The sequence below is a fragment of the Solanum lycopersicum genome, chromosome 6 (genome assembly GCF_036512215.1).
Source record: "Solanum lycopersicum chromosome 6, SLM_r2.1".
In the NCBI taxonomy this organism is placed as follows: Eukaryota; Viridiplantae; Streptophyta; class Magnoliopsida; order Solanales; family Solanaceae; genus Solanum; species Solanum lycopersicum.
The window spans coordinates 32,988,724-33,060,812 of record NC_090805.1 but is presented as its reverse complement, the minus strand read 5'-3'; the positions used below and the strand labels follow the sequence as shown (position 1 = coordinate 33,060,812).

General features: G+C 36.2%; 1 protein-coding gene and 1 non-coding gene across 7 annotated transcripts; both read right to left on the bottom strand.

Moving 5' to 3' along the window:
- Nucleotides 1-32,633: 32,633 nt before the first annotated feature.
- Nucleotides 32,634-69,837, bottom strand: LOC101259445 (uncharacterized). 6 transcript variants are annotated; one of them, XM_069299153.1, is made up of 19 exons: nucleotides 69,269-69,746; nucleotides 68,048-68,127; nucleotides 64,957-65,007; nucleotides 55,577-55,744; nucleotides 52,608-53,126; nucleotides 52,267-52,524; nucleotides 51,806-51,871; nucleotides 50,390-50,569; nucleotides 49,661-49,712; nucleotides 49,299-49,583; nucleotides 44,101-44,211; nucleotides 42,679-42,870; nucleotides 38,832-39,107; nucleotides 36,217-36,840; nucleotides 35,107-35,600; nucleotides 34,955-35,015; nucleotides 34,803-34,871; nucleotides 33,321-33,868; nucleotides 32,634-33,090 (listed from the first exon to the last, which is right to left on the bottom strand). In XM_069299153.1, exons 4-18 carry the CDS (start codon nucleotides 55,591-55,593, stop codon nucleotides 33,797-33,799), a joined length of 3,276 nt encoding a protein of 1,091 aa, XP_069155254.1. In that variant the 5' UTR covers nucleotides 55,594-55,744; nucleotides 64,957-65,007; nucleotides 68,048-68,127; nucleotides 69,269-69,746; the 3' UTR covers nucleotides 32,634-33,090; nucleotides 33,321-33,796. The 6 variants fall into 6 exon arrangements, with proteins under 6 accessions (XP_069155254.1, XP_010322074.1, XP_010322073.1 ...); XM_010323772.4 differs by lacking the exon at nucleotides 55,577-55,744 and having other exon boundaries at nucleotides 32,634-33,093; nucleotides 69,269-69,837; XM_010323771.4 differs by lacking the exon at nucleotides 55,577-55,744 and having other exon boundaries at nucleotides 69,269-69,837.
- Nucleotides 54,766-54,900, bottom strand: LOC112941735 (small nucleolar RNA snoR77). The gene has a single exon (XR_003247308.1). It is a non-coding gene; the product is annotated as a small nucleolar RNA snoR77 (small nucleolar RNA).
- Nucleotides 69,838-72,089: the final 2,252 nt, after the last annotated feature.

Sequence of the window (72,089 nt, the reverse complement as noted above, 5' to 3'; positions counted from 1 at the left end):
CGATGAGAATGTTCATGTTATGTCGGGATGAAACTCCGCCTGAAGAATAATTCTTGGAAACAGAAGCATGGACACATACACTCATATTTTTTGTTAAATATTATATTCTAGTATCCTGCATGATGATTCGTACAATGTGTACGGTAATGTCAAAACCTCAGAGGAACTCTGGGATGCTTTAGAAGAGAAGTACAAAACATATTATGTCGGAATAAAGAAGTTCATAGTGGCAAAGTTTCTAGAATAAAACATGATAGATGATAAAACCGTTGTCACCCAAGCTTAAGGTTTGCAGGTCATAATCCATGATCTCCTTGTTGAAGGTATATATTTATTTTAATTTCTCTGTTGAAAATATTAATTTTATTCTTAATACTCAAATAATCTTTAATGTAAGATTGATTGTGAATGATGTTTTTTAAGTGGCTTCCATAATTAAGAAGTTACCTCTATTGTGAGAGGACTTCAAAAACTAATTGAAACATAAAAGCAAGGAGATGTATGTTAAAGATCTTATAGTAAGGATAAGAATCGAAGAGGATCACAAGGCTGTAGAGAAGAGGTCACGTGGTAATTCAATAATATCTGGAGTAGATATTGTTGAAGAACATCCCACAAAATTAAAGAAAAGAAGAACTTGCTCCAAAAAGCAATCCTCCTTAGAATAAATAAGGAAGAAGACGTAGACCTCAAGATTTTTATCCAATTTTCATGGATTCTTCGTCTATAAGGTATGGGTTTTTCACTCTTGGGATTCCTTTCCCAAAGATGTCCTTTCAAAGATAAGTTTTCAAGAACTTCAAACACTAGGGGTTTTACTCTACAAAATGAATTTTCTTCCTAACCCTAGATTTATAATTTTCAATGAAAACTAAGTGTTTTCCATGGTCTATTTCACATGAATTGATGAGCATGTTTTTATTATATTTGAATTTTGTGTGGAATATGTTCTTATCTATACGATGGTCTCGTATGATTGTCTCTACTACTTGATAATATGAAAACGTAGGGATTGAAACTAAGACTAGAATGAACTCCTAAATGACCCTTATCCTTTACCCTACATTATGCATTGATCTTGTACAAGATTTGAAGAGTTGTTCTTGATTATGATATTAAGTATATCACTATGTTATGGTTATGAATGTTGTAAGTTGAACGTAAGTTCTTGAATAAAGTCCTTGGAAGCAAGAGGTAAGTCTTCTATAGTTGTGATTACTCTACCATATTTATGTTAGCCTATAAATCATGATGATATGTTGTGCACGTATATATGATGTTGCTATGTGGATATGCTGGGGTATGAACATGTTATTTTTGAGATCATGAAAAGAACACGATAAATGCAAGTTACGATATTCTCTTGTATGATTTACACAAGACGACTATGTTATATTAATCTCACATACAAAGGGTTATGATGAAAGAAAATTCTTATCTAATCATAAAGAGCTGATAATCATGTTTATACAAGGAGTTAATATCATATGACCTATGATAAGTTTATGATAAAATATAACTTAAAGGTTATTCAAGAGACGGACTTAAGCTAAGCACCAATAAACTACATATGAGAGGTGCTTGTTCCCTAGTTGGAAGGTACGTTCCCATGAGATTGAGTCTTCCATACAATTTGGAACTATGGGTCTCTAATACATCTCCTAGTTCTTGAACTATGTTACCACCATAGGATACTAGCTAGTGGATCCACCTAGAAAGCTATGTCATGTTTGGTTCTACTTTGGCCGGTAGACCACCTTTTTCCAATGTGGGGTTTTATGACACATGATTCCATGTTTATCTCACATGGTCTATGACATATAAGGCCTATGTTCCCTCATATAAAATGAAAGACAAGTAAATATATGTTGACTAGGGTGACTTGAGGAGTCTACTTAGTAGAGGTAGGGGTACGGACTCTACCTTGACATTGCACAAGTTTACTCTAATGGAAGTCCTAGGAGATTATTCTTATGTAATATGATAACATTAAAGGTATATGTTTATTATACATGTTGTTACACTTATATGATATTGGTCATTATGATGAATATATTATTGGGTTATATTGCTATATGAAGTGATGAATAATTATGTTACAAGTTATATGAAGCAAAACTTTACCTATGGTCTCCTATATTATCTACTTGGTTGTGTGGGTTTATGGGACTTCACATGACCATTGCACTTGGAGGTTGGGGATGGGATCATTGGTAGTGTTTTGTATAATATTTTATATGATCTATTGAATATGAAAAGTTAACAAGACTATTATAATATGTCTTTAATTATGATCATGCTTTATGTTGATGGAATCCTTGACTTGTATATAGTATATGGTATGTGCATTAAAGACGTTCACATTACTTAGTACATTTTCTAAAGATATGATAAATGATATTTTTTCGTGCATGTCCTTATATCTTATATGCATATACCCATACTTAGTACATGTGGCGTACTAATCCCATTACTTTATATTACTACAACTGTAGGTTTTGACCATTGAAATTTGAGGAGGTCGATTTGAAGAAGCTTGAAACTCGTACTCCAAGTCTTGGTAGGTCCTCATGTTCAGGACACTATCAATTATATTTCAGATTATGAAGACTTTAGTAGATATTAGGAATATCTTATTTCCATCATGTTTCTTTGGATTTTTTTGTATTAAGGCCTATATGGCATATTGACTATATATTGGCTATGTCCAGATATGAACTCTTAGATGGTTTTATATATGTGAGACAATTTCTTAGTTTATTGTATGGTATATGAATTATAAGTATGGAGTCTAAGTATACTTAAAGTAGAATGTAAAAGTTTTAATTTTCCACAATTTTTACTGATCATATGGTATGACGAATGCTAAGGGATTGTCTATGTCCTCTGAGAGGATGAAGACGCCGGTCTTATCTGGGCTATGCGCTCACGGTGTGACAACCTAAACCAACCCTAACATATTGATTTACATGCTTGTAACCTTAGCAACACAACCTGTATCATAACTAGAGTAGAAACTAGGCATAAGCTTCACATAGTGTGATCATCATAACCACACACTCATATAACATCAAGTTGCCTTCAAAGACATAATAAAAACATATGTAGATTTACAAGAAGTAAACACATCCACCATAAGTGGACCATACCACACAATGCCATAAAAGGACAACTTAACTAGCAATTGCATAGAAAGTAGAGAAACTAAGCAATCTTACCAATTGATCAACCTTTAATCACCATTAATCATTACTTATATTTCATCAACAATTAAAATACAACAAAGTAGCTAAAGTTATCATAGCATAGACAAAATCCTGCATCACTTACTATAGGACTCAAGCACACGTTATGTACATTACATTATAATTCTATTGAAGATACAGGAACATGGGTCAATCTTACCAAGTCTCCCTTGCTTTGAACATCAATGATCAATACTCATAAGTCATTAATAATTCATGTATATGGCATTAATTACAAACATACTAATGTCATCAAAATTCACACATCAATTATCATATGATCAAGATCACATTATATACACTACATCACCAATCAATAGTGAGTTGAGAAACATAGATCCCTTACCAATATCCCTTTGTTTGATCCTCAATTATAAATATACACAATTCATCAATAATATCAATATAAATCAGTATCTAAAGAGATCATAACCTAACAAAATCTTACTTCAATTTGCCATAGAATCGAGATCACATTGAAACTACATTAGCAATCTATAGAAGAAAGGAGAATTCTAGGCTAATCTTGTTCAAACCTTCAAACCATGATCCACATGGATCAATCATCAATAATTCACCATCAATATACCTAATAGGCAGTATATAAAAGCAATTCAACATGCTAGAATCATTATTCAATTAATGTAGAATCAAGATCATAATGTCTACAGTTGGATAAATCGATATTTTAGATGGAACATGGGTTCATCATGCAATTGGATTAAAATTCACTTTACAATCAGAACATATCATCAATTCATCATGATAATGCTTTTAAAAACATTTTGAGAAATGACCCATGGCTACATTGGAAGATAGGAAGAAGGATCAAGAATTCTCTTTGAAAACTTTGAAAGGAACTCTCTAGATGAAAGGTTATCTAGAGATGAAGGATCATCATACAACATTTTAGAAGAAAACCATGAAAACTTTCTGAAGAAATCATCACCATCCAATCTACAAGTTGTTCTTGAGCTCCATCTCCAATGGAGGTTTCTAGAGAGAGTTTGGTTTGTGAGGAAAGTCTAATTTTTGAAGAGTGAATTGGGAATGGGGTTTTGATGTCATAAACTAATTTAATATACCCAAAAATAACCAAATAAACCGCTTAGATTCAGGTTAGGACGTGGGGTGGATTTCCCATTCACCCCTTAATGAAACCATCCGTCTTACAGTGAATTGCAGTATGCATCGACGGCCCCATCGACGCCCCTTAGTCCCAACAACGGTCCGTAGGTGGCCACCATTGTTTGGGTATGAGTCTGGTATTTGGATGATCCTTCTCCAGGAAAAGTGTGGGACGACGCCCACCCATCACGGGGCGTCGCCATAGCTACTAGCCGTCGATTGAGGGTCGTAGGTAGACACTGCCAAGGCAGTGTCTAGGATGACTTTGGGTCCTCCTTTAGGGCCTTTTGTGGGGCCCTTGGGAAGTCGTACCCATACATTTAAAGTGTAAATACATTCATTAACGTTTTAGGGGACTTTAACATAAGTTTTAAAAAAATGAACACGTAAAATATGTCAAGACACACATGCACATCTCAAGGCTAACTTTCAAACGTCATCGGACGTTCTTGGATGTTTGACCTCCAAATGACTTCAAATAAATCGAACGTGCTTTGAAACACTTCATTAAAATGTTAACAAGCTTATTATTCACAACTGAGACTCTATACACCTTAATTTATTTTGGGGGGTCTTACAATATCCCCCACTTGGGAACATTCTTCCTCGAATTACACTTGGGACATTTTAAAAATATTAAGGGATTCAATGACTTATAGAGAAGCTCACAATTATTCATAACATCATCACAAATAATTTAATACACCATATTACAAGGAACACCAACCTCCAAGCCACTTAGCACTTAATGCAACAAAAGCAAGCACAAACTTTAATTCACTCACTTTCAAAATGCATCAAACACAAGGCATCACCCATGTTCGTAGAAGAACATCCTTATCCTAATCATAGCTGAATTTAATTAAGAGCTTATTATGTATGATCACACATAGGCAGATTCCACATTACTAAAGAAGCAATTAGGCACTCATACTTCAATGCATTTAGAATTGAGTCTAGTAGACCACCAACGGATTCTTATTAGTTAATCCTAATGCCATGAGGGGCATTCTCAACCATACCATGCTTAGTTATGGTTAGTGAGGAATGTTCTTCTCCTTAACACACATACAGTTCTCATGGGTTCACACCCAAGAAAAGAACAAAGGTCAATTCATTTTAAATGAGAAATTTTCAGCTTTTAACCATAGAATGCTCAAACATTCTTCCTAGTGCAGTCAAAATTGTAATTCACACCATACACCTTACAACAATAGGAACTCATTTCACATAGATTTCAATTTCTAGCATAACACTAGCCTGCATAAGCAAGCATCAATTTGGGAAAATCTCACCATTTATATGAACACACAAGGACTAGCTAGACATGCCTTCACTTTGCAGTAGTGCACCTACAATCATGTTTTTCAAACCATAAATGTCACATAATTTTCAAGATACTCATCATTTTCATTTCAAGGAGACTCAAATTTTTTATTATGAGTCTAAATACTACACATCAATAGTGACTTCAAACATGTTTCTTACCTTATCTCATGAATTTAAATGCCCAACTAACATAGCAAGATGCACAATCAACATGAGAAATCACGAATTTGATCAAAAATCAACTTTCACGCAATTTAAAATCTTAAAACATGCTTCACATAATGTCAATTTAGACATACAAAAGATATGGAGAACATGCAACTCATACTTTTATGCAAGACTCCTATCATGAACAAGTTTCTAGGAAGTCTTTAGTTTCAAGATCAAGTAAGAGGAGATGAACAAGATAGAAGTATCTACAACCTTACTACTCACATAACCATACCCCACTCCTAAGCCCATTTAAGAGGAAGTTGAACCAACCTCAAGACTGAAATGAAACTCATGACTGTTGTCCTAGGATAATGAGGACTCACCACTGAATCTGCTGAACTAGAGATCGAGAAATTGATCTATGCGTTATCTGAATGTTGAGAACCTGAACCTACATCACGAGAAGATGTAGTGCACGTATGCGTCAGTACTTGAAAGGTACTGAGAATGTAGGATAGAGTAAAGCTGAAATAAAACATAATTGAACGAGCACAAAAACAAGTATAATAATATGAACGTGATGTGTTAATTTCTGAGCTAACTGGATGCAATGAACAATTTATAACATGCCGAAACTGAATACTGAATATACTGATAAATGGTCAATGTAGAGAGTTTGTCTGAACTGTGGGAGCTACTAATAACTAATAATAAAATCACATGAGCTAAATGTGGAGTCTGATGTATACGCCCCATCGAGAGGACCCGATATACCCTGCCAAAGGTATAAAGGCATGTTGGCGTGATCACTAAACTGATTGCCCACAGAGGGGACTTACAACCTACATGGCTAGTAGTTCTAGGACTATTGGGTACGCTAAACCCTAGTCCAACTAGGTAATATGCTACTCCCCATAAATTCTACAAATTAACTAATTATATCTGAATTTTTGTAAATACTGGATAACTCAAAACTGAACATGCAAACAGAGAATGAAATCATTAATATGGTAATTATGCATTTATAACTGAGGTATGTATATCCGAAGTGTCTGAAATATATGACCTAGCATGTGTAGTTCAAGAACTAAAGAAATACAAAGCTAGGGTTCTAAAATTCATGTGATAATCTGAGTAATAACATGATAATCTGATTTGGAACATATATTTGATAAATTCATGAAGTTATATTTAAGTTCTAGAAACCCTAGGTTTAATCATGATAATAGAATCAAGAACTGACTGAAACTAAGGACCTAATGGGTAAAAGGAACCCACTACTGAAATCCCACATACCTGGTGATGAAATCCACGGAAAAATACTTAAGTTTTGGGGCTAAAACTGCTTGAGCTTGTGGCGTTCTTGAACTAGGGTTCTTGAGCTTTTTTTTCTCCTCTGTTGCTTCTAATTTTCTATGTTTTGATTTAATGATTTGACTTGGATATGTTTTAATTATGTTTCTAGTCTTAAACAGACTAAAATCTGATGATTTAGGGCCAAAACGATGTAACTTAGGGTTTAAATGGAGTGGAAAAGGTAAAAAACACTCCTGGGAAGGTTGCTGTCGGGCCTCACGATGGCCAGGACTGACGATTCGTCGTGCTCCCGATGCCACGTCGTTGGGTCCGTCGTAAGGGCCTGTTCGACAGGCCTTTATTAAAATGGGCATAACTTTTTACTCAGAGTTCTGATTTTAGCAAGGTCGGTGGCTATGGAAATATAATTCAATTATCTATCTGTGGTTAGGTCATGGGAGACCTAATTAATTTTAATCCAAGATTTTTGATCATTTTAAGTTGACCCAACTGCACTTCCCCTTAACTGGCTGCAAATTTTCCACCTACAGACCGTAGGTCCACCTTCGAACCATGCTGGTCATCCATAGCTGTTGTCAAAGAGTAGTTGAAGGAAGTCTTGATCGACGGTCACGAACTATGGACCGTTGTTTGACCTACGGACCGTAAATCCGTCCGTCATCCAAGACTTGACCAATTTTTCTAGGCTGAAATTTTTGGGAGTTTCTGATCCCATCGACGGTTGTGTGGGAAGGACCGTGGTTCAGGCTACAATCCGTCGGTGCCATCGTTGGTAGCACCTGCAGATTTTTCTGAAAAACTAATTTTTGGTCTGTTTTGGCTACGGGGTGTTACAGAAACAATAGAGGACACTTAGCCATAAGGCCTCCTTCTTTTCTTTCAATACCAAGGTAAGGTAACTTCTAGGTCATTACAACCCACATAATAACCCTACCAAGATAATAATACTATCTTCATAATAATTCACTTCATACATCAACAAGGAAACATAGACATCTTCATACTTGCCAAGCATTACCTTCATCATATAGTCATTAATACAAACATTATGCATATAGAATAAGACCACTTCATATACACTCATACCATGCATTCCATCACAATAAGTACTAAATACTACTATGTCATGCATAAGAAACATAAACTTAGTCATAATATTAGAACACCTTCCTAGAACTCCCTTCAAGAGACACTTGTATAATTCATAGTCAAAGTCACATATCCTCAGTAGACTAAGTACCTTCTCTTGGGTTATCCTATTTAGGGTCCTAGCTTTACTTCCATTGTCCAGTTTACTTAAGGAAAACTATAGACTTAACCAACACTAAGACCATAAGTGTAACATGGAATTTGGTGTTGTAGAGCCTTACACAAAGGGAAGGTTCTCTACTTAGCGAAAGTAGAACATTATAAACACATGTTAGCATACTAAGTGATATCTGTTGCTAGATCCTATTGGGAAAGCATAGTTTATGAAACATGGAGGTATATATTTAAACCTTATTTATGCCAATTGAGGCATTGTAGTTATCCACCTCATGAGAATTATGGTGAACTTACAATCCCACATTGGGAAGGGACACCCCTAAAATTCAAATTCACTCGGTGATAAGCTAAGTTCCCTTTATTAAAAAGTCATTATTATCTTTAACTTTATAAAATGTAGGCTTAGGAGAGTTAAATTCTCATATGCTTAGCTCATAGGTCATAGATGAGTGTTCATAAACATACACCATGTGAGAAGTCCTTTCACATGGACATAACATATGTAAAACACCATCTAGTTTAGGGTACACTTAAGAACACCTTTCAGGCCTCTCTATTGACTAGATCATCATATGTTTGTGTATATGTACATACATGTGAGCAAACTATTCATATAACACCTTTAGACCACACATATTCATACTTCACTTTATTCATTTATATGGTTATATGTGTAACTACATGAGCAATCCATTCATATAAACACATTTAAACACTATGCACATTCATAAAATATTCATGCATTCATATTCATGTACATAGAAAGTCAAACCTAGGAACTATCCCATCAAGGCACACATGTGCAATTCATAGACGAGGTCCCAGACCCTTGCCCATACTAGTACACCTATCAAGTCATCCTAGTTAAGGGAATACATAACATGATTCATAGACATATACCTTATATACATAGTAGTAGACACAAGTGCATATGAGAATACCCTTTCATTAGACACCATGAACCTATACTACTCATAAGCATGCATGAAGTGTGAGTGAGTGTATATTGGTCAACATGATCACCTAATGTATATCAAAAACTCCTTGACGCAGCCACCCTCTTAGTACCACAATGCACAACCAAGCATAGAACATACAACATATACTAGCATAGGAGAATAGGTAAATACAACAGTTGCATTCAAGACTACTAACATTAACTAATGACACATTCATACAGGGGTACATAGGTAAGGGATCATTAACCATTATGAATTATCCATGTAAGCACCTAAACCAACCCTAACATAGTCATTCACATACTTGTACCCTTAGCAACACAACCTACATCATAACTAGATAAGAAACTAGGCATAAGCTTTACATAGTGTGATCATCATAACCACACACTCGTATACCATAAAGTTTCCTTCAAGGACATAATTAAAAAAATATAGATTTACAATAAGTAAACACCGCCACCATAAGTGGAACATACCACACAATGCCATACAAGGCCAACTCAACTAGCAATTGCATAGAAAGTAGAGAAAGTAGGCAATGTAACCAATTCATCAACCTTTGATCACCATTGATCAATACTTATCTTTCATCAACAATTCAATTTTAAGGCAGTATATAAAGTTTTCATAGAATAGACGAAATCAGGCTTCACTTAATATAGCATTCAAGCTCACGTTATGTACATTACAATATAATTCTATTGAAGATAGAGGAACATGGGTCAATCTTACCAAATCTCCCTTGATGTAATCATCAATAATCAATACTCATAATTCATCAATAATTCATGTATATGGTAGTAACTATGACCATACTAACTTCATCGAAATCCACAGTTCAATTATCATATGATAAAGATCATACTATATACACTACATAACCAATCAATAGAGAGTAACATAGATGATCCTCTATGATCAATACACAAAATTCATCAACAATATCAATATAATGATGTACATAAAGAGATCAGAACCTAACGAAATCCTACTTCAATTTGCCATAGAATCGAGATCACATTGAAACTATATAGTAGTAATCTATAGAAGATAGGATAATTCTAGGATAATGTTATTCAAACCTTCAAAACATGATCAACATGGATCACTCATCAAAAATTCACCATCAATATACATAATAGGCAGTAGATATAAGCAATTCAACATGCTAGAATCATAATTCACTTAACATAAAAATCAAGATCATAATGCCCACAAATAGGCTAAATCGAGATTTTAGATGGAACATGGATTCATCATGAAATTGGATTGAAAATTAACTTTAAAGTCAGTAAATTATCATCAATTCATCATGAGAAAGCATTTAAAAATGTTTTGAGAAAGAATACATGGCTAGATTGGAAGATACGAAGAATGATCATGAATTCTCTTTGAAATATTTGAAAGGAACTCTCTAGATGAAAGGTTATATAAATATTAAGGATAACCATCACTCACTGTAGAATAAAACCATGAAATCTGTATGAATAAATCATCACCATCCAATCTACAAGATGTTCTTGAGCTATATCTCCAATGGAGGTTTCTAGAGAGAGTTTGGTTTGAGAGGGAAGTCTCATTTTTGAAGAGTTAACTGGGATGGGTTTTTGATGTTATAAAATAACTTAATATACCCAAAAAATAACCAAATAAACCTCCTAGTATCAGGTTAGGACGTGGGGTGAATTTCCATTCACCCCTTAATGAAATAGTCTACCTTGCAGTGAATTGCAGCCCGCATCGACGTTTTTATCGACGCCCCTTAGTCCCAAAGACGGTCCGTAGGTGGACACCGTGGTTTGGGTCTGAGGCTGGTATTTGGATGATCCTTCACAAAGATAAGTTTGAAACGATTCCTACCCATCGACCGGGCGTCACCACACCTATAGTCGTTGATTGAGGGCGTAAGTGGACACTGCCAAGGTAATGTCTAAGGTCCTCCTTGAGGGCCTTTTGTGGGGCCCTTGGGGAGTCCTACCTTGATGTTTCTAACGTAAATGAATTATTTAACATGTTATGGACCTTCCACATAAGTTTTAACCAATAAAACACGTTCATGTCAAGACACACATGCACGTCTCAAGGCTAACTTTCAAATGTCATCGGACGTTCTTGGACGTTTGACCTCCAAATGACTTCAAATCAATCATACATGATTTAAAACACTTAATAAACATGTTAATATTATTAGGCACAAGTGAGGCTCTAGACGCCTTAATTCTTTTTGGTGGGGTCTTACAATATGTGCGATACATCTTCTTGTGATGTATGTTCAGGTTCTCAGCATCCAGATCACGCTTAGATCGAATCCCTATCTCCAGTTCAGCAGAATCAATGGTGGACCCTCATTCCCCAAGAAATTAGTTATGAGTTTGTTTGTAATATTTTTAGTCCTTTAGTTTCAGTTTTTCCTAGACTTAGTTGGGGTCTGTCCTAGCATTTCTAGTCCATTAGAGGCTATTTTTAGACATAGTTTGTTTAAACTTAGTATTGAGTTAATAATTTCTTTAAATAAACTCATCAGTTTTCATATATCTTAGTAATAGCATATGGGTATTCCCCATCTTTCATTTTAATTAAGATTTAGCTTCCGCATAAGTTTATTATCTTTAGTATGCATATGATCATGTTGATACGCTCAAACTTACTTCTCAAATAAGAAGTAAAGCGGTCGTGTCAAGTAAATAACCCAACTACTGAAGTTGGGATCGTTCCCACGAGGAAAATAGTCTAGACTTAACTTCAACCTGTTATTACTATTGTTTGGTCAATGACTTCCTTGGAAAGTAAAAACAATAAAGGGGGTTTCTATTTCTAAATGAGTGAAAATAAATAACGAACTTGACAGAGACACTTAACAGCTTTTGAATGTTGGGTTTTAATCAATTAATCAAATTAACTAGGGTTTACGTGTTCCCCACAGGTTCATAACTTGATAATTCTAACTATAACAATTCTTTCCTAGTATCTTGCATGCAAAGTGATAAGTTATGTATTTCTAAATCCTTTGTCCGGCATCTAGAAAATCTCACTCCGAACGTTGATCCGGCTACGTGTGTTGCTATCCTAACCCTTATCCTTACCTCATATTAAGCATCGTATTCGATATTTGACTAAGTTATTACCTCGTACCAATCAATACTAGCCTATTAGATAGTATACACTAAATCTATGTTAATAATTCTTTTCATATTATCTACCTCCTTGGTCCGGCAAGTAGCATTAAGGCGAGTTCTAATGTTGGCCTTCCGTTAAAAAGACTTTTGAGCGAAAGAATTATTAATACATGCAAGACACTAATCTAGAATTGTTATTTTAGTTAGGGTTTATCTCATTATTTGCCTATGGTTCCCACAACCCTAGTTATGGAGTTTAGTTACTCATATCCATAAACACAATATTCAAATATATTAAATACGAATTCATGTACTTACTTCAATGAGAAAGAATAAAATCCAAAGTTTGCTTGATTAATATCCAAAAATCACTTGCAAGAATCTCAAAATCCAACACTAATACACAAAGTCTAAAAATCTGATGTCTAATCTCATAGAGTCTAACCTCAAAAACGAGATTTTTTGAACTATTTATAAAAAAAAACAAAAACCTAATTAAACAAGGATTCTAATTGCTGGAAATCTGCCAAAACGCGGCTGGGTCGACGGACCACGCGACGGACCATCGTGGTCACGACGGACCGTCATGGACTCCGTTGTCCCATACTTGTGCAATTTCTTCTTCTGCTATCTGCATTCCCCTCGACGTCAAGTATGACGGACCGTCATAGGCACAACGGTCCACCGAGGGTCTCGTTCCAAAACACTTCAACTCTTGGAATCTGGGTACTAGGATCACTTCTCTGATCTTCACGACGAACCTGCAGGACGGACCGTCAGAGCCGCGACGGACCGTCACAAGCTTCGTAATCCCACACTTGGTTAGACTTCCCCATCTTCCTTCAGCAGTTGCACTATGCTGCCACCTACGGACCGTCATAAGCTCCGTAGGTGGTCTCTTCTGCAATTCTTCGCTCAAAATCTCCGCATTTAGCTTTGGACAGATTTCCTGCAAAACAAAGAAAAACTTCTATAAAAATTAGCACAAAAAGGGTTTTGGACACATTAAACGTAAGGAAAAAGTATTAATAATACCGTGAAACCATGGTATATCACATGCCAGCATGGTTAGCTTGGGATCACTTTTGGTCCTAGGTCCCGTGTTTGCGTCTTCGGGGCAGCTCGAAGCGTGACAAATATAGAGAGATTAAAGAGGAAAAAATTATTCGAGTGTTGAGATCTACGAAAAAACTAATAGCATTGCAGCAAGTTATCAATAAAGCTATGACGAGCAACATCAAAATAGTTGCGGTAGAAAACACTAGAAAAGTCAAAGACAATGATTAGATCGGGACGAATCTGAAGAAATACATATATCTGTATAAACTCTAAATGTATATAATAATTTATATATTTATTATTTATTATTTATACAGATACGAAAATTGCGATTTTATATATATATATATATATATATATATATATATATATATATATATATATATATATATATAATGACCTGCTAGGTCATTTTGAGAACTAAGACTATTTTAACACTATTCATAAATTTTTGAGTGAAACTATTAAACTATTAATAACTAAGATTATTTAGTTAACAAAGATTTATTAAATAATTAGTATAGTTAATATTTAGTTGATCAACTCCATAATTCATTTAAGAGAAACTATCAAAATGAGAAACTATCACATATAGGAAACACAAAATTCATATTTGTATGTTATAGCAAAGTTTGCATAATTGCGCTTCATAACAAATATAAATATTGAAAATTTGCTATACATATACAAAGAACCCAATTATATAATTCACTTTACATATATAAAAGAAAGCAGTTCTATACAATTCAATTGTATAATTTGTGTATCTATAAAATCAGAAAGAGAGAAAGACGAGAAAATTGGGAAGGAGAATATTTGTATTGTATAATTATAAGCATATAGGACAACGATATATGTATTTGCAAGTGTATATACAATATTTTCTCACATTATACAAACATAAATGCAATTTATAAATTTCGTTTATGTTTATATAAACTATAGAGGCGAGGGTGGCAAGCGAGTTATGGGAGAGGGGAGAGAGGGGAACGAAAAGATCTGTATATATACAATTTTTTCTCGCTTTATATAAACAGAAGCGCATTTTATACACTTGTGTTTGTATAAAAGTGAGAGGGGGTGAGCGTTACATTGAGCGAGAGAGGGAGAGTGACGAGCGAGAGTTTGAGGGAGAGATGTGACTGGCAAACTGCTTGCTACAGGTCACAATTAAATCAAAGTATGGTTATAGCATTTAATTTGATTTATTAGTTTTCCATCATATATAATTTTCCCTTCATTTAATACCCATTTTCACTTGGCCCATATATTGAATTGAAATTAGGGATGGGGTTAATATTATTAGTAGTAGTCGTACGAAGAACCGAAACCTACCGCATATAGTCACTCAAAAGAAAGAAAATTGCAGTTCATCAGGTAAGGTTTTCTTCATTTGTATAAGAAATTTAGGTTGTGCTTTTGATGTACTATGATTCTTATTCAAAGTTGTAATCATTATGTTCCTAACACTTAGGAGTGATTTGATTTGTTAGTAGATTTGGTTTAGCAGCAAGTATATAGGTGTATTTACTACTATTAGAGTTCTTCAGAATTTCAAGAGATAAAATAAATAATTTGATGGAGATGGTAATAGTACTATTAAAGCATGAGGTAATGATTTCTGTAGGTGAAAATATTTAGATATTAGAAAGTATATGATGGGATATCGGGCACATAGGTATTTTGACGTTCTGAAAGTTTGGTTTCTCGTTATTGGTTTAAAGTTGGCTTCTTTTTTTATATTCTTATCATATTATAAATCTATTTTTTGATGTATTGAGTTAGGTAGTTAATTATTCAATGTATATTATATGATTAACTTTGAATTTAAGATATTTAGAGAAATATATTCAGAACACTTATCTTAGGCTCTAAATGACACTTATGTTAGGCTCTAGAACACGTCTTGAATTTTTGAAGTGTTACACACATGTTCATAAATTCAATAATTTTTTGAACAAAAGGACACCCTTGTATCCGATACATATACAATTCAAATATGTATATGTAACATATACATTTGATCATATATCCATTGGCGCCTATCTATCCATTTTCTTTTTAAAAAAATATGTATAAATTCAAAAGAAGAACCCAAGATATACAATTACTTATTTTAGATTTACTCTTTAATTATTATAATTTATTGCAATATAAAATAATATTATATATTTTCCTATTAGATTTTTCTCTCTCTCTCTCGCCTCTTTCTCTTTTTTCTCTCCTAGCTTTTTAATTTTTCTCTCTTTCTCGCTCTTTTCTTTTTGTTGCTCTTTTCTATTGCTTTTTTTGTTGTTTTTTTCTATTTTGATCTCTTTTTAATGCGCACTCTCTCTCTTTCTGTTACTTTTTCTTCCCTTTTGTTTCTCTTTTTACTTTCTTTCATAGAGTAGCCAATGATTCGTAGAGTGAATAAAGATTATATCAATAATTAATTAATTAATTAAATAATTTAACAATGACAAATGAAGAGACATAATAAATTGCAAAATGAATTAAACTTGAATTAAAAATGTATTGCGCACATATTAAAGTTGAATTAAAAATGTATACACACAGTGGTCTATAGAGTAAATTAAACTTATAATAATAATGATTTTAAACAAGTAAACTGATACGCTCAAATTTACTTCTAAAAAAGAAGTATAAGCGGTCATATCAAGTAAAGAACTCAATTTTGAGGTTGGGGTTGATCCCACGAGGAAAATGATTTAGACTTAACTTTAACAAATTATTACTTCTATTTAGTCAAGTCCTTTCTTAAAACAAGTAACAAACAGGGAAATTTTAAGCAATAAATATAATTAGCTATTTCTAAATAAACAAGTGACAGATTTAAAGATTTGATTTTTATCAAGTAATGAGTGTAACTATGGCTTAAGTGTTCCCCACAGGTTCATAACGCGATAATTCTAGCTACAACAATCTCTTCCTAGTCTCCTGCATGCAAAGTGGTAAGTTATGTATCCCTAATTCCTTGGTCCAGCAACTAGCAAATTTCTTTCCGCACCTTGGTCCGGCTACGAGTGTATGTTTTACTAAACCTTACCTTCACTTCATATTAAGCATCATAATCGATGATTGTCTTAGTTGTTACTTTGCAGCAATCGATACTAGCCTATTAGATAGTGTATACTAAATCTACGTTGATAATTATTTTCTTATTATCTACCTCTTTGGTCCAGCAAGTAGCAACAAGGCATGTTCTAACGCGTGCACTCATTAAAAAGACTTCTAAACGAAAGGATTATCAATACATGCAAGATACTATTCTAGGATTGTTATTTTAGCTAGTTTTTACCTTGTTAATACCCATGGTTCCCACAACCCTAGCTATGGATTTAGTTACCCATGTGAATAATCACACAATTCATATTAGATTGATAAGAATTCATGTACTTACTTTGATGAGAATGAAGAAAATCCAGAAAATTACTTGAATTAATCAATAAGCTTGCAATAAACAATTTCCGAGAAATAGAATAACTTCCCAAATCACAAGTTCACAACTAGAACAATAAAATCTTAAAAATACCCAAGAGTCTAACCCCAAAAATGAGGTTTTATAAGTATTTATAATAGACAACTCCTAACATAAAAGGGAAATCTAATTAAAGAAAATCTTCCCAACAACGCGTCTCAGTCAACGACTAGAGCAACAGATTGTCGAGGTCACGACGGACCATCAAGGCCCTCCGTCGTTCCATACGTAACTTCTTTTTCTGATGCTTTCGTCACTAATTTTCTGTCACCATCGACGGACATGGACGACGATATGTTGCATACGGGTCCGTCGATGGCTTCCGTTCCTCCACACTTTGAATCTTTTGAAGATGGGTACTGGGGATACTTTCTGTTAACATTGACGGATGTGCATGACCGTCTATCCTGGCTATGACGGTCAGTTGAGAGCCTCTGTAGCTCCAAACTTGGTCAAAATTCTCCAACTTCCTTTAGTATCCTCTTTCTTCGTACGACGGTGGCCACCTACAGACCGTCGATGGCTTCGTAGGTTGTCACTTCTACAATTTTCAGCATAATTCTCCCACATTCTCCTTCTGGACAGTTTCCTACAAACAAAGAGAAAACTATATTAAAACCAATACAAAAAGGCCTTAGACACACACTAAACTTAAGGGAAAAGCATTGAAAGTACCATGATACCACGATACATCAACACCCTCAACCTATATTCCTTGTTTGTCCTCAAGCGACGAACTATGACTTACCACAAAATCTTTGTACAAAAGTATCCTTATTTTAGCATTTTGCAATCATCTGGCTATCAATCCAGATTATTTTCAAATTGATTTATGCATGCTATCACTATTGGGCTTGATTTTATGGATCAGACCATGACACAGACTCACGATACACCGACACCTACCTCTTTGATCTCTCACCAAGGTACCAATTTTCAGATATTACAACTAGTGTCCTCACTTTAAAACAAGATCCTCATTTTTCACACGGTGATTTCAGTTTGAGTATAAGGATTATTTTTCAACACTCACTCTAAGAAAAAATTCACACCTCATTTATACTTATTGCCATAGGCTTGCCCTTATTTTCACTACTTTAAGTTCACCATAATAGACTCTTAGAATCATGATAGGACTTTCTTAGGTTGTAACTTATGCTCAGGGTCAGGTAGGGTCCATTTGGATGTATTTGAGTAACTTATTTCCCTCCTTGACATAACGACTAAGCGTCCTACCTTTTCATTCTTTTATTCCGCCCTATTTCTTAATTTTCTTGTATTCTTTCACATTGATATTCTCCCTTCTTTCTTCTTTTGTGTAAGTGACTCTTTTCTTTTCTTGCTTGTATTTTCACATTTTCAAATATTTATTTTATTTTTTTCACTTTTCTTTCAAATTTTCTTGAGTCACTTTTCTTTTGCTCTTTCTGTCTCTTTGTTCTTTCAACCCCACTTTACGGAGCATTCCTCAAATAGCCACCCTCAACTTATGTTTTTGGCCTAAGCTGAGGTGCACATGTCAAAGGAGGGACCAGAGCCAACACATTGTTCCCAAAAAAATCAATTGGGTTGAAAAAGAAAGGTCTATTTAAAGCTCAAATCATTCAGATCAAGAAGGGTTTAATTTCATTCGGTTTTCTATAATTTAGGCAAAAGCTCGGCTACATTGAACAATGGCCTGTGATCCTCCTAATTGTCTATTACGACTTACTTTTAGTAGGACTTACTTTTAGCAGTTCTAACTCTGTACAAATGGTGGAATATTCAAATTTTCCTCACAGTCACTTGACATCTCATTACTCTACCAAATTATCATAAACCTAGTTCGAGTTTTAGAGTTAGGGTCATGCAGTGGTGTATCTCTATGACATGCTTAGAGCCACACATTTATCAGTTACTATGCCTAGCCATGCAGCATTTTCTTTAAATCAGGATATCATTTGTTTTTATCCATCATGCTTCAGAATCCATTTCTATACTATGTACAAAATATACCAATAGGTCGTTTCAACAATAAAAATAACCAGTCTGTTGGGGAAAAAGAACACCGGCAAGAAAACCCCAAGAGAGGATTGTGAGTTGGGCTACTCAGACTTCACCCTAGCACTCACTTTCCATTTACCCCACCCCTTACAAAAAGACATGCAATTGTCCCCAATGCATAAAAGTATATAAAATAGGGTGGTAGGTGAAGCAAACCTGAGGCGGAAAGAGTCGGTGATCAACAAGTTAGCAGGTGCGGTTTCTCAGGACCCGCTCCCTTTGAAGTAGGGACACCATCAGTAGTGTCCTCAACAATGACATCACCATCAGTAGTGCTCCTCACACCCTCTGCAACTCTGGAACTAGACGCCCCAGCATCAAACTCTATAGCCCTCAACTGGCGGGCCACCTCATCAATAAGCGAGGCTCTCCTCGCAGCCTCCAACTCATGGTGCTCCTTCTTCCAAGCCTGGGATTCATCCTCATCTCTAGTTCGGTGCCTCTTGGCACGCTCTCGTGGTGGAGGTGGTGGCACACCAATGGTGCAGAACAGGGCAACCAACAATGTTTCCTCAACGGGCTCTGTAGAAGAGGCCTAAGACTCCGGCACCCGAGCCTTTAGTATAGTGTCTAAGTCTGCTCTAAGACTCTCCACAGCATCCTGGAGAGCCATCACATCCACTGTAGGGCTGATCAATCAAGAACCCGCAAACTAAAAAATGTCCAAACACTGGTGGACCTCCATGACCTTTCACTTATTGTGCTGGGCCATTTTCCTCTCTAAGTGCTTATCTGCCTCAACAATAGACCTCTGCATCCAAGGCTGGATGTGGTGCAGAAGGTTGGCCATTTGGGTCTCAAGTTTCTGGTCTCTAGAAAGCGATACTGAAGTAGTGGATGGATTCAAGCAGGAGAAGCTCGGAGAGGTGCTACCACCCAGGATAAACTCAAACAGAGTGGTGTCGGTAGGCTCAAATGTAGTCGTTTAGCCTCTTGGTCTTGCTCTACCGTTGCCTCTAGGTTCGCACGGAGCCCTCTGTGGAGAGCCAACTCATTGGCCTTATCACGAATGAGGCCAATATCTATTGTGCCATGCGGAGTCTTGAGCACATTAATGTGCCACACGGGCACTCCTGCTAACATGCACGAAGCAAAAACCATGCACGGGAAGGGGTATGTAGTAGTGGCCTTGAAGGCCCTCTCGTGGATCACTGCCTGTAGTAGCCATGTGAAGTCCACCTCGAACCCTATAATTATTGCCGCCATCAGTACTGCATGATCCCAAGTGACAATGTTCTCAACTGTAGTGGGGGAAAGGCAGTGTCGGACTAGTAACCACAAAAACATGGTTGTGAAGGTGAGTTTAGACTTCTTGATACTTCCATTGGGCTCCAGTACCCAATCGGCAGACTCACCATCACCAGAAAGATATTGTGCAATTCACTGCTTGGTGGTCTCTCTCAACTCTGGCGCACACTGGAACCAGCCATCTTTAATCAACTTTCATCGATAGTTAAACTTGTCGATGAGAGGTGTCCGGGTGGCATCAACATCCGCGCCATAGAGATATTTGCGGATAGACGGCAAGGAAATGTCAACCCGCTTGCTGCGGACTTGGACGTAATCCAAAGGAGCATGTTTGGCGGGGGCTACCCTCCTGTCTAGTTGAGATCGGAGAGTCTCTACATATAAGGCATAGATCTCTCCGACCATCTCCTCACTATAGCGTCCTACATCCCGAGCCTTCCACTCCAGCCGATGCCTAGAGAATATTTCATGAATAGCCGGCATCGTGGGGGTACTCCTCGTAAGAACCTTCCGCTCTAGTGTCAGGGTCCGATTCATGACCCCATTGTCATTCTGTAGCTTGACATCGGTGTATACTTGATATTGCCCCTCAACACACCACCGGTTGGGATGATCAACAACCGGGGCGGGGACACCAGTTTGGGTGTTGGAGTAAAGTCAGCACTATTAGCCTCATCAGATAAGGCAGACTGGGATGCAGTGGCGGGAGTAGAGGCCTTCTGTCAACCGGACACTTCCTCAGAACCGGAAGCATCATCGGAGCCAGATGCTCCCTCAGACTGTGCAGCAGACCCAGAAGGAGTTTCGCTCAATATGCACTCTTCTGCAGACTGAGAGGCACTGACTGCACCGGGCACCACCTTCATGGGTGTGGATCTGGTGGTGTGTGAAGCACGGGTGGGAGTGAGAGTTCCTGGTGGCCCTTACTCCGGGTCACGCTAATCATCTGAGCCTATGACCATCCGGATGGACGGGGCCACGGACTTGGAACGTCCTCGTGAGTAGACGCGATCTTTTTTTGGTGCCATTAGCACCTACAAAGAAAAGCAATTAGCACCAGTACATGCAACAGAAGAAATCAACAAAGTAGAAACAGAAATAGAATGGCAGTGCAGCAGTTGCAGCAATACATGATGGACCCATAGACGGTCCGTCGGAGGCAGGATGGTCGGTCATGGGGGTCCGTCGAGGAATAATTAGTGAAATATTTGTATATCATCAGAAGCAAAGGTTCTGATAGTGGCAACAATTGTGCAGGACGGACGGTCAAAGGTACGATGGTATATCATAGGGGTCCATCGAGGGATACTTAGACTTATATTTGAAACATCAGAAACAAACGTTCTGACAGTGTTGACGATTGTGCAGGATAGACCGTTGAAGGCACGTCGGTCCATCACAGAGGTCCGTCGAGGGACACTTGGCATAAGAATGAGAAGTGAGGAGTGACGGACCCCCTCGACGGTCCATCGAGGGAATGATGGTCCGTCAATGAGGTCTCGCATTGTCCGTTAGGGATAGAATTTTTTTATTTTATTTTAGCCAAATTAGTTCCCCTAACTTACTAATACGGAGTATCCTTAACAACCAACGATTCCCAAGCAACGACCCAACACCCATCACACGTAGGGCAAGAATTTTTTTGGAGTTTTGGCATTCAATTTTCAACACCATATCAACCCTAGGTCAGAAACAAATTTAGGAAACACACCCAATTTTTTAACAAAACACCCCCATTCCTTTTCAATATAAGTGTTCTACGGGAACTTAGGACTACGGGGGTGAGCTATAGCATGTAATGAGGGTCCAAAATTGGAGACCCACACAGTAAGAGAACGAGTTTAATTAGAAAACAAAAAATTAACGATAGTTAATTCACATATCAGAAGAACATACTTGATAACTGGAGTACAGGAAGAAGAAGTAAGACACAGGTAGTTGAACAGCAGCAAAAATACCACGAACACCGACCGACAAGCGACTGAAGAAACTGGAAGAATTAGGAGAGAAAGGGACTGTGGGAATCTGGGGAAAATGTGGGAAATCATCATATATAGAGGGAATGGGAGTTAATGGTGATGAAGTGGGGACAAATGGAAGGAAATGAGGAGAGAAACAGTTATGAGGGGTTATGTGAAGAGGTAGGAACTTTAAATGTGTAAAACTTTTAATATTCCATCAGATGGGTTGAGTCGGGTCGGTGGGTAAAGACGCGGAATTCCCCATTGACGGTCCATAACAGGGTCAGCGGTCCGTCATTAGTGTCCGTCGCTGGTGCCCTAACTTGGAAAATTTTAAAGACATACCTGGGCATGACGGATCCCACCGACGGTCCGTCGATGGGTGCAGCAGACCAATTTTCTGCAGATTTCTTGTGATTTGATACCTGCACATTTAACACCCATTAAGCTAATCTTTTAGTATTTTCTGGAAACTTTTTTTTTTGACACGGACCCTAATCTATGCTTTATCCAACACTTCTAAAGAAAAATAAAGGAATATTCGAACATGACATAAGTAATAATAAAAGCAAAAATAATGCAATTAAGCATAGAAAATCATGAATAGACTATAGTTGGATAGAGGATACATATTGGGTTGCCTCCCAATCAGCACTTGATTTAACGTTGCGGCATGATAGAGGACTCTTGGTTAATAAGACTTCATCAAGATGGTATGCCTCGATCACTTCCTTCGACGTTTCAGCATGCCCTAGATAGATTTTGATTCGCTGGTCGTTCACCTTGAACCTCACACCCTCCTTGTTCTTTAACTCAAACGCACCATTAGGGAATATTTGGGTGATCAAATACGGACCAGTCCATTTGGACTTGAGTTTCCCGAAAACAAACGCAACCTAGAATTGAACAAAAGCACCAAATCACCAACCAAAAAATCGTGCTTCTCAATCTTTTGGTCATGGTACTTCTTCATCTTTTCTTTATAGAGGGCTAAACTTTCATATGCCTTAAAGCGAAATTCATCAAGCTCATTAAACCCATTTAACCTCTGTTCCCCATCCTCATTCCAATCCATTTTCAACTTCTTCATTGCCCACATGGTCTTATGCTCGAATTCAACATGTAAGTGACCAGCCTTGCCATATACAATTTGGAATAGGTACATACCTATGGGAGTCTTGTATGCTGTCCGATAAGCCCATAGAGCATCATCAAGCCTCCTTGACCAATCCGTTCTACTAGCATTCACTGTGTTTGCCTAAATCTGCTTAATATCCTTGTTTGACACCTCAACATGCCCACTAGTTTGAGGATGGTAAGGAGTGGCCACCATATGGCGAACCCCATATTTTTCCAATAATTCCTTAAACATCTTGTTGCAAAAGTGAGATCCCCTATCACTAATAATAGCCCTTGAGGTGCCAAATCTGGAAAATATGTTCTTTTTCAAGAACGCGGTGACACACTTTCCTTTATTATTCGCAAGTGCAATAGCTTCCACCCATTTAAACACATAATCGACTGCCACAAGAATGTAATTCATCCCATGAGAACTCAAAAAAAGGCCTATAAAGTAAATGCCCAACACATCAAATAACTCAATCACAAGAATGGGATTTAGAGGGAGCTCTTGCTTTCGCAAAATGCCACCATCTCTTTGGCATCTATCGCATGCCTTGGCGAACTCATGAGCATCTTGGTGGATAGTTGGCCAATAGTAGCCACATTGCAAGATCTTGTGAGCAATTTGAATGCCATTATGATGCCCACCTACAGGCGAAGAATGGCATGCCTCCAAAACACTCAAAATCTCAACTTCCGGCACACAACGCCGAATAAGACCATCAACACTAACTCCTATATAAGTATGGCTCATTCCAAAAGATTTTTACATCTTCATGAACTTTTTCCTTTGATGAAAGGACAAGTCCGGTGGGGCTATATCACTAGCCAGATAATTCTTGCAAAATCTGGGAACCATGGAATCAAGTCTTGGGAGGCAGCCAAGACATGCTCATTAGGGAAGGTATCATCAATCTCAGCCTTTTCACCCAACTCTCTCATTGATTTATCTTCTATTCGGGACAAGTGATCAACAACTTGATTTTCGGTCCCTTTTCTAGTTTTTACCTCAAAGTCAAATTATTGCAATAGTAATACCCAACGAATCAACCTCGGTTTCACATCCTTCTTTTCCATCAAATATCTCAAAGAAGAATGACCAGCATGCACTATAACCCACGTACCAAGCAAATAAGAGTGAAATTTATCAAAAGCAAAGACTACTGCAAGGAGCTTTTGTTCAGTCACGGTGTAATTCTTTTAGGCTTGATTAAGGGATTTACTAGGATAGTAAATGGGATGAAGGATTTTTCCCTTCTTTATCCCAGTACCACACCAAGAGCAACCTCACTTGCATCACGCATTACCTCAAAAGGCTTGTTCCAATCCGGAGAAATGATGGTAGGTGCAGACACCAACTTTTCCTTCAACTCACCAAATGTCTTAAGATAAGATTCATCAAAATGAAACTTACACTCTTTCTCAAGCAACTTGCACAAAGGATGTGCAATCTTTGAAAAATCATTGATGAACCTCCGGTAAAAGCCTGCATGCCCAAGAAAACTTCTCACACCTTTTACAGAGATAGGTGGAGGAAGTCGCTTTATCACCTCAACTTCAAATCGATCAACTTATATACCCTTATTTGAAATGCGATGACCCAATACAATACCTTCTTTCACCATAAAGTGACATTTTTCCTAATTTAGCACAAGGTGGCAATCTTCATACCTATTAAGAACCTCGGACAAATGACTCAAACACCGCTCAAAAGAGTCACCAACCACTGAAAAATTATCCATAAACACCTCAATAGTGTCCTCCACCATATCGGAGAATATTGGCATCATACATCTCTTAATGTGGCTGGTGCATTACATAACCCAAACAGCATTCTATTGAATGCGAACGTCCCATAAGGACAAGTAAAAGTGGTTTTCTCTTGATCTTCTGGTGCAATAGATATATGATTATAAACCGAATAGCCATCAAGATAATAGTACCACCCCTTTTAGCAAGTTTATCCAACATATGATCTATGAAGGGCATAGTAAAATGGTCCTTATCAATCCATGTATTTAATTTCCGGTGATCTATACATACCATCCATCCAGTCACTGGCCTCGTCGGAACAAGCTCATTTTTCTCATTGGAAACCACAGTCATTCCCCCTTTCTTGGATACACACTGAACAGGGCACACCCAACTACTATCGGCGATTGGATATATCACTCCAACATCTAACCACTTAATGATTTCCTTCTTCACCACCTCTTGCATAGGTGGATTTAAACGTCTCTAGTGCTCAATACTTGGCTGATGATCGGGCATGAGTTGATTTTTATGTGAAAAAATCCCGAGAGGGATCCCAATAATGTCCACAACTGTCCATCCAATAGCTCTTTTGAACCTTTTTAACACCTCCACCAAACTCTCAACTTGATGCACATTCAAATATAATGCAATAATTACCGGCAAAGTGTCACCTTTTCCTAAGAATACATATCTCAGATGAGATGGTAAAGCCTTAAATTCTACTTGTAGAGACTCCTCTATATATGGTTTCGTGGGTGGAGACTCACGATGCTTCATATCTAACTCCAACTTCTTTGGTTTAAACTACACTTCAACTCGATCAAGTGTCGCGACCAATGACTCATACTCTTCAATGCAATCACTATCAAAATTCATGATCACTATCGCTAGTGCTTCTACACACAAAATCTCTTCTATCTGTACCTCAGATGGCTTTTCAACCCTGTAAGGTATGGCAGACACCGATTGGTTCTCACCACTCTGCCTCATGGACCTATAAATATTAAATGTCACTTCTTCATTATTCAACTGAAATTTCATTTGCCCTTTCTCCATATCAAACAAGGCTCTACCAGTAGCAAGGAATGGTCTTCCAAGAATAATAGGCAGCTCAAAATCAACCTCACAATCCCGAATCTCAAAATCGACCAGAAACATGAATGACTCCTTATTCACTAACACATCGTAGACTATTCCAATAGGCCTTTTCACAGTTCGATCGTCCATCAGTAGTCACATCGTAGTGGGCTTTGGGTCACCCAAACCCAATTTCTTGTAAATAGAAAGAGGCGTGAGATTTATGTTTTCCCCAAGATCACATAATGCTTTAGAAAAGAGTAATAATCCGATTGTACATGGAATACAGAAGGAACCCGGATCTTCTTTCTTGTGCACTAGAGACCTTGTAGCAATAGCACTACAATGTTGCATTCCATTATCATCCTCAAAACTGATCGATCTTTTCTTAGTGACTATATCTTTCATAAACTTGGCATAATGGGGCATTTATTCAAGAGCTTCTATCAAAGGGACATTGATGGAAAGTTATTTGAGCATAGTGATAAAACCTCGGTATTTACCTTCCTCGGTCTTTTTCACTAACCTTCTGTGGGAATGGAGGTGGTGGTTTAGGCATGGGGATCATCTTTTGGGGTACCTCAACTTCTTTCCCCGTTTTGTCTCCTAACTCACCACTAACCTCCACTACCTCATCATCGCCTCTTATCACATTTTATACAGCAACAGCATCGGTGGGTCAGTGGTTTGCTTACCACCTCAAGTTGTCACTTCCATACAATGTCCATCATTTTTTGAATTTTTGACAGTATTGCTAGAAAGAGTGCCCGGTGTGCGTGGTTTACATATCCTCAACTCGCGCCATACTACCTCCACCATCCCTAGGAGCAACTTCACGATTTTGAGGTGGAACATAGGGCCCACTCCTATCATTTTTGTTACCATAGTTACCCCAGTTGAAGTTGTTGTCGCGGTTGTAATTCCCATCTCGAACATAATGGACCTCTCGGTTATAATTACCATAGTTCCGACCTTGATTTCCTTGATTCTGATTCCAATTCTCCTGATTGGAGCCTTGGGCGTTTGGTCGGAAACCCCCTCGTCTGCTTATTTACCGCATAAGAGTCCTCCTCATAGTAATACTCATCAGTCACCGGTGGTGGTTTAGACAAGTAGTTTACCGCATTTACCTTCTCTACACCCCCAGTGACGTGTTTCAACACCAACCCAAGCTCAGTTCTCATTTGAGACATTTCTTCACAAATCTCATTTGTGGCTGGGTTGTGTGCGAATTGCACTGCAAAAGTGTTTCTCCCAGTATCTGACTTCCCAGTGCTTCAAGCTTTATTATTTCGAGAGATTTTCTCCAATTTCTCAGCAATGTAAGCATAAGGAAACTCCCCATAAGAACCACCCGCTATCGTATCCAATATTGTTTTATTATTATCACTTTGTCCCCGATAGAAGTACTCTTTCAGTGACTCATCATCTATGCAGTGATTGGGGACACTTCTCAAGAACGAAGTGAACGTGTCCCAAGAACTACTGACTGATTTTCCCGGTAGTTCCACAAAGTTATTCACCCTATCTTTGTGGTTTAGCTTCGTAGACACCGAGTAGTAACGTGCAAAGAACACATCCCTTAATTGATTCCAAGTGTATATTGAGTTATAAGAGTTCGATAAACCATAAAGAGGCCTCTCCCATCATTAAGAGAGGAAACACTCTCAACCCAATTACGTTCATATTCAAATCAAACCTCCCTACACAAATCTTACACACCGATCTCACTTTGCGATTTGAACATGTGGATCCTCAGAAGGTAGCCCCGAAAACAAACCTCTAGTGGTGAGCATTTACATCAGACTACTGATTACCACGTATGGTCGTGTGGTATGGGAGGAAAGAAAAGTGGCCCGTCGGAGTCATTAATATTATCATATCCCCTATAATACTCTTGAGGGCATGGAATGGGAGGTTTCCTATGTATTTCACCTTTCCCACAATTTTCAAGTTATAATTGATCATGATCATCAACCGGTGGTGGAATTTTCAAGTTGTGATCATCATCAAGAATACCCAAATTTGGGTTCATTCTGCGCAGTGTACGCTCCAGCTTGGGGTCGGGTGAGAGTATGGGTTCTCCTCTACTCAACATACTTGGCATACACGGAAGTTAGATCTGGAAGAGATAAAAACAAAACGAAAAAGAAAAATTAGGAAAATGTTGACTAAACTTTGGTAATAAGATAGCTCAAAGTTAATCTAAAAGCCACTATCCACGGCAGCGGTGCCAAAATTTGATACGCTCAAATCTACTTCTTGAAAAGAAGTATAATCTATCGTATCAAGTAAAGAACCTAACTATGACGTTGGGGTCGATCCCACGAGGAAAATGATTTAGACTTAACTTTAACTTATTATTACTTCTATTTAGTCAAGTTCTTTTTGAAAAAAAGTAACAAACAGGGGGGTTTAACCAATAAATGTATTAGCTATTTCTAAATAAACAAGTGACAAGTTTAAAGATTTGGTTTTTATCAAGTAATGAGAGTAACTAGGGCTTAAGTGTTCCCCACAGGTTCATAACGCGGTAATTCTAGCTATAAAAATCCTTTCCTAGTCTCCTACATGCAAAGTGGTAAGTTATGTATCCCTAATTCCTTGGTCCGGCAACTAGGAAATTTCACTCCGCACCTTGGTTCGTCTACGTGTGTATGCTTACTAAACTTTACCTTTACCTCATATTAAGCATCATAATCGATGTTTGTCTTATTTGTTACTTCTCACCAATCGAGACTAGCCTATTAGATAGTGTATACTAAATCTAAGTTTATAATTATCTTCTTATTATCTACCTCCTTGGTCAGGTAAGTAGCAGCAAGGCGAGTTTTAATGCGTGCACTCTTTAAAAAGACTTCTAAACAAAAGAATTATCAATACATGAAAGACACTATTCTAAAATCGTTATTTTAGCTAGTTTCTACCTTGTTAATTACACATGGTTCCCACAACTCTAGCTATGGATTTAGTTACTCATGTTAATAATCACACAAGTCATATTAGTATGATAAGAATTCATGTACTTACTTTGATGAGATTGAAGAAAATCCAGAAAATTACTTGAATTAATCAATAAGCTTGCAATAAACGATTACCGAAAAATAGAATAACTTCCAAAAATCATATGTTCACAACTAGAACAATAAAATCTTAAAAGTACCCAAGAGTCTAACCCCAAAAACGAGGTTTTTACAAGTATTTATAATAGACCAGTCCTAACATAAAAGAGAAATCTATTTAAAGAAAATCTTCCCAAAAACGCGTCTCAGTCAACGACTAGAGCAACAGATCGTCGAGGTCACGACGGACGTCGAGGCCCTCCATCGTTCCATACTTAACTTATTTTTCTGCTGATCTCTTCACCAACTTTTTGTTACCATAGACGGATATGGACGACGGTTCTTTGCGTGCACAATGATCCGTCGATGGCTTCTGTTCCTCCATAATTTGAATCTTTTGAAGATGGGTACTGGGGCTACTTTTTCCGTTAACATTGACGGATGTGCAGGACGGGTCGTCATGGCTATGACGGTCCGTCGAGAGCCTCCGTAGCCCCATACTTGGTCAGAATTCCCCAACTTCCTTTAGTAGCCTTTTTCTTCATACAATGGTGGCCACCTACGGACCGTCGATGGCTCCATAGGTCGTCACTTCTACAATTTTCAGCACAATTCTTCCACGTTCTCCTGGATAGATTTCCTGGAAACGAAGAGAAAACAACATTAAAACCAATACAAAAAGGCCTTAGACACACACTAAACTTAAGAAAAAAGAATTGAAAGTACCGTGAAATCACTGTACATCATAAACCAATAGTAATAAATAAATAAAAATTGCAAAATAAATGAAATTGCTTTAAAATTGTATTACACAATATTAAAGTTGAATTAGAAGAGAATTTAGAATGAATTAAAAACGTAAATAACAAAAGAAAAGACAATGATCCATAAACTGAATTAAACTCATATTATCCATGAATAAAACTTATACCATATGTATCTTATAGATTATATTTGCTTTTATCACTACAAAAATTAGTGATGGTTGCAATATGTATTAAAAATGTATTGTGCATATCTTATAAATGTATTATTTGTGTGTTACCTAAATGATTCTTGTTGGTATCCTAAAAATGATTGAAGTGTGTAATACATATTATAAATGTATTATTCATGAATAAAACATGTATATATGTGTCTTATAAATTATTTTTGATTTGTATCACTAAGAATGTAAGTGAGGTTTGTAATATGTATTAAAAAAGTATATGCATGTATTATAGATGTGTTACCTACATTTTTTAGCTTATATCATTAAAAAAGAAGTGAAGTTTGCAATGTGTATAATAAATGTAGGATGTATCGTTCATGATTTTAGTATAATTTTAATACAATTGTGAAATATATCTAATACAACTTTAATACAAATGCGATATAGTTTTGTAAACCTCATCCTTTACGAGATTCAACCCAATATTTTTCCTAAAATCAATTTTAAACTTAATTAAACCCTCTAAAAATTGAGATCTAAACTCCGAACAATATTTTCAACTATTTGTAGGAACAACCTATCCAAACTAATTGCAAATGAAAGAGCAGTCAATGAGTCGTAGACTAAATAAAATTTGTATAAATAATTAATTAGACAAGTAATCTAATTGTAACAAATGAAGAAACATAATAAACTGTCAAATAAATTAAACTTGAATAAAAAAAATGTATTACACAGATATTAAGTTGAATTAGAAGCGAATTAAACATGAAAGCAAAATGTAGCAAACGAAAGAACATTATGTGATTTGTAAATTGAATAAAACTTGTATCAATAATGAACTAACGATGTAATTCAATCATAACAAATCAACCATTAAATTGCAAAATAAATTGATTTATATTAAAGGCCATACACAAAGATTAAAGTTGAATTAAGCATGGATAAAAATATATAACTAATGAAACACCAGACAATGATCTATAAAGTGAATTAAACTTATATCAATAATGATTAAACAACTAATCTAACAAAAACAAATAATAAACTATAAAATAAATTAAATTTGCATTAAAAATGCATTACACAATATTAAAGTTGAATTAGAAGAGAAAATTAATAATAAATAAAAAAAATACCTACAAAAGACAAGACAATAATCTATAGATTGAACTAAACTTGTATTATTCATGAAAAATACATGTATTATATGTGTCTTATAAATTATTTTAGTTTGTATCACTAAGAATATGAGTGATGTTCGCAATATGGATTACAAATGTATTACAAGTGTGTTAATTTATTTTGGTTGAGATCATTAAAATGGAATGAAGTTTGTAATATATATTACAAATGTATTGTTCGTGATTTTAGTATAATTTTAATACAATTATGAAAAATATCTAGTACAACAATAATACAATCACGCTACCGTTCCATAAACTTTACCTTTTTTGAGTTTCAAACTTAATTTTATCCTAAAATCATTTTAAAAACCCTCTTAAAATTGGGATATGAACTCCAAACGACATTTGACTTATTTGTAGGAACAACCAATTCAAACTAAGCACAAAATTCGCAAAATTCAAATAACATTGGGATACTCCTTTTCTTGTCGTGTTTATGAATAAAAATAGTGAAATATGGGGAAAACATATTTAAAAACAAATATTTAAATGAAAACTTTTTTTTTAAAAAAAAAGAGGAATAAAAAAGAGAGTAAGAAGAGAGATTGACACAGAAAGAGACGGATGAAGAAGCAGAAAAATAAAAAAAAGAAGAGGAAGAGAAAAAGGGCAGAGAAAGAGGCCATACAATTTTTTAATTCTAAAATATTATTATATTTAGTTTGAAAAATTATATTGACATAAATGATAAATACCGTTTTAATATGGTGTATTTATGTGATTAAGGCTCCACAGCAAATTATACTGTAACTATAAAGCATAATTAGATCAACTATGCTATAGATCATTATTTACTTGTACGTTTGCCTTAATTGAAATTTTCCCTTGTCTAACTTAAACAACAGAAGGCATGAAAAAGAAATGGTTGCATGGACCGTTTATTCTCATGCTTGAAAGCTCGATTCGCACTTCCGATCACAATTCAAAAGATAACTAATATTTAGTGTTTGATTAGAACTTGTAACTGACTATATGCTGTCTATAATATTTGCAAGTATTAAAAATCTGCGGGTCTGCATTGTCTATATTAGATTTTTGGTACATTAAATTGCTTCATTTATATCAATATTCCAACAGCACCGACATAGTAAACCAGTTTCACGACAAAAATAGAATAATAACCATTTATACAAAGTTGAAGCATAAACTGGACAATTATTGCAAGACGCTAAAAATTTTCCCTACTTGTAGTTTGATGGAAAATCAAATAAAAGGAGTTGCATTGACTAATATTTTACATGTTAAATGGATATTCAGTCAGCATCTGTTTTACATCTATCAAAAAGATGGTTCCCCACCAAGGATCTATTATTTCCTTTTGAGGACCCAGAAAGGAAAAAGAACATTGCACACATGTACAAATCTATGATAAATAAAATAAAAGAATAAGAATATTTACCCAGCCATGTTTGATCTCATTAAACATTGTAAACCTGAAAACCGGGCAAGCTTTGTGATTCTCCTACATGCATGCCGGATCCAGATTATAATCCACGAAAAATTGTCAACCATGATGCATGGAAGACCTAGATGAATATATAAACTCCAGAAAGCACCATTCCCAAATAAAAGGCAAAAGATGGATGCCAATTGGATATTCATCCTGTACAAAAGTTCTTCTGATATTTGAAGTTGTTTGAACCAGCACCTGCTTTCAAACCACAATGACAAGCAAAAATAGAAATAGTCAGGCATGGTGTAAAAAAATAGAACAAGAACAAGATATTCTTTTCTCACAGGCTAAGAATGCATTTATCCACCGGAAACAAAACTCCAACTCACAAAAGACTAAGAGAGTATGTGTGTTGAGTTCACTCAATATTTCTGTGGTGAAACATTCACACTTTGAAGTCAATGTCGTAAGAAGTGATTTAATACCTGAAGATTGCTCAGTAACCCAATCTGACACACACCAACAATAAGGTCAAACTGTATCCTCAGGTTTCCATGTGCTGGCTAGTGCTGGACATATTTGGCTTGCCGCAATCCCCTGATGAACACAAGTTCAAAATACCATTGGACGATCTCACATCCATGAAAAGAATGCCAATAAAACTAATAGAAACAAAGTTCCATCATGCACTTCAGAGGAACTCCATGAGATGACATAAGAGAAGCTGCTGAAGCATAAACAACCGAGTCAACCCCGTACAGCAACTTAGCATCCATGTTTCAGAGAGTACCATTCTTTGGTTAAATACCCACAGAACTGCACACTTACAACCATTTTATGATGCTATCCTTCCTTGGGCTTGCAACATGGAATACTTTTCCCTGTAGTTGGGCTCCGTGCTTGTCAGAAGCAGTGAACATCAAGTTTCTTCAAATAGTGATTGCATAAAGTAGAGCTTATGTCATTCATTTGACAGATGAAGTAACCCCCGCATTTGAAGGTAAGGATTCTCCAGGAGTTTTTCATTGTTGCTCTGCAAAGAACAGCATAAACCCAAACGGGAATCAGTTATGACAATTCCGACCCTATATCTGTAAAATCATAAAACCTATGGATTTTCCATGATCCAGCACTACCCAGGGGTGATCTAATAATGAAATGATAATATCATGAGGAAAGCTTTTACAAATGAATGTAACATACCAATTTGGACAACTAAATCTCAATAGTTGTTACTAAATGAATGTAACATACCAATTTGGACAACTAAATCTCAATAGTTGTTACTAAATGAATGTTACTAAACCTATGGATTTTCCATGATCCAGCACTACCCAGGGGTGATCTAATAATGAAATGATAATATCATGAGGAAAGCTTTTACAAATGAATGTAACATACCAATTTGGACAACTAAATCTCAATAGAAACAGATTAGCTATCTGCAACCTACCATTTGCTTTTAGTTACTATACAAATATATGACAGCTTAACAGATTTAGCTGAAAATTGCTGCTTCGCATGAAATGGCCCTACGAATCATGACACATTAAGTCAGCAATTCTGCCGACACAGTCATGTTTCATAGAGCAGAACACAAGTGTCTAACCTAGGGATCTCAGCATTTCAGGGATACTTCACTGTAAGAATGTCTAGTGGGAAAATCAACCAAACAGCAAACACACATATACCAGCTACCAGAAAAATAACATGGTCCAAGTGGACATCAAGAACCAGAAATTCAAGACAATGTTGGAATTTTCCAGTGGATGCAACTACAGAATGTATTTCACCACCAATGATAGAACCAGAATATGCCATGATGAGGCTCTGGAAACAAACTCTTAGAAGAAACTGGTATTTATCATCATGCAGACAAAATTTTGTAGAGAACAAACAACATATTTATCATCACACCAGTTCCATAAATTTTCTATCAAAAATGCTAAAAAAAGAGAGGATCACACCTGCTGAGCTCTAGAAACAAGGTTATGCAGCATGCGTTGGTAATTTTCCGGTTCCTCTGTCATCATCCTCTGCAAAATACAAATTTCAGATTATTTAATACTATAGTGAGACTCATCATTGCCAAAGATCAGGAAAGCAACACGAAACTTGCCTTCAGAAGAAACATTGAAGAGTAATATGCCACTCTTGAGTCTGTATCATCCAACAACTCTCTGCAAAAAAACCATATGTTCAGAATTGATTATGAACTTCTAAATTAACTAAAATATACTTTATTCGAGAGAAAAAGTATCTAGTAATCACCTAAAGAATTCCTCCCCACCAACTTCTTTAAAAGCCGCAGGATCTGCTGTGCATTTACCAATTAAAAGCAGGAGAAGAGTGGCTCGTATATCAGAGGTGGAACCAGGAACATTTCCTCTTCCTTTGCTGCCAACAGAAACGCCTAATGCAATATTATCAGTTGCGGCACCAGCAAGTTGGATTAGAGGCCAATAAAATAAAGCAGCAGGAACACGTGCAACCAATTGCATGGGAACAATGGCCTGTCCATGGAGAAGCAGCGCCGCCATGGATGCAGTTTCTGGTTTTGGAGGCTCTTTGTTTCTCTTGAGTTTATGGTTAGTATCTTCAATGTGTTCCTCCCAGCCAAAGCTTTCCTGTCGAGGTAAGCTTTCTCCTGGACCAAGCTTCTTATTCCAGCTAACGTCTTTGATACAGATTGTAGGATCATCCATAGATGTCACCGTTGAAGTGGGGACTTTTAGGCACAGTTGAGAAAAAAGAATTTCACACATCTGTTGAAAAGATTAACAACAATATTGGAGTGAGACACTGATACTGACTATTAATGACACAGGTAAACAGCAGCAGGAAGATACAACTACTTGTGGTAAACAGTCCACTAACCATCCTTTGTATCTTCATTGATATGTAAGTTGGCATTACGTAAGATGATCACCCTATGGGCAGTGCAACCCCTAAACAACAGACAAAATAAGTGGGACTCGCAAGGGTTGTATCATGACACTGAAGTCCATAGACCATAGTTATCCAAAGCACTGTTGTGAATAAGGTTTAAATTTCTCTTTCAAGTGATGGGAACAAAATATTTATCCTTCCTAAATGAGTATGATTATTGCTCTCTGTTTCAAAAGAAGTATGACTATTGCTCTGTTCAACAGAGAACTATAAAATCATTATAGGATGCAAATATAATTCAAACGCATACACCTCTAAAGGTCAAATAACAAGGCATAAAGGTGCAATTGTCATCTTACTCAAGGTCTACAATTTAAATCCTATTAGGACCACCATGTCTGAAGCATTTCAAGACTGAATTATTTTCCTCTTTCTTTCCTCCTACCTTTATTCTCTTCTCTTTTTTAACCAGAAAGAGACAGAAGAAATCACCTTTAGTATATTCATGCGGTCGGTTTCATTTATCTGGGCCATCAGGGACAACGCACTGTTCATGATATCAATGACTGCATTTGCTTTCTCGAGACGACTTTTATTATGCAGATCTCCAACCATTTCACCACTAATTGCGTGTTGGACTTCACTTTCATCTAATAAAAACTTGCAGCGCATAAGAAGCCTCTCCAAAACATATAAAAAGCCCCATCTAATGAGGTTGTTTTTCGATTTTATTAGCCCACACATGAGCCATATGGATAATGGGACATCTAAATCAGGTGAATAGTCAATAACACTGGCTTGAGAAATTTTCTCCTGCAAGCTTCTGATGCTTGACCATATACTAGCATCCCCTTCCTCGACAATCTCTGTGATGATCAAATCCCCCAACCATAGATAACCATTGTGACGACACTGAGTTCTTTCAGAATGAAGAAGAGAATGTAAGGTGGCCCAAGAGAGCTTCGCTTTCATGCCAAAACTGTTTCCATAAGCTCCATCAATACTTTCCAGGGATTTGCAAGATTTAGTTATCTGCCTCATATGAGCGAATTCCTTATCAAGATGAGTAAATGACTTTATAAGCTTCTCAAAATTGTAGACAATTTTCCCCAAGAGCTGCAAATGAAATAGAGATCAGACTACCACAAGAAAGAAGAGATAATTCATTAAGAAAGTCTGTACAATTATCGTGAATGGAAGCAAGGAGCAGTATGTAGGTCTATACAAACTCATACAGAAGACTAGTAATAACAGCCTTTCATTTCTTTGCAAAGTCTAAGAAAAATAAAACAGGTTCAAGGAAAATGACAGATTCTGATATGCGTCACACTACAAAGAGCTTTTCATTTATGCCTTGAAATTATCCCTATTTTATAGGCTCCGTTTAGCATGAGCATCACGAAGTTCAAACAAAAGATATGGAAAGCTGTTATGGCTGTTTCGCTACAGAAAAGGTCAAAAATGCACCTAAAGTGTGTGATATTCACCATACTTGTTCTCCCTTAATAGTTTGGCCCAATTACGCTCCGCAATTGTTACTTTGTTGGGCCAAAAATGTGGGTATTTCACACAACTTAACAGAAGGCATATCGATTACATGCATGGGGTGTAAGGGCATATAAGTCCAATTTAGTTCTTAACTGCAATTATGCAACAATTTGTGAAGTTGCATTTATGAAGCAACATGGTTAAATTGTAGTGAATTTTCTAACCCATTTTTAAGCGACTTAACATGCCATTTTGTATAATCTAACTTAGAAGTTCTAGGTAAAGAGACAAGAATCATGATATCATAAAAACAAGAAAATGCACCATATTCGAAACACAGTATCTTTACATTTTATCGAATCACCAAAATGTCATAAGATTGCTTCAAATCACCAAATGCCGTGAAATTCTATCATATCAAAAATGTGGTTACTTTGCACAAAAAAAGACACAATTAAACCTGCTTCAAACCTGAAATTGTCTTTACATTTCATCAAACGACCTAATGCCATTAGATTCCATCGATCCTGAACATATAGTTTTCAATTAAGGATGATTACGGACAAAAAGAAATTGTCTAGCAATCTTTTAATAAACTTTCTGTTAGTTGGGAAGAATATCTTTTAAATTTAAGTTCTTGCGCTTTAGTTTTGTTTTTCAGGAAAAGTAGGGGCATCAGGCATTCATAATATTGCTCAGCCACTTGTCCTTCTGTTAATCTCTCCCAAATTTGTGGGTTAATGAAATCTTAGAGCATTCAGTGGTTTATATTTTGTGGTTTGAAGCAATTTAAAGAAATTTCTTGTTTAATGACATTATGGTTGTTGTAGTTTAACATAGCACTACTATTTACAACATACACGGTGAAATCCCACAAGTGGGGTATGGGGAGGATAGAATGTACGCAGGCGTTACCACTACCTGTGGAAGTAGAGAGGTTTTTTCCTAAAGATCCTCGGCTCAAGTGCAGCAAATGCAGGTATAAAGATGCAAATATAACAACTAATAAGAGAAGCAATGCAAAGCCTACAAGAAAGGAATTAAGAACAACAAAAATAGTACAGAAACTGAAACACAATAAACAGATGATGTTAGATATCAAAGCAAGAACTACAAGAATACGGCTACAACAACAGATACCAACAAGCCTAAACCCTCAAAAAGCAAGGTAACACTCCACTACCTACAATTATCTTTCCGGGTTTGGGTAGGTTAAATTAGTTTTGGATAATTATTTTTTTCCAAACACATCAGAATGTGTCACATATTAAATCTAAATGAAAAGGCTAAGTAATCTAAATAACAGATACGTTTGTGATTAGGGTAATAAAGGGCCACAAAGGTTGACAATGAGGGTATTTCGTGGCCAATAGGTCAACAGATGGTAGTTTTGTACAATATTTTAGGCCCTTATTATTTTAGGCTATTAACTATGTTGATTAGTCACCAAGAAACACAACCAAATTACTATTCATTGAAACAGCATATAGTGACGAGCATCAATTATTTTACAAATTATCACAAAGAAGCACAATTAGATAAGCTTTCGATGTTTTTAAATGACACACTATCATGTCTGATGGCCAATGAAATTAAGCAAGAAATGAAGTTAGCATTACCATTGAAAGTCGGTCAGAATTTGGATATTTGGACAATGCACTAGATATTGGGCGTTGGAGAAGCTCCAAGATGCCTTCCAATCCAAGCTTTACAGATATATGCAAAGCTTCAGGTGCATCTGCAAGCATAAGCAGCATAGCGACAGGTTGGACTTCATCATCACTGTAGTCTGATGTTCCACTAGCTATGCATGACTCATTTATTTGATGCAAAGCATAATCAAAAAGCACCAGGTACAGATTCCTTCTTTCCTCCCTTGAGTTTGAAAGCACTAACTGCGTTGATGGAAAAAACTTACTTTTAAGCAAAACCTTTCTCCTTGTGCTACATACAAGTAATCACAAATGAGACTGCAAGTAGACCAGAAGAGTTTTTCCTAACAGCTTATGAAACAATAGAATGATTCAGACTCTGCATGGTGTAAAAATCATTTTCCTGCTCCAACTTTTAAATAAAAATAAAAAAAACCCTCCCCAGTCCCCAACTTTAGACTATTCTAGCTAATCACATGAAATCTCTTCAGATATTCTGCACATTTTAGGATAACTAATAGCATATAAACCAGAAACATTGATAATCCTCCTGCTCAGATACAAAGAAAGCTTCTACAGATACTTGACCCAAGTTTAGCTTGTATCAGAAACAATATACACTTAGGGGTCTTTTGTGTGATGGATAGGGAAAGATAATCTTGGGATAAGTTTTTAGTACTCAATTCTTTGTTTGGTTTCGAAGTCTCAGGATTGATAATTGGTACAGGGATAAGTTATCCCATCTTGTGGGTAGAATAGTAAACCGGGATAACTTATCCTGTAAAATGTGTAAAATAAAAAAAGTACACCCCTTAAACCCTCTTTTATGCATTACTTTTACATGCATGTCTTTTCACATATCTATATCATTTATAATAATATTCACAATCTTCACTACTCGTTATTTTTATGATAATATATTTCTCCATTAAAAAATACAATATATATATATAATTATTATTAATGAATATATTAAATGTTGGATTTATTTGACTAATTCGTATGTTATATATATTTTGATTTCTCTTAAAATGTTGACTCCATAGCTGAATTATATATTTTTAATTAAATAGTTTAGTCACTAGAAAATTTTTATTTTATATATCAACTAAAATAAACATAACTTTAATATTTTACAATATAGGAGCAATATGTATTAATATGAAGTGACGTAAACATTAAATATCTTTTACTTAAACAAACTAAAAATAGACGTTCTATTTTTAAGCTAAATAAGATGGAATTTTTTGTGATGACGGGGGAAACCCGCAGCCGCTACCCTTTGGGTGCGTACAGGGTAAAAGACCCTCTCCTATGCAATAGCTTGCAAACCACATAGGGAGGTAACCCGCACTAGGCAAGCCCAGTGCAACGAGCCCCAACCCAGAAGATGGAAGTTTTATTTTTGAAAACACACCACAGAATCACATGGGAATGCACACATAAAAATACATAAAGCTAAAATAAGATGGAACTTTATTTTTAAGAACGAATAACTACAGCTTGCAAGGATAATATAAAAAAGTAAAATAGAGTGGAGGCTGTTTTTTTTAACTGACAACTTCTTCTTCTTTTTTTTAAACTGGCGACTTTTTCTATTTCTTAGCATTAAGGGCTATGCTGCCCACCTCCAAAAAACTGTTACAAGAAAGGGAAAACTGTTTTTGTGAACCAATAGAAGAGCAGGTCTGGCATATCAGAGTGATGTTGACTGTTTTTGAAGCTATTTTGGCCTGAAGGTAAACTGGAGGAAAAGCAATTTATTTCCCATCAAAGAGGAAAACCACATTCATACTCTGGCTGGCATCTTAGGTTGTGGGGTGGACGAACTCCCAACTGTTTAGCTTGGCATGCCCGTTGGTAACAAACACGGTGATCTAGATATTTGGGATAACATCATAGAGAGGACAGAGTAAAATTAATCTAAATGGAAAGCTCAGCACATATCACTTGGAGGAAGAGTCACTCTTATAAACTGTCTTAAACTCCCTTCCCACTCCGTGATGTCACTGTTTCCTATCCCTTCCAGTTTATCCAAGAAATTGAACAGGCTCAGCAGGAATTTTCTATGGAAAGGAAACAAGAAGGGTGGGGGATACAGTTTAGTGAAGTGGGAAGAAACTCAATTGAGCAAAAACCAGTGAGGACCAGCCATCAGAACCTAAAGCACATAATCAGTAACTTCTAGTGAAGTGGTTATGGAGGTTTAGTGAGGAAGAGGCTTCCTCTGGAAACAGGTCACCTCTCACAAGTATGGTCAAGAAAGTCAATGAACAATGAGGTCAAAAGTACTTATAGTGTTAGTGCATGGAGAGCTATCAGATCAACATGGACAAAATGCAAGGAAATACCAGAATCAGAGTTGGAAATGGGCTCAAAACTCTTCTACTGAAAGATCTCTAGACAGGCCAATCCACTCTGCAGGAATCCTTCCCTGATTTAATTCTATTAAGCTACAATCCTGAAGCTACAGTGGGGGAACGTTGGTCTCCCCAAGGTTGGAACCTAACATTTAGAAGACACCTTAACGACCGGGAAGTGGAGAGGAAGGCAAATATGCTGAACGTACTAGGGATCTTCACTGGCACAACTTCTAATCCAGATTCTTTGAGATGGAAATACACAGAAGACAGCATCCTCTCAGTGAACAGACTTTACAAGAAGGAAAATAGCTGCTCAACACATGGGGAAGTCTCAAAGCTCTGGAAGTCCTTATGGAAGATTAAGGCCCCTACTAAATCAATTGTTTCACTTGGTTGATGGTCAGAAGGGCTTGTCTGACTCAAGAAGTTCTCCAGAAAATAGGGAAATAGATGCTTTTTGTCCAATGAAATTGGGGAAGCAGATAACTATTCGTTCCTGCATTGCAAATTTACTGCTCAATTGTGGCACCTATTCTTTACTCTCACTAAAATAGAGTGGACAATGCCTGAGCACACAGCTGACCTGTTGAGTTGTTGGATCAGAATAGGTGGCAGCAAAAGTCAGAAGAAGTGGTGGCGGATGATACCTCCCTGCATTTGGTGGTCAGTGTGGGAAGAAAGAAATAGGAGATGTTTAGAAGACAAAGTTAAGTTCATTCATCGTGGCAGCAAAAGCCAGAAGAAGTGGTGGCGATGATACCGTCCTGCATTTGGTGGTCAGTGTGGGAAGAAAGAAATGGGAGATGTTTTGAAGACAAAGTTAAGTTCATTCATGTTGTAAAATGGAGTTGTCTAGTCACATTATTTTTTTGGTGTAAGGAGAACTGTACAGAGGAAATGGATGAATTTGTTGACTTTAGGAGCTTTGTAAACCTAGACTCTATTTTCTCTTCTTGTAAAAAGTTTTTGAAGGTGACCAGCATCCCTTAATGTTGAGGAATACTACAACAGTACTTTTGTCCAAAAAAAAAAAGTGGTCTCAAACTCTTGTTGGGGTATGGGGCTCATAATAAAAAGCCGAGAGAAAGTGTGAAAACACCCATAAATTTAATGAGAATCTAGGGGGTGTATTTCACTCATGTTGCAAGGTCGTAGTGTATTTAAGTACAGTTAGTCAAGTAAACGGGTGTATTTAAGGATGTCAATAGTTCGAGGATGAATCTAATAATTCCCACCAAGTTTAGAGGCATTTTTAATACTTCTCTCAACCAAAGGACCCCTCAAAATATACACTAGGCACAAAATGCCAGGCAAAAGTTATTCCCATTTGATGGACTCCCACTACAATTTATATTCCTAACAATAGGTACAAAATGCCAAGCAAAAGGTACTCCCACATGATGTGCTCTCAGACAACTTTACATGAATTATAACCAGGGATAGGGCAGTACCTCTACAAATATGAATTCAATTCCTCCCGTCAGATCAACCTGCTGAATAAGAAATTCAGGGGTAGCTGAAAGAGCTGTATTAGATATTTCCGGATTCTCATAAAACATGTTTGTTAGCATGCCAATAAGCTTGCTGTGAACTATTTCAGCCCAAGAATTCATCCTGCTAACACATATAAGTACCTGTACAACCTGCAAGAGTATTAAGAGAAAAGTTGGAACAAACACCAAGCACTTTTGAGATTAACATTAAATTAGAAACAGAAGTGCTATACATGTGAGAAAGACTAATATTAGATGCACAACCATCACTTCATTGGTCATATGGGCATTCTTTTAGAGATAAACAAATTATAACACTGGGTGTTGACACTCATATTTAAAATGTTGAAGAAGATTAAGAGACAAATTGAAACTAGTAGAGGAGAACCTAAGGTCATTAAGGACAAAATACAATTTTAAAAAAAACTAGCAGTGGAATGTTATTACTTCACTTGGTTTTTGATGTAAAGAACAGAGTATAGAAGAGGAAATCAAACTAGTGGATTTTATAGGTTTTTTGTGAGTATCCCTTTTTTGTAAACTTTTTGGAGGTGACCAGCATAGCCTTAATGCTGAAGGAATACAATTTACCAATTTAAAAAAAAATACAATAAAATAAAATGCATCCAACTTATCCTTCATTTTCATGTACTTATAAGCTCTTCAGTTTACCAGCATCACCATATAATATCTTTATTTGTATAAATTCCAGTCTCAATACTTCTATTTGTCTAATACTTCCTATGAGGCACTATTTCCTTATTAGTCCGTTTCCAACAGAATGGCACTTCTTTGTATTTAGAACAATTTAATTTTAACTTTAATGGCATGCGTGCAGAAATTCCATGGCCAAGTTAATACCACAAATTCAAAAGCCTTTATTTCATAAAACTTCACTCCAAGTAACTATGCCAGTTAAATTGAAATGCAGGGAGTAATTACTTTCTTTTTCAAAAATCTACTTCATCTACCAATATTCTTCTCCTCTTTTTTTTTTTGGGATAACCAAGAAATACATTTCTACCAGATTTGAAACTAGGTGGATAATGTGTCTGTCACTCAAACATTTTCTTTTTAACTACAACAACTGACTCAGTATTTAGGAACTCATAATGTTCATTGATAAATAATAAATGAAATTGATAAAATTTCATTTGTCAGTCATATCATATATCTATTTCCTTTTTATATGTTTAATTGAACTGTCAAATCAAGAAGTTAAGTCCCCTACTATAAACACATATCTCTACTTTCCGGAATTTTATGGAAGTCCAATCACATTGTTCCCTTTACTATACTTGTATAAAACCAAGTAGTTGAAATATTCTCCATAAAAAATAAAGTGAATAAGATGCGTAACAAACCTAGGTATAGACTCACCCTTATGTCAAGACCTTTAAGTCTGCTCCTCCTTATTCTGCCTCTATCACAGACAAAATATAGTAAACAGCTGAGAGAAGAAGCCCAGATGGATTCTTCCTTTTCTTCTGTCTGTTCATCACATTGTGAATAGACTTAGAATGAGAATAGCACTTGAGTCATCAGCATCGTACAATGTATTTAAGAAAATATATGTGAATTAAAAGTATGAGAATAAGTGAGAAGCAGGAGACACTGGTGGATCAAAGGACCATTACTTTCAACCATCAAAGGGTCTGCAAAGATGAAACTAATGAACTTAATTTTAAACTTAAGCAACAAATTAGCCTAAGAATCAGCACCTGAAATCTGAGCACAGAAGACACAGTTCATCTACCTAAGTGATTCAGGCGTTTATGAGCCCATGATTCCACATCTATATATGAGTCAAATCTGTCCACTTCTGGACAAATTGAGGCAGCTAAAATGTGTAAAACTTGCACACCAAGAAACCTTACATTGAGGCACGTTTTAGCCCTTAAGATGGGATGACTTGCTTCCCAATAAGCATGAAGATGAGCACCTAAATCAGATAAGGAACGCCTCCTACTTGGCGCCAAACTTAGAAAAGTCAAAAGCTTCCTAATTCGTTTCCTAGTTTGTTATGGAATATTTTCCTAAATAGTCACAACCATCTTTAATGCTTTCCAAGGTAGCTAGGATTTTATACTAGTATTTCTTTATTTAGCTAGTTCATATTTCATTATTGCTTAGTTGTTCAAACCAATTTCTGCTGTAAATAGCTGTGCTTTGTTTTGTATTAGACAGATTCTTTATGATGAATAATATCGGATAACTTTCTCTCTTTCTCTTGTGAGTATACGGCTACCTTGGGTTTCTTCAACATTCAAGTCTACGCTTTTAGGAGATAAGTTTCAACTCTTCAAAATCTTAGATTACTTTATTCATAGGTTTAAGCTTATGATTCTTCTTCGTTATTCTGTCAGAATCAGAAATGGTATTGTGTGTTAATTTTCTACTAAAAATGTGATTAGTTTAGGTTTATTGTTTTATTAGGAGTCAATTTCGAAAATTAGACTTATCTTGAAGTTTTTGATTTGTTCTTAAATCGAAGAAATACTTTCTTGAATTCAATTAATTCTTAATTTCAAAAATAAAATATTGTCTATTTTATTCTCTTCTAAACTTTCGGACATTTTTTTCAAACCCTGATTTTCATTATTATGTTCTTGGGTCCCTAAGGCGGTTGAGTGTTGTGAAAGGTGATTGCCTCATCACCAATGGCGGGAGGTGAGGTGAGGCGACCCTTCATCGCCTATTAGCTTTGTTGCGAGGCGATCTTCAAAAGGTGATGGCATGGTGACAAAGGCAAGAGGCAAAAAAAGTGTTGCCTTTTGTATTTTCTTTAAAAAGGCAACCAATTTAGGGTTTTAAAAGTTCAAAGGTGGATTTTCTTTCAAAATTTGCACTCGACTTAGACTACTAGTCTGACTCAACCAGTCGACTCGACTAGACTTTTCCGGCGACTAGCGAGACTTTTCCGGCAACTCCAAAGTCCAACCAAACATATTTCTTCTTTTCTTCTTCTAATTTCTTTTTCTTTTCTTTTTCAAATTTCCTCCACTGTTTCCTTCTAATACTGTTTTTTTCTCACTGTTTTGACTTTTGCTCTTCTTTTTTTCTCATTCAAGTTCTAGACTTTTAGTATGTACTACCTATTTTCAATTTTTGAATTAAAATATTTGCTAATTTATTATTGCTATGGAAATTTTGATTATATATCTATGCAATTAAATATTTTAATTTTTTGGTATAAATTGGGGCTGCACTTTAAAACCGCTGTGGCGATTCAAACCCTTATCGCCTTTCACTGTCTAAAACACTGGCTGAGTCTATCAAACTGCAACAATTCAATGTCAAGTATAAATTTTTTATTTTAAAGCTACGTACGTTTTCATATATACTTGTAGAAGAGTATACTGCACAAGTTGTGAAACCACCTCAAAATTTACAAGTGATCCAAAAAGGAAAGATGCAACAGAGTCAGATTCTATATGTAATCTAAGACATCGAAAATAGACTCACAATCCACTGAAAGTTCCTATGTACACCAAAAATAGTACAAAACTAGACAGTTCATTTTCACCCTTGGTATAGAACTTCTTTATCTTCAAAGCATCTCTGGTCTTCTCTTCCCACTTGTTTTTTTTAACTGGTAACTTTGTATTCCTCAGCATTAAGGGCTACGCTGGCCACCTCCAAAAGTGTTAGTATCCACCAAATGCAAGCTGGGACAATTTTCCATCTCTAATTTTGACTAAACAGATTTCCTTCTATACTCCTAAGGTCCATATTAGGGAAAGGAGAGTGAGGAGAAGAGGGGTAGCCCAAGTGACAAATAAATCAACCACCCTTCCATTACCCAACTGATACCCTTCAAGTTGATGAAGATTTTACACAATTGGCTTAACCACAGACAAGGGAGAAAAAGATGATTAATTGTTTCAGCATGCTCCCCACAAAAGTAACATATTAAACAAATCTGAAGGCTCCTCCTAGCTAGGTTGTGTTGAGTCCGAGCTGCCTAATTTGCCGGCAACCAGAAAAACATGCTACTTTGTATGGAATTCTAACTTTTCATGTCATTTTCCAGGGCTAACAACCCACCTGATTGTTAGTTGTATTAAGTTCACTATAAGTTGCTTTGAATAGAACTTTGTCATGCGTATCACCTTGCCCCCACATGTTGTCCTCGGCTTCAGACATCCCTTGAATTGTGCTAAAGTATTGTAGAACTCACCTCCTTATCACTAAGTTGTCTTTTGAAGCTCAAGTTCTACCCCTGTAATGACCAAGCTTCTCCCAATGATATCTCTTTTTCCTATCATAGAATAAAGAGATCTGGATATGTCTGCTGCAATGGCTCATGTTAGCCAAATGTCTTTCTAGAAAGAAGACAACCTTCATCCATTTCCAACCATAAGAAAGGACTTTCTCACAACTGATGGCCATAAGTTCCTGATATCTCTCCACACACAGACCACATAAGGAGGTGTCTTCACTCGATTGGTATTCCATCTATCCTTTAGCCATCCTCAGTTTTATTTACTTCATTCCACAGTAATTTCTCAGCAGCAGCTAGCCTCCACAACCACTTCATCAGAAGGCGATGGTTTTGAAAATGGAGATTTCTGATTTCCAGCCTACCCTGCTCCTTGATTGTTATATTCTTGCATTAAACCAGATGTACTTTTTTCTTCTTACTGTCTTGCCACAAAAATATTCTTCTCAATTCAGCTAACCTTGCACACTAGTAGGAGCTGGGAACAAAGACATCATACAAGTGCATACAGCATCCAACAAACGGTTAATCAGAACAAATATTCCACCTAGTGAAAGGTATTGGCTTTTCCAGCTTGTAAGACTTTTCTCAAACATTTCAGGGACTCCACTCCAAATGCCTAAAGATTTTCATCTAGCACTTAATGGCATGCCCAAGTAAACAGTGTCCAACTTACCTATTCTTCCTCCCAGAATCTCTGCCAAGGATTGGATCTCAGGTGTATCATTAACTTCATTAACGGGCTAAATAAAAGTTCTGTTCCAATTAATGCATAAGCCAGAGACAGCTTCCAAAAGACTGAAAATTACTTTTAACATTCTCAGTTGATTCTTGACAGCTTCACAAAAAACAAGTGTATATCTACATACTGAAGATGAGAAATCCCTAAACAATTGCCAATCTTGTTATTGATCTTGAAACCGCTGGTCCAATTATTCGCCTTTGCTTGTTTAATTATAAAATTCAGTCCCTATATGGCTAGAATAAAAAGGAACGGTCATAGGAGGTCCTCTTGCCTAGGTCCTCTCTGAGAGGAAACGAAGCCACAAGGTTATTCATTAACCAATACTGAGAATTGACTGTAATGACACAAAATTTGATCCATCTGTCTCAAAATCCCATCCTCTGAAATATTCCACATAAGAAATCCCAGTTAACATGGTCCTAGGCCTTCTCAATGTATAATTTGCACAGGATCCCTGTTTCGCACAATTCATTCTGGTATACACACATTCATTAGCTATTAAAATAGCATCATTATTTACCTGCCACTGATAAAGGCCATTTGTTGACTATTAAAATAGCATGCATGGTAACAATTTTGAACAACATCAATGGCTTCTCTATTGACTACCTCCCAGCAGTGTGAAAAATGTCATTGAGAGCCCATTAGGCCCAGGGACCTTGTCCCTTGAACATGCTTTGATGCTTGCCAAAATATCATGTGGCTCAAATGGACCTTGCAACATCAGGTGAGTGATACCATTGGACAGTCCCTAAAAATGTACTAAGGTCTCCAGGTCTGTGTCAGAATATAATTTCTGATATAATGCCACAATCAATGACAAAATTGTACCTTCAGGAATAATTTGGCAACCAATTAAGTAACTGGCAAAAGCCAAACTAACTCTAAATATCAGGTCTAGGACTAAGCTAAGGAATTAGTGCGCCAACTCAAAATCGAGAACTTTCCAACTGAAGTCAAATGGCCTACTCGATAACTGTAATTATTCCTCAGCAGTAAATGTTGAATCTTATTCCATCACAATCAAAGAACTTCTAGCCTTATAATTTAACCTGTGGAGTGGGAGGCAATAGAGTTGTGAGCACTCCATCTATGTACCAATGCATGCAAATTTTAATTTTCAAAATTTCATGATGAAATATGATAAAACAGAAAAACCAAATATTAAGTCTGGAAAATTGTATCCTCCAGATCTATCTTTCCACATTGAAGTGCTTGATATAAAGCAACGAGATACCCAGTGCAGACCCACAAAATGGATTTTGGGAAGGTAGAGTGTATGCAGACCTTACCCCTACCTCAGAGATAGAGAGGCCATTTCCATCTTCCCGATAGTTCCTGGGCTTAAGGAAAAGAAGTCCAAAACAATCCCGAGAAGAAGTAATGGAAGTATAAGGGGAAAAAACATAATAACAAAAAAATATAATAACAAAATTTAGCAGATAGTAACATAACGGAAACTACAATAAAACAATACAATTATGGAAGTGCTTAATATAAAGCCAACCAAAAAATTAACAGGAAAAAATCAAAGCTCAGTAAAAATAAACATTACAAGATGATTATCAAGAAATAATACACACAGAAAACGAGCTTGACTGTTAACATTACCTGGACAAGATGAAGAAGGATCTCATAGAGGATGCCTAAAATCCAACACTCAAACTTATCAATGGCTGAGGAACTCCCAGCTTTCTTGAGATAATCTGATTTCTTATTTCCTTCCAAAGAAAGTTGAGTTTCATTGTCCAAAAATGTTTCTTTAGAATACTCTTCTTCAATTGTTGAAGCATCATCTGCTGTTGGAGGCTCCAATAAATGAGCATGAACTCCAAGATTTAAAATTAAATCAAAGGCCCGAGTCTTGGATTCCAGACGAGTAGAATTCATCATTTCCTACAATTAATTTTCACAAAAGTAAGTATCCTGAACATTTTAACATAAAAGAGTGAACATCTAGAATAAGGCAGCACCTCAAGCATGGACAAAGCGAGAGGAGCAGCAGTCTCGGAGTCCAAAACATACCTAAAACCACAAATAGCAAAGATTACCCTTGGGAACAATTACCAAAATGATACTAAAAACCCATAATTCATGGAATGTGATGTTAATGCACCAATTAACGCTAAATGGTACCATCTTATACATAAATCAGTTACAATATGCATGTCCCATAAGTCCACACTAGCCCAATTAAGAAACCTATTAGTTATTCCTAAAAAAGGATACATATTAGGTCAAATAAACATTACTTGTAAATGTAAATAAGAAGAAAAGGACAGACATCTACAGCACTTGCATAATCAAAAAGTTAAAATCGAAGACTTCTGTTACAAGACAAGTACGAGTATGCTTCCACACAGCCCACGAACATAAAAGGCAAGGAATTGAATCATGGAGAGCTGTTGCCTACTCATCGAAGAATGAGATTTCATAATCAAGGAACTGGAAGAGTGTAAGCAATATCACAAATAAGCATTTATGATATTGAGCATGCAAAAGATTTTATGCATATGCCATTACTTTGATGTTTGAGAAGTAACTTCTTGGGACAGACTTAATTCGACTTTGCTGCCGAATTGCACTACTAAGGTCTATCAAACTACCTATTATGGGATAATATATAAAAATAAACAAGATTCACGACATTCCTGTTACTTTTATAATGTAAAAGTTCTAGATGCAAGGAAAGGACCACGTACATGTCAATTACAAGTTTGACAAGTACACTGACAGCCACGTCCATTGACGGCTTTCCACTGTTGTTACTTAGTTTAGATGAAAATGTCATCAGATAAGTATTTGGAGCAGAAGTCTCAGAGCAAGCTGCAGCAATAACCTCATAGACCTCCATCGGATTCAATCGCAGAGGCTGCTGTTCACTGATAACATCAACGTATCATGAATCAAGAAAGACATAAGAGGGAGGAAATTAGGTAGTGGGAATGCATACCTAGAAGGAAAGCAACAAAAACATATTATTAAAGAGAGCAAACCCAATGAACACACATATCAAAGAAACCTATAACAAGCTAATAAAATGTCTCATTGAAGAGAGAACATTTAATCTAGTAGAAACAACTTTCAGTATCATACCTATCACCTCTGAAAATAATCTATGGTCTACCCAAGTCAAATTTTATCTCCTGTACTTTAAGAATCTCAATGACTAAATCCCCTAGTTTAGAATTCTTATACCCTTGTGAGGATCTCAACCTCGACGATTTTCCAATTATATAAACTTTTCTGGGTGATAGTTTTTGCTAATCCGCAATGTACTTTAAGAACTAGGACGACGTACTCGTGGCCGTGTAAGACTCGTTCCACACCTGTCTCGAGATAAACAAAGGATCAATGTAACGCAGCTATAGTTGTGCATGTGTAAGACAAGGAAGAAGCAAGGTGAAATTCGGAAAAATAATGGATATGACGAGATAAGACAGTGTAAGCCATCTTTCTTTAGTAATTGACCATCAACAACTCAAAAGGGATGCTCACACTTCGGTCTACAGTATAAATCATATCCGTAAAGGAGGTAAAGAAGTGAGGTACTAGCTAAAGTACTTTAAATTCATGGATAGGGGGACATGGACCAACATCCCGAGGGGAAGGGGCTAGGGAAATGTATAACATTCTAACAACCCAGCTGTATAACTGAAATAGGATAGATTGGCCACAAAATTTTAAAAATTAGGCTGGATATAATAACACAAGAACAACTATAATTTTGAAAGTAAGTTTCTTCTTTTTTTGTTATGACCAAGAAATACGTCAGGGCCAACCCAGGAACGACCGCAGCCTTCGAAACTCAGGGACAATGGGCCCACATCTCAACCCTTGCCAACTAATGGCTAATCATAACTTCAAACTAGGGGATAATGGGTCCAACCTCTATCATTCTCCACTTACATACCTGACTCAATTTACATGGTACAGGGCTCAAATCTGTGACCTAAGTCACAAGTCCCTCGACCTTTGCCACTTAGACTAAGCCCTAGTGTAGGAACGCCTAGAATTTTTTGATCTCACATAGAAAGAAGTTGTGTTTCAAGCGATAACAAAACACTTAAATTATCTTTAAAAAAATATATCTTTTTAAGGAATGCCTCGTGACATACCTGTAGTGTCGATACTGAAAAAGCGGCTTTGCACGGGGACGGAAAGTGCTCACGGGAGAATCCTCCCTGATTTACACATATATAAGAAAAGAATAATTATTATCAAAAATTAAAGTTTCACTGGTTCAGATTCATTATTTTGCATGACTTGAAATTGTATTACAGCTCTTCATATATGCACAACACTGAGAGTCTGAGATAAAAAAGGGTTTTCAACACTTCTAAGATAGACTACGGAATTCATGTTTCTAATACTCAAATAAAAACCCCACATTCAATAAGTGGAAGAAGTAGTTCAAAGATAAAAAAGTGAAAATAAATTCACCGGACAAAGTGAAGCTCCTATAACTTCCATTAAAAATTTGAGATTGTTTTCAGACATTGTAGAAACCAACATCAAGAAGCATGTTAAGATGCGAAATTGAAAAAAGAAATAGAGAATCAGTGTTAATTCTATTTACCATATTTGATGAGGCCCTGGTTTAGAACGTTTTAGAGCTGTTATTGCTCTTAAGTGGGCACGAGCAGACACGGAATTGGTCACGGTCGTGAGAAGTGAAGGCTGCAAAAGTTGATCTAGATAAGGCATCTCCGAACTCCCAAAGATTTTCCAAGGCTCACCCTTCATTTTAGCTTCCATGTCACCAACAAGAAGAGCTGCTGCACCTACTTCAAGGAAATTATGTGCACTCACGTCTTTCGGATTCAAAAGATGGTCACTGAAAGTTGAGGTTTCCATAATCAGTAAATGCCCTATACAGCAAATAGATATTACAGGACCACTAGCAAATAATTTAACTACCTTTTGGATGGAGATGGTGACGATTGCTGATCTCTGCACCAACGCCACTTGAAAACATCAAAAGCAGTGAATTCATGATCTTCCATTCTATTAATTTCTTCAGCTATAGGTGAGCCTGAAGTCGAAACAGTAGAGACATCTTTATTCTCCAATAGCTCTTTACCATTTGCAGGGCCAAGTTGGGAATTGAAGGATTTGCTCAATAAAGATGACAGTGTGGGAAGTGCTTGTCTTGATGCAGTAGCTGCTCCAGCAAAAGCCGCTGGTTGAAATGATCGCTTTGGGATATATTGTGTGACTAGAGAACGAACGTAATTTAAGGACTTCACAAGTGCTCCTGATGCATAACTCGAAACAGGTAAAGGCGATACAGTACTTGATGCGGTAGATGCACTACTTTGTTGGCTTAAAGACCGTGACCATGGAGCCAATTTTCGGTTGGGACTCATATCACATTCAGCAATGATGCTTACACAAAATCGGTCAATCTGTACCAATGTCTCCTCGCTGGGTTTATATCTGTAACAAATATAAAGCACTGTTGTAATGAGAGATTTTAAGGTTCTTCATGGTAAGATATGTAAGCGACCATAGTATTCAACTAGAGTTAGCATATCACAAGCACTCAATAGACATTAAGTGCTTTGAAAGGTTACTCGAGTCATGAGTGATCACAATATACAAAATTGGCTGAATGAGATCCAGGGAAGAGTATTATAGCCCACTGATGATTAAATTACACGGTCTCTCGTATTTCCGATCCGAAACTTGTTAAGACAAAATTTGTTTCCCACACTGATGATAAATGTGCGTAGGTTATAGTAAGCTTTCACTCCAAGGATTGAAACTAGAACATGACTTTCATAAAGAACTCATTTGTTCAGATTATTTATTCTTATAACCAACAGTCATATCTTCATGTCATCTTTCCAGTAGTCCAATTCCAAAATATTGATGAACGATCGAAAAGATGATCTTAATTTATGTAAACCAAACAATTCCCACAGATTCACTCGTTAGTTATTCCTCCCTCTAGGAATGTTGATGGTTCAGTTTGGATCGGTTTTTACCTAAAAGAAATCAAACCAATTAAGTCAATTTTTCAAATACTTAACCAAATCAATCATACTTTGTGGAAACTTCATCCATTCAGTTTTTGTTAGTTTGTTTGGTTTTTTGTTGTTTTAAAAAAATGTGACAAGCACTGTCAAGGAAATCATCTCAAAAATAAGAAAACCCTGTCAAGGACATCATCTATATTGCACCCAAGGGAAAGGTGTGGCTTAGTGACCAATGAAGTAGGCTGAGAACCATGGTTCAAATCCCACCAAAGTCAAAAACACTAGGTGATATCTTCCTATATGTCCAAGTGTGGACAGAGTTGGCGGTACTAGTGTTGGTGGAAGGTAGCAGGTACCCATGGAATCAGTCGAGGCGCACACAAGCTAGCTAGGACACCACGGTTGTCAAAAACAAGACATTGTCCAGGACATCGGTTATATGAGAAACACTGTGGCACAAAATACACTAATACAGATATAGTAATAGCACTTCACTAAGTGCATATCGACGCTTAACTAGTCCATATGTCAGAGTACTTCTATACACATGCTTGCATATATATAACATGTAGATGACAAATTTTTCAGCACCAACAAAAAGAGCTAAATTCGTATGGAGAAACCAGTCAAGTCAAAGTCATTGTAAAGAGTAGTACACCAAAAAATATATATAAGAATATACATATATCCATGTTTATACAATTTTAGGATAGGTATTTAGTCCTTTTGGATGATTTTTTGGTTATTTTTTGCTTAAAACCAAACCAAACAAATTTTGTCAGTTTTTCTTAAATAAAAATCTAACCAAATCGAATCAAAAAGTCAATTTTTTAACAGTTGGTTTGGTTTTCCATGAACACCCCTAATTCCCTCCAATTCAATAAATATAATTATACTCTCACCTTTCTGGAATATCCAAATTTTTTACACTCATCAACTACTTTCACAACTTTCAGGAATTGAAATTCATTAAACTGTTGAGCTTTTGATAAACATTGATTTAATGTTTTCCCAATCAAACTAGCTTTTGAACAATAAATTCAATTTTTTTTCAGATTACATTTTTTTTTTCGAAACTGAATGATAAGAAAATTAAAAATGTACTAAAGCTTACTAGATCAGCTTCAGAGGTTAGTTAAAATCTCAGCAAATCTGAAGAGCAAAAGCAATTTTAATCTTATGCTCCATATCAAACACTATCATATAGAAGGAAACGTAGGTAGTACTTGACAAAAACATATGAACAGATGGATCAACTTGTTTGTTCCTAAATCTTTACCGACAAATTTTTCCCAGCACTTGATGATTCATGCTGATGAGTAAATGCAGGATAGGTTAAAAGTACATCCTTCACAATGAAAATTGGAATTGAAAAATGTTTTTTATTTTTGAAGAGTTCGTCGGTTTATTCAATTCTTTCATAATCCTCAAACCATTTATTCATTTTTTTATGTTCTAGTTTGAGTACGTCAAATTTTTACATCAATATTGGAAGATCTACTTGAGCAAAACTCAAATCCATGTTTTTTATAACCATACTTGTTTTGATATATTTCATTAGACCCGAGGATCTATCACAAACAATCTTTTTAAAAGGTAGGGAAAGACTGTACAAATCACCCTCCCCAAACCCCACACGTGTAATCACCCAGCCTCCACAAAGATTCTTGATCTCCGTGAAAATCTTCTGCAATCATAAATGAGGGAGGAACCCAGAGCCCTAATCCAGAAAGTTGTAGTTTTCTGAGAAAAAAGTGTGCAAATTGTAGTGGGATTCCACTACTCGAGACAGAATTTTTCCATCTCCATTCATTCTTCAGTGTGTTTTATGCTGTGTTTCTGTTAGGAAACTCGAATACAAACAAGTTCCAACCATTTTAAAATGTTTTAGCCTAAAAAATATCTTACAAGAGAGTGAGGTACATTGTCCTTCACCCCTGCTGCCCATTGTCTCATTTGTAAGCGCTGACTGTGGACTCTCGAAGTGCATTTTTTTGATAAGGATGGACTCTCGAAGTGCATTTTTTTGATAAGGATGGACTCTCGAAGTGCATTTGATTGCCATTTACTCTCATACTGCATTGGCATGAGTATTCCTCATTAAAAGTTGTATTTAGCAAAAGAATGGAGCATTTAATTAACCTATCTTATCTTCATGTTAGAATAGGAATAGGAATAAGAGTAAAACATATACAATCCTACTTCGAATAGGAATAGAAATAGGAATCGTATATATAATTCTTCTTGGAAGAGGATTGTATTGTGGTGTCCTAGTTGGAAAAGTAATAGTGTCAATAAATCAGGCCTCAATGTAATAACGTAGATACACAACTCAATAATATTTTCTCTACTATATTTCTCACATGGTATCAGAGTCTCTCATCATAGTCTCTATGAGAGACTCTGATCTTGGTAGAGATCAAAGAGCTTCCACAGTCGGTAGGCAACTATTACCCATATATGTCGCCCATCCGGCCAATGATTGTGTTAGCAAAAATTGGGTCACTGTGTATCTTTTCAATGATTATTGTTGCATATCTAATTTGTGTAGCGTTGTGCCATCTTTTCTGTGACTACTTTCTTATATTTGATATGCGTAGCACCTTGCCATCTTTTGGGTGACTACTGTTAGAATAGGAATAAGTATTTCTTACTTAGAATAGGAATTCTAGTTGGAAAAGGTTTCCAATGTAGTGTTTATAAATAGGGTTTTCATGTAACAATTCAGATATGCAATTCAATAATATTTTCTCCAATATTTCCCACATGGTATCAGAGCAATTGTGAGGGGAAAAAATCATATTTTCCAGTAACCTAGTTGATGTACGGATAATTATTATTTTCCTACACTGTTTTCATAAAATTGACACCACCACTAGCTGCGGAATTTCTCCGCGAGCAAAGCCCAGTCATCCCCACCGGAAACCAGTGCTACACGCACCGTCACGCGCCGCCAATAGGATTTTCGCCGGCGAACTGTCACACCACGCGCCGGCTCGTGCGACTTTTTTCGACCAGTTTTTTCGATAATTTTTTTTTCTATTTGGGTCGCCTCTTCATTTCGAGGCTAACTATGTAATTCTATTTTATTTTTCTAATTTCGACCAAATTCGATCGCCGCAATTAGGGTTTCGGCTATTTTCAGGTTGTTTTCGGTAAACTTTTTTTGAGATTTGAATTTCCAGACGATCAGATCTCAATAATCAAGTTTTTTTGTTGTCCCTGAGACAAATTTAGCATAATGTCTTTTGGATGTGATGTTTTTGGTTCTAAAAATATAAGGATTGAAAATTCTAGCCCTATAGTCACTTCAAAACTTCTATTGGGAAGTTCAAACTATTTATCTTGGGCTTCGTCAGTTAAATTTTGGTGCAAGGGTCAAAGTGTGCACGATCACTTAACGAACAAGACTTATGTGGTAGATGTAAAGGCAAAGACTAGTGAGGAAGATGCAAAACTCAACGCACATTGGGAGAAAGTAAATGCTCAATTATGTAGTCTCCTGTGACGTTCGATTGATTCCAAATTGATGCCCTTGTTTTGCCCATTCCAAACGTGTTTATATAGTTTGGGCAAAGGCGCGTGCTTTATACACTAATGACATCTCTCAATTCTATGATGTGATATCTCGATTGACTAAATTAAAAAAACAAGAATCCGATATGTCTACTTACTTGGGATAGAGACAGGCAGTCATGGAGGAATTCGACACGTTCATGCCAGTAACTACAGTTGTGGAAAAACAACCAGAACATAGACAAACATTGTTTCTAGTTCTTACTCTTGCTGGACTTCCTCCTGATAATGATTATGTGCATGATCAGATTTTAGCTAGACCTACAGTTCCTACAATCGATGAAGTATTCCCTCGCCTCCTTCGTCTTGCGGCACCTCCTAGTCACAAAGTCGTTTCATCACCCACTATTAACTCCTCTATTCTCGCATCTCAAACCTTTGAAAAGCGTACATATTAGTCTACGGAGAATCGGCGAGGGGGAGGACGTTTAGGGAAACCTCGATCCAAGTGTAGTCATTGTCACAAGTTTGGACACACTCGTGACATGTCATATTTTGCATGGTCCACCACCCAATTATGAGCCTCTTGCTCTAAAGGAATATAATGAGTTCCTTCGAAATCGCGCAAGTAAACAGTCATCTTCACCAGTAGCATATGGTGCTCAACCTAATCAACCATCCAATAATGCTCATATTGCTCAGATAGAATATGATGAGTTCCTTCAGTGTCGTGCAAATAAGCAAACGTCTCCTCAAGTAGTCCGGTTGCACGATGTGTCTGTCACGGGTAATCTTTTGCTTGTGTGTCGAAATATAGTACTGTAAGAACATGGGTCGTGGACTCTAGGCTTCTGATCATATTTCTGGTAATAAATCACTTTTATCTGATATAGTTTATTTGCAATCTCTTCCAGCTATCACTTTAGCCAATGGGATCCAGACAAAACCAAAAGGGGTTGGAAAATCCAAACCTCTATCTTCTGTCACCCTAGACTCTGTTCTTTATGTTCCTGGTTCTCCTTTTAATCTAGCATCTGTTAGTCGTTTGACGAAATACCTACATTGTAGCATAACTTTTTTTGATGATTTTTTTCTCATACAGGACCGCAGTACGAGATAGATGATTGGAACAAGACATGAATCATAAGGCCTTTACTATCTTACCTCTTCAAATTCCTTGACAGCATGCTCCATTACAGATTCCCCAAATCTAATTCAAAAACGTCTGAGACATCCGAGTCCATCCAAACTGCAAAAGATAGTGCCTAGTTTGTCTAGTATATCTACATTAGATCGTGAGTCGTGTCAACTTGGGAAACACACTCGTGCTACGTTTCTCATAGTACTGAGGGTCGTTTAGAGTCTATTTTTTTATTAGTTCATTCTGATATTTGGGGTCCTAGTAGAGCCAGTTCCACCTTAGGATTTCATTATTTTGTTAATTTCATTGATGATTATTCAAGATGTACGTGGGTTTTTTTAATGAAAGATCGTTCTGAGTTATTTTCTATTATCAAAAGTTTCTTTGCTAAAATACAAAATCAGTTTGATGTTTCTATACGTACTTTCCGTAGTGATAATGCCTTAGAATACTTATCATCCCAATTTCAGCAATTTATGTCTCACCACGGAATCATTCACCAAATATCTTGTCCACACTCCTCAACAAAATGGTGTCGCGAAAAGAAAGAATAAGCATCCCATAGAGACTGCTTGCACTCTCATTAAATCTCATGTTCCGTTGCATTTTTGGGGCGATGCAGTCCTTTCAGCTTGTTATTTAATTAACAGAATGCCCTCTTTGTCTATTCAGAATCAAGTTCCACATTACATACTTTTCCTCAGTCACATCTCTATCCTATTCCCCCTCTTGTCTTTGGGAGCACATGCTTTGTTCATAATTTAGCCCCAAGGAAAGATAAATTAGCTCCTCGTGCCCTCAAATGTGTCTTTCTTGGTTATTCTTGAGTTCAAAAAGGGTATCATAGTTATTCACATGATCTTCATCGATACGTTATGTCCGCTGATGTTACATTTTTTGAGTCTCAGCCTTACTATACATCTTCTGATCATACTGATGTCTCTATGGTCTTACCCATACCTCAAGTTTTACCTATACCAACCTTTGAGGGATTTACAGTTACGTCTACATCTCCAGTTGCAGAGCCACCACTACTAACTTGTCATCGCCGTCCACGTCCAACCCTAGTCCCAGATGATTCACGTCATGCGCTAGACCCTGCTCCTACAGCGGACTTGCTTCTACCTAGCCCACTGCTTGCACTTCAAAAAGGTATACGATCTACTCGAAATACTAACCCGCATTATACCTTCTTAAGTTATCATCGTCTATCATCACACCATTATGCATTTGTGTCGTCTTTGTCCTCTGTTTCCATTCCTAAGACTACAGGTGAAGCACTTTCTCATTCTAGATGGAGGCAGGCTATGGTTGATGAGATGTCTGCTTTATATAAGAGTGGTACTTGGGAGATTGTCTTCCTTCCTGCAGGTAAATCTACTGTTGGTTGTCGTTGGATTTATGCAGTCAAAATTGGTCCAGATGGTCAGGTTGATCGACTTAAGGCTCGCCTTGTCGTCAAAGGGTATACCCAGATATTTGGGCTAGATTATAGTGACACTTTCGCTCCTGTGGCTAAAATAGCATACGTTCGTCTTTTTCTATCTATGGTTGTCGTTCGTCGTTGGCCTCTTTATCATTTGGACATAAAGAATGCTTTTCTGCATGCTGATCTTGAGGAAGAAGTCTATATGGAGCAACCACCTGGTTTTCTTTCTTAGGGGGAGTCTAGTAGCCTTGTATGTCGATTGCGTAGGGCACTCTATGGTCTGAAACAGTCTCCTCGAGCTTGATTTGGGAAGTTCAGCACAGTAATTCAGGATTTTGGCATGACTCGTAGTGGAGCTGATCACTCTGTGTTTTATCGACATTCTGCACTAGGTCGATGTATCTATTTGGTTGTTTATGTTAATGATATTGTTATCACCGGTAATGATCAAGATGGTATCACCGATTTAAAGCAACATCTTTTTAAGCACTTTTAGACTAAAGACCTTGCCAGACTGAAGTATTTTCTAGGTATTGAGGTTGCTTAGTCTAGATCAGGCATTGTATCTCTCAACGCAGGTATGCCTTAGACATTTTTTAGGAGACAGGAATGATGGGATGTAGACCTATTAACACTCCGATGGATTCGAATGTTAAACTTCATCCAGGACAAGGGGAGCCACTTAGTAATCCTGAAAGGTATAGACGACTTGTTGGAAAATTTAATTATCTCACAGTGACTAGACCATATATATCTTTTCCCGTGAGTGTTGTAAGTCAGTTTATGACTTCCCCTTATGATAGTCATGGGGAAGCAGTTGTTCGTATTCTTCGATATATAAAGTCAGCCCCCGGCAAAGGACTACTCTTTAAGGATCAAGGTCATTAGCATATCATTGGATATACAGACGTTGATTGGGCAGAATCACCCTCTGACAGACGTTTGACACCCGGATATTGTGTTTTAGTTGGAGGTAATTTGGTGTCGTGGAAGAGTAAGAAACAAAATGTGGTTGCTTGATCTAGTGTAGAATCAAAATATCGAGCAATAGCGACAGCAACTTGTGAGTTAGTTTGGCTTAAACAGTTAATGGGAGAACTAAAATTTGGCAAAATTGATCAAATGGAACTTGTGTGTGATAATCAAGCAGCTCTTCATATCGCATCAAATCCAGTGTATCATGAAAGGACTAAGCACATTGAGATTGACTGTCACTTTGTCAGAGAAAAGATACTCTCAAGAGATATTGTTATAAAATTTGTGAAGTCAAATGATCAGCTTGCAGATATGTTCACCAAGTCTCTCACATGTCATCGTATTAATTACATTTGTAACAAGCTAGGTGCATATGATTTGTATGCACCAGCTTGAGGGGGAGTGTTAGAACACGAATAAGAATAGGAATTAGAATAGGAATAAGAATAGGAATTCTAGTTGGAAAAGGTTTCCCAATGTAGTGTCTGTAAATAGGGTCTTCATGTAACAACATAGATACACAATTCAATAATATTTTCTCCAATATTTCTCACAACTACTTCGGCATATCTAATTTGTGTAGCATTGTGCCATATTTATGGTGACTACTTTATCATTAACACTGTGCCATCTTTACGGTGACTACTTTTTGATATTTGATTTACATGTCAACGTGCATCATTCCGGTGATTACTTTCTCGTATCCAATTTGTGTAGCATCGTGCATCTTTCCATCAACTACGTTCTTATATCTAATTTGAGTAGCATTGTGTATCTTTCCAAACTACTTTCTCATATCTGAGATGTATATTACCATGTCTTTTTGGTGACTCCTCATATTTGATTTGCATAGTTTTTTTTTTAACATCGGTAAAGTTGTATTCTTCAGCATTAAGGACATGTTGGCCACCTTCAAAGTATTTACAGCCCTAACCAAAATTACAAGCCGCCTATTAATTCTATAATTTGATCTACATCTTCTATACAGAGTTGTTTACACCAAAAAAGTAAAGATACCAAACAATTCCATTTTACTTTGTGAATGGAATTAGATCTATCTTCAAAACATCTCTCATTCCTTTCCTTCCACACTGACCACCATATGCATGATGATATTAGCCTCCACCACTTCTTTTGAGTCTTGCTACCCCCCCCCCCCTTCTGATCCAACATTTAAAAAGATCAGAGGTGTGTTCTGGCATAGTCCAGCTACAGCATGTGATGTTAAGGAACATCACCCAGATCTGTGTAGTGAATTTGCAATGTAAAAATAGGTGTTTGTTTGTTTCCCCAGTCAAACTGCATAGAAAACACCTAGGGACTAGTTTCTTTCCTTTCTTCTGCAGCACTTCTTGAGTTAAGCAGGCCCTTTTGATGACTAACCAAGTGAAGCATTTTCACTTTGGTGGGGATCAGTCCTCTCCAAATACTCATCAAGTGATGATAGTAGCCTCTAACCACAGCTTGTATGCCTTTCTTGTAAGTACTATTTACTGTGAATCTGTCATCCTTGTTGTGCTTCCAAATAATTCCATCTGGTGCATTGTTACTAGATTGGTTCCCCCCAATATTTCCAGGAAATTAGCCACTCTATCTACTCTCCAATCATTCAATAGCCTTCTGAAAGATAGGTCCAGCCTTGAGTTGTTTAGCATTCACATACTCTGGCTTCAGGGTTGTTGCAGATTGAGAAAAGATCTGGAATTGACTCACTTAGAGAAACTTGATCGATCCATCCATCTCTCCAAAACTTATCTTGTTGCCATTTCCAACTTTGAGCAACACATTTCTTCCATGGAATTCCATAAAGCTTTGATTGTCCTCCATACTCCCCCCATCCATAGGGTTCTGACACTATCTCTGTACACCATGGGTTCAATTCCCCATACTTTGCCACTATCACCTCCTTCCACAGGGTTCCTTCCTCACCAGTATATCTCCACAACCACTTCATCAAAAGGTTCTTGTTATGGATTCTCAAATTTCTAATACCCAGTCCCCCTCTTTCTTTGCTTAGCATCACAGTGTTCCATTTCACTAAATAGTAACCCTTGCTTTCTCCCTCTTTACCTTTATTTCCAGAGGAAGTTTCTTCTCAGTCTTTGATTTGAATAGTTCCATGTGTCTTTCCGGTGACTCCTCGCATTTGATTTGAGTAAGGTCATGTCGTCATTCCATCCCTATCCATAGTCGTGCATCCATCCAACTCTGACCATATAATTCTCTTTACCTGTAAGGTCGTGCCATCCGACACTACTCATATAGTTCTCTTTCTCCGTAGGTCATGCCATTATTTAGATCCTATCCAAATAATTTTACTTATCATATTATGACCACTTTCCCCCATCAAATCTAATAATCCAGTGCATGAGCATGTTTTGACCAATTTTACGGTGACTTTTCTTGTTTAAGATCTGCTAATATCTTCATTTCGAGCACTTCCCTGTGATCATTGCATTATTTCTAACATATATGAATAGTCATGCACAATTTTTTTAGTTTCAAATTAACTTCGCCGGAAAAAAGAGGATATTTACATATTTTTGCTAGATTATAGTGATATTTTCTCTCCCATGGCTAAAACAACATATGTCCGCCTTTTCCTATTTATGGTTGTCGTTCTCTATTGGCCTTTTTATCCGTTGGATATTAAGAATGTTTTCACCATAATGATCTCGAGGAATAAGTCTATATGGAGCAACCACATAGTTTTGTTGCTCATGGGGAATCTAGTAGCCTTGTATACTAATTGTGCAAGTCATTTTATGGTCTGAAATGGTCTTCTCAAGCTTGGTTTGGGAACTTCAAAAGTTTGACATGACTCATAGTGGAGCTGATCACTTTATGTTTTTCGATATTCTGCATTAGATCTAATATTTCATGAGAAGACTAAGCACAATGAGATTGACTATCAATTTTGTGAAGTTAAGTGATCAACTTGCAAATATCCTCATCAAGCCCCTCACCACTCACCAGCCCTAGTATTAATTACATCTGTAACAAGCTAGGTACATGACTTGTATACCAGCTTGCGGGGGAGTGTTAGAATAGGGATACGAACAAGAATAATATATATCATCCTACTTAGAATAGGAATAGGAAAAGAAATAGTATGTAGAATTCTACTTGAAAAAGGATTGTATTATAATGTCTTAGTTGGAAAAGGAGTCTAATGTAGTGTTTATAAATAGGATCTCAACATAATAATGTAAAAACACAATTTAATAAAAAAATTCTCCTATATTTCTAAAAATAGTTATGTACATCCAGCCAGCATTCAATGTCAGGTATTTATTGAAATTGTCCTTTCTTTTGGTTGAAGTAAGAGAATGCTCATATACCAACCATAAGCATTAAATTAGTTTTCCGCCTTCTGATTGTGTGTTTACCGGGTTTAGATGCATCTTCTAGTATGTTACAAATCCACACCATAATCTTTGTGCTCCAAAGCTGATCGTCTCATTATGTAGCGACTTCTTTTTACCCATTCTTACCATGTTTCATTATTGGTTATCCATCTGGTGATATCAAAACATTTGACACCCAAGTTGAAATAGATTCTAATTTCCTCCATATTCTTGATGGAAGAAGACTGGAGTATGATGAGAGGGGGAAAAGAAGGAGAAGAGTTTGACAGAAATCACAGTGGGTGAATCTGAGCTACCAGGAAGTTTGAAGGCCAGTGAAGGCACCAAAGAAAGGATGTTCTCTCTCCTAGAAAGTAGGAGAGAAAAAAGCATTGAGAATCGTGCGTAGGAGCATTATTTATTTTATTTAGAGGGTTCAGGTTGCTCCAAATATCTCAACTCCATTTGAATTACTTTTTAACAATTTGTGAGTAAATGGTGGATTAAACTTACTCGTTGTACAAAGATTACAATTAACTCTAACGAAAACTTGTCCTTTTCAATATTAACAAGGCCTCTAAAAACAAAAGTCACAAATCTAAGATTTTTACAGCATATATTGAGAGGGAGATAACTTACAGTACCAAAAATAAATAGATGGTAAAGGTGGCAAAGTTAATTATATCAGGTTCATGTAAATTTGAGTGATGAATTCAAAGTTATTAACAGAAATCTGTCATAAAATATTGATTAAAAAAATCTGTCACAAAATGTATAATGATGACAATCTAAATAAGCTAAATGTTAGTACTCGAGTGAGATATGAAACCTTAGATTTTCAATGGGAAAGAAGAAATCTTAAGCAAAAGGAAGAAACTACCTTAGAAGATACCGTTTCAAAAGCGCCACACATTTTGCTACAACTGCTGGGCTGATTCAATATCAAAGATGGAAAAAAGGACATCAGTAAGACAGAATTACATTGTAATGGTTATAGGAAACATGAACATCCAAGAAGCAATATAGCAAAAAACAAAAATCTCAAGAAGGGAGAAAAGAAATTCAAGAAGCACAATGCCTCATAGAACAGTTCAAATTTGCAGAAAACTAAAACTCCAGCTACTACAAACAATTATAACCTTTTCCTTACTAGCTTCAGTTGTAACAACATTTTCCCACACTGAAAGAGCAGAGGAGAGCATCAGCAAACTGTCATGTCATTTAAATAGGGTAAACTAGGATCCAGCATATACTTTTGCACTAAGCTATAAATACCAATAATCCCTGTGCATATACAGATCCCAAAACATGAATAATACATTTCTTACTAATTACTTAAATTTCAAATTCCATTTAAGTACAAGTATATGTTCAATTTTCTATTAAGATAATCCAAGTTCATATCCATGCTAATATATAATTAAGATAAATATCTTGTTATTACCACATGATAAAGGGAAAGAATTGAACAAGGTGGCTCAAGTTTACAACTGGGATTTGAGCGTCTAATCAAGTTATATATACGTGATTTATTCTTCAAATGTTCCCCTCAAACAAATAAAAGGTTAAAAGATCAGTTATATTTTGTGAAGTTTGGTGATCTATGTCTACCCCCGTTTTTTGTGCTTCACACTCAAAGAGAGTGAAATCACTCTCTTTGCCACCTCGGCATTTAGGGGTTGATAATATTGTTTCAAATAAGTCCAGGGATAATAGGATTCCCGCAAAAAAATAAGGTGTGCAACTGAAAATTTTACCATACTTCAGGGCAGTGTTGTGAAAGGCGCTCGCCATAGTGCCTTTGGCGAATGGCGAGGCGAAGCGAGGCTGTGTCGCCATTATCCACTGAGGCGAGGCGAGGCGACCTCAAATAGGCGACCCAATGGCGACATAAATAGCGTCGCCATTTTGATTTTTAAAAAAAAAATTTAACTTAATATATTAGGGTTTTTTTTTTCTATTTTCAAACTTTCATCAGAATTTCGTGTATTCCTCTTCTTCTCTTCCTCGAGACGCTACTGCTTCTTCTCTTCCTCAGTCGCTGCTCTCATTTTCGTCTCTTTTCCTCGAGTTGCTGCTCCATTCGTCTCTTTCTCTTTCACTCTTCACTGCTCCCTGCCTTCACTACTCTTTTTTTTCCTCTGTTTTCTTCACTCTCTATTTTGACCTGTTTTGTCCCGAATTACTGTAAAATGCTTTCTGCTTACACTGTGTTGTGACTGTTGTCCATTATTTTAAAAAAAAAATCTTCTATAGTAATTATTATAGTATTTTTAATATATGTAATTGCTATTGAAATTTTGAATATGATATGTGCAATTAAATGTTTTTAATTTTTGGTATTAATTGGCGCCTCGATTCAAAAAGGTGAGCGCCTCGCCGCTCACCTCGCCGCGTGGCGAGGCTGGCCCTTGTCGCCTCTCGCCGTCCAAAACACTGCTTCAGGGTTTCTTTATGCATTTTCCTTAACTTTTTTCAAAATAGTCTTTTGAAATAGCTATTTTTAATTAAATATTTTCATTCAACATCATATATACATCACCCTTCAAAGATTCAACTCTTTTTGGTTCACTAAGAGTTAGGAAGATGGAGGTGACCAAATCATCTCATATTCCAAATCAATTTGTATGTTTGGTTGCATGTTTCAAGTGTATTGTGTTCATCATTGTCACTCAAAATGTTAACTTGGATCAAGAACTAAATCTAGTGGAAACAATTCTCACTAAATTAGGTCAAATAGCTCTAGATGGTAATCAACTTTCACGACTTGTTTGTGACCTTCATCTTTTTATAAATTAAAGACTTCTACTGAAGAAAGAATTAAAAATTAGAATATGACACCCAAAGCATAAGCAATGTAGGTTGTGATTCAGGTACTAGCAGAAGAGCACGTTTTAATTTCGACAAAGATATACTACAATGTCGCTTATCAGAAATGAACAAAAGAAAATACATGGTAAAGCCTAATATTACACAGCAAAATATCATCATTCCACAATCAGACATAAGAGGCTATCTAAATCAAGTCAACAAGGGGTAGATAATCCTATAAAATTTACTGGGATATCTTTTCTCGGCGTTGTATCAAATTGCAAAAGCTAATAATCAGAGTTGCTTTTAGAATTTTAACATAATATATTTTTTAGGCACGCCATGAGAGGAAATTATTTCTCTTCACCATCCTGCAAGAGAGGACATCAGGCATGCATTTAATGGTTTGTTATTTTTCTACTAACTTAACATACTAAAGAACAATGATACTTAATAGCATCAGCAGTGAGATGCACCCATAAACTTATGTGCAATTTCATGCTTGCGTATGTGAAATTTTCCTAGAAAATTGAGTTGGCTTAGCCTGAAAGTCCTACTTTCCCCTTATCAAGACTCAACATCATTGTTTCATAGTGCCCTATAAAGTTGCATGATAGACATCTTTCTCATGAGAATTATACTGATATAACTTCATTTCAACTAGCGCTCACAAACATCCAATCAGACTAGAAGATGAAGACGGAAAAGAGCACTCATCAAAAACCTCTTGTAATCAGTTCCAGAACTATATGACGAGAATTGTCATCTTCATTCATGTCTCTTTTCAGCATTGGTTTCTTCGCTTTTGTATTTGCTTTACATACTTGCTTATTAGAAAGCGTTTCTTGAGCCGAGGGTCTATTTGAAACAATCTCTCTACCTTCACATGGTAGGGATAAGGTTGTGTACCCACCACCTTCCCTGGACCCCACTTTACACTGTATATATCGTTGTTGTAACTACATGACAAGGATTAGATAATCTTTTTTAACTTTCAAATTAAAACAATGGCTTTTACCTATAACATGAAATTCAGCACAGAAGTACTAGAAAAACAATCAGTGTAGTTATGGCATATGAGACAGACACATAATTATACTGCTTTGAACTTTATTGGCATGTTAGTATATTATTGCCTCTATCAACAAAGTATGGCCTACCTGCGCTCTCGCTCTGCTAGTGTATGATCCAAAATAACACCATAAGCCAAGTCAGTTGTTGGATATGCTGCCAGATATTCCTGTAAGAGTATAAGTTAATAGCATGAATGCAACTTCCCATCTCATTTTGTAATTTTAGAAATATTATGCGATGGTTCAAAGGATTTCAATGATTAAACACTACATGATTATCATATTATAGGACATAAGCCAAACAAGTGTAATCTTTACCAATGTCATTATGCTAAAAGTGTAAGGACACCAAAATTCAATAATCATTTAAGTTTCAATTATAAATGAATCATGTTTAAGAAGTCGAACTTGGCCTAACTCAACTCAAAAGCTAGATCATGAGGGGAGGACTGCTCAAGACCATAAAAGGAGTCCATGTACCCATCCCACAGACGATGTGAGACTCCAACTCCTATCATGAAAAGAAAATTTCCCTACTAGGACAAGTTATTTTCTTTTCTTGTTTAAGGTTTCTGGCAAGAGTAACAGCATATGTGATCATACAACTACCATTTAAAGTTCGCTTGTAAAAATGTAGCACCTCTTTTAACTAGATTGATCCCTTTATTCAGCTACTAAATAAAAGCACAACTAAAGAACCACAAATAGACACACATAAAATTAGGGATTCTCCTCAAAATTTAGAAAGAAAAAAACATTCACAGTGTAAGGCTCATAAGAATGTCCAAACACGACAGCATCTAAGTTTTAGGGTAACTGCAAAGTCTTCAATTGAGGATGAAATAAAATAGATGCATTTCAATTTTCAAGAAGCCAGTATTTTTGGAATTATTTAGATACTTGCCCATTTAGGCAAGAGTTTCTTTATCAGTCTGAACACACAGATTGTATGCCATGATCTAACTATCTTCATGTATTAGTTAATCCATTAAGTTTGGTATTGTTTCTTTGCTTACAAGATTATCAGACAAATTGGCCAAGGTTAATTAAAGTCAAGCAAGCACCGAAACCCCACACTTTCTCCTGGGATCTTTGCACAAAGATAGCAGCTGAATCCCATAAATTAAAAAAAAAAAAAGAATTGCTACATCACACTTGACAATTCCTTGCGAAATTTCCTAGATTAAGACTGAACTCAAGGCAATGTACAGACTAGAGCTTAAATAAAAATGTAGGTAAGAAGGAAAATCTAAGAGAAAGTACTGTAGTAAACCCTAGATTAAAAAAAAAAAGAGATACAGGTCTGACCCTTAGAGTTCGAGAAGCTTCAGAGGCAGTGGCAGAAGGTGTTCCATGGTGAGCAGGAGAAGAAGAAGAAGATAGACAATCAGCGACAGCTCTGCGAAGTGGCTCAGGTGGCTTTTTAAGCGACGAAGATCTCAATCTAGATGCACCACTAACACCACCACCACCACCAGCAGCAGCGACGGCGCCTCCTAAAGGCAACCTGGAGGTAGCTGAAGTCCGAGATGGACTGTAGATCGTCGACATAGATATATGTGTATGTGATGGGGAAGTGAATGATATATCTATGGATACATACAACAAAAAAGAAGATCAAGTGTGATGAATTTGTAAGTCGTTATTCTTATACTACATTTCAAAAGCGTTTGTAATCAAAATCTTCAATGTCTGAGGAAGAGGTAGAAATGGTGAGATGTGGAATTGAGGAAGTGCGAAGCGTATAATTAGCTTAGCTGTATGCCCTTTGTGCTACGAATGAAATGTGTATACAAGAGAGAGAGAGTAGTTTTATGAGCCATTATTAGCTGGCAAGCGCTTAGTTAATTGCGGCCACTTTAAACTGTTGCCAGGGCTTTCCGTCAATCTCCTCTTCTTCTTTTTTTATTCTTTTAGCTTTTTTTTTTTCTTTCAATTTTGCAGTCAATCAACAATCATATATGGAAAATTATATATAATAGCAAAGTAGCTAGGATTTGATTTAATTGTGCTTCATAGTAAATGTTAGTCAAAATTTATCAGCCGCCTCTCTCCCAAAAGTCTCGCTCGCCACTCTCCCATTCTCGTCTCTCTCACTTTATATACAAAAGTGTATAATTTATGTTTCTACTTTGTATAAAGCGAGAAAAAATTGTATATACACATGCAAAAACATATATCTTCGTGTTATACATTTAATTATACAATTTACAAACATTTTACTTCAATTCAATTGTAGACAAATGCAAATTTTATACATATATTGCAGAGAAAAAGGTCAACGAATTATACAATTGTGAATTATACAATTGCAGTGAAATACAATTTTCTGTAGCTTTATACAACAGGAGTGTATATATTGTGTTTCTATTTTTGTATAAAGCGAGAGAAAAACATATATCGTCTTGCTATACACTTATAATTATGCAATATGCATACATTTTAATTCGATTCAATTGTATGCAAAACAAATTTTATAAAAATATTGCAGCGAAATAGGCAGTGAATTATACAATTGTGCATTATACAATTGCAGTGAAATAGGATAGCGAATTATACAATTGCAGCGAAATAGGCCACCGAATTATAAAATTTAGGCCAACGAATTATATAATTGTATATGTATAGCGAATTATACAGTTTTATGTTTGCTATGGAGCGCAATTGTGCAAACTTTGTTATAGCATACAAATATAGTTTTTTTGTTTGCTATATGTGAAACTTGCCCAATATATATATATATATATATATATATATATATATATATATATACACACACACGCTAGGTAATTTGAGAAAATTAAGTGAAATGTGTCAAATAAGTCCTGGTTTGATTTTTGGCGACAGATTGATTAAAATTGATCAAATCATCTTTTAAAATGTAATTAAGTAAATTTGAAACCAAATTAATATTTTCAAAATTTTCTAATCTTTTATAAAATACAAAAATACAATTCGTTTTTTCAACTTTTATAATTCTATCCAAACTAATCTTTTAAAAAAAATAAATGAAAATAGGTATTTCTCTTTTTCTCTCAATGTTCTCTCTTCTCTTCTATATCCAACTATCAAAACAAATATTCTCTCCCGTTATCTTATCTTCCTTCTCATCTCAGGTCGTGACTCTCTCCTCTTTCTGAATTGAAGATTGTGTTTGACTTAAATTGGGTAAGTCATTTATTTGAGAGACTTAACAATTTTGGAACAATACTTAGCTTTTTTCTTGGGTTAATGAAGAATAAATTGTTCTATAGATGTGAAAAATAAAGTGTAATGGTACCTATTATTTATTGTTTTAGAAAGAACTAAAAAACCTAAAAAGCTATAATTTGAGAATATATATATATATATATAATGTTAACATTCAATAAAAAATCATTTTTTGTTATTTTTGTTGTTTTTTTTGTGAACATTTTGTTCATATGATTTAAGAAATATAGTTTTGTTCAGTTGTCTACAAATATTTGAAGTGTAGGAGATTGAAAAAATCTATTTCTCAATCACTATCTATAATTAGTGAAAGAAAAAACAATAATTACTATTCTGTATCACACTCAAACTCAAAAGGCAAGAGAACAAGAAGGAGAAGGAGAAGGAGAAATTGAAAAAGAAAGAGAAAAAAATCAAAGTCATCAATTGTGATGTGAAGCAACAATATCCACCATTGATTAAATTGATGGTTATGTATACCATTGTGAATTACTTTTTTTGGTGATAAGTTGTATAAAACAATTGGTGAAGTGTTTATTTTTGCTGATATGAATGATTTTTTTGTTGAAACAAATGTCAATTATGATGGAAAAGAAGAAATGTGGTGTATGCGACAATATATATAACATATGTTGTAAAAAACATCACAAAATAATCTACATGTGCCCCAACAGAAAGGATATATGTGGCAACGTATGTCACAGAAAGAAGATATGTGGTAACATATGTTACAGAAAGAAGATATATGGCAACATATGTCATATAAAGAAGATATGTGGCAATATATGTCACAGAAAGAAGATATGTGGCAATATATGTTACACAATGGAGATATGTGGTAACATATGTCACAGAAAGGAGATATGTGTCAACATTTCATTATTACCAATGTGGTGTCTGTGGCAACATATATAACCTT

Bases quoted from the DNA above. Each gene is read 5' to 3' on its own strand.
- LOC101259445 (XM_010323772.4), bottom strand. From the start codon at position 69,511: ATGTCGACGATCTACAGTCCATCTCGGACTTCAGCTACCTCCAGGTTG. The intron at 51,872-52,266 runs GTAAATAGAATT...TGTGTAAATCAG, and splicing joins CCAGGGCCTCATCAAATATG to GGAGGATTCTCCCGTGAGCA. The intron at 44,212-49,298 runs GTAATGTTAACA...TGTGATGAACAG, and splicing joins TCCTTCTTCATCTTGTCCAG to ACAGAAGAAAAGGAAGAATC.